This window comes from Taurulus bubalis, assembly GCF_910589615.1.
Source record: "Taurulus bubalis genome assembly, chromosome: 14".
Lineage (NCBI taxonomy): Eukaryota > Metazoa > Chordata > Actinopteri > Perciformes > Cottidae > Taurulus > Taurulus bubalis.
The window spans coordinates 16196286-16267782 of NC_136602.1; the positions used below are offsets into that span (position 1 = coordinate 16196286).

Below are 71497 nucleotides of genomic sequence, written 5' to 3' on the forward strand. Positions count from 1 at the left end.
TATCCAACCTATTCACAACCCAGTGGCAGAAAAATCACATAATAAAGATTTGCTTTTTTGTTTAAATATAATTACAGTCCTCCAGAACACAACCTTAGTATAAAGTCAAAGGTCAATTTGAGGTAAGCAACACAAGTAATGAGTTGTATTCCATGTGAAATAAAGAAGAAATATGAATTTCTCACTTTACGTAATAATACAAATAAAAATAGTACCATATGTTGCACAGTGAATTTCGGACCTGACGAGTTTGAGCATAGCTGCTACTCTACAACCTTTTGAAGAAACGCTCAAACAGGCGGGTCAGTCCTGTTGGGTTAGTTTCAAACTGCAACTAGTCTCATTTTGTAAATGCACATAATCTGTATTTGGCAAACCCTTCAAATAGGACATTATTCTGCAGCCTTTTTGGGCCAAAGATGTTGTGAGAGGAATTATATAATTATGGTTTTCTCTCATGTTGCTTTGAACGTTTTGATCAGCGTGTCTCACTGCTGAGAACGGCTGCTAATTGGCTTTGAGCCGGAGTCAGTTCATCCCTAATTATTGTGATTAGGGACACTTCAGACAAATACTGATGGGGCTCAGAATGGAGTGACCCACCTTTGAAACAATGTATTTGTACAACTATAATCGCATAATCGCATAACTCAAATAACCCACTTTTTTTTAAACATATTTGTTGTGATGCTTAATGATACAAGGGGGACGGCAAACTATTGCCATGCCACTGTCGCATATCATTTAGTACAAATGTTGAGGATTATAGCAAAATTAATACATTTGAAAGTAAGTGAACTTTAAATGTTGCCGGGCAACAAAAAGGGCCCGACCCTAAACATCTGCTGACGATAAAAAAGATTCTCAAACACTTTGAATATTGCTCATTACTTAAGCTGGTTATCTCATGTAGCCTGTTCGGCGTACATTTATTGAGGCTGCCAATCATTCTGGAGGGCAGTGCAGATGACGCAAATGCAAGCTTATATACAGTACTCGTATAAACTGTAGGCGCACAGTTAATAAATCTATTAATTGTAAAGTGCTAGGCAAAAGGACCACATTTTTTATTAGGTCTAGACTAATTCAGTCTCAGTTAAAAGATGCAAAATCGGTTAACCTCCATGAGAAATACTACCAGGCTACAAGTAATTAAATAAATTTGATTCCAGATATAAGCAGAAAGTCCCTCATCACCCTTGTTTTTGTTCTTTTTTTTTTTGTCATTCCTTTTCACCAAAGGGATAACGTCCTCGTCAGAGATTCTTCGATCATCACTGCGTCATGCAGCCGGATTGCTTCTGCGACTCTGTTTCAATCCATTTCTTTTCCACCTCCACCTGAAAAACACAAAAATTAGGTTAGTTGCACTGTGTTTTCTCGTGAATTGAACGAGACATTATCACACTGGTGAGCCTTCTTACCTGACAATGATAGCGTGTCCAACTGGTTACATGTTTCTGCGGCTGGATGTCGTTCGCAGAGCCCAGCGACTTCACCCTGGTCTGTGACACCACTGCGCCCATAATTTCACATTCCATCGTGACAAACGGGTACCAGTCGCTTGGGATCTCCTGGTCGGATCCCAGCTCCAGCTTGCAAGAAAATGAATGGGGATGATCCACTGCTGCATGGGAGAAAACAAAGTTCACTTGTAGTTAGAGTGTCACACCCCTGAGCGGCAGACATACTGACGACAAGCACAGAAGCCACGGCGCTAATGAGAAGATGATATGTTAAGCTATAGTGCGGGGCGGAATTTTAATCTCTTACCCGTATTCTTCGCAGGCAGTCTGTCGATCCTCCACACGATGGCTGAGTATACATTCTCATACTTGACAGTGCCGATGGTCACCTGCATGACAGGCTGTGAGTCTCCAGCGCCGACAGCGCCCAAGCAGGCATTTCTGTTCATACGGGCCTTCAGTGACCTCTGCCGCAGCAAGGCCACGGTCTGCGTCACTTTGACCCAGTCGCCTGGCACCGGCACGCGGATCACTACATTCTCACACAGTGGGTACGTGTCTGACACCCCCACTGTCGAAGGGAAGGTGGCCGACATGTTAAGAAAGGCCTGGAGCTCCACATAGGCACCTTGAACCGTGACAACAGCTTTACACGAGAAGGGGATTTCTGTGCAGCCCAAAATCGCCGTCTTATAGCGCATCAGTTCCACCCTGCAGGCATCCGGAGGTGAGAACTTCACCAGCCGGGACCTCTGAAACTCTGTCTCATTCACAGACTTGTGAAAATAGCAGTCCGCGATCTCCATCCAGAGTTCCCCGTCCTCCTCTGTCCCGTAGCTGGAGTTAAAGCGCATCAGCCCGAGATCGTTAAGGGCCAGAAAACAATCCCCTAGTCCGTTCAGGAAAGCCAGACAGTGAATCTGGGTGAAGGCTGTCCGCTCCATGACCTCTCCAAACTTATCCAGCTGTACCCAGATATGATCAGTGATCTGCAGGGACAGCTCCTGCTCCTCGTAGTGCCGCCTCTGCTGGTGGTGCAAACACAATTTGAAGATTTCCTCTTCCATGGAGACGACCAGGTCCTTCATGTCGTCGTGCACCGTGGAGCCAAACTTGAGCAGCTCTTCCGCCTCCGCCTCGTGACTGACCTCCAGCTTCGGGTGGTAGCGCTTCTTTTCTGTGTACGAGAAATGTTCCACTTTGACCGAGAGGACTTTGCGGGGCTCGCCGTAGCTTTCCAGTTTAAGATCCGAGAGCCTGCACTGGGGAAGGAGCTGCAACTCCTTGAACGGCTTCTCCAGCCCTTTCTCGTAGTACATCTGCAGCACGCCTCCCGGCAGCAAGCGCAGGTAGATCGGCCCCCACTGTCGCGAGGACATGCGGTTCTTTTTCTCAGGAATCCTGAGCAAGACAGACCAGCCGTCTCTCTTCTGGCTACGAAACAGACCCCGAGGAACGAACTGCGACGCGCCCTCGCTAAGCACCTCGCTTTTGCAACTCAGCCGCCTCTCCCCATCTTTTTCCATCTCCGTCTCCGTCTCCGTCTCGCGGTCCGATCCTGCTTGTAGGCCTTCCAGTTGGTGGCAGACGTAGGAGAAGGAGCTCTGGAGGTGGTCACGCGAAGGCTCATCGCCGTCTTTGGTCCGAATGAAGAAACGTGGTAGGCTGTTTTCCGCTTCCGAGTCTGAGGAGGAGCTGTCCACATCTGCGCTGTGTGTAGATCCATCCCAGAAGGGGTTATAGTGTCCCGAGCGCCCCTGGAAAGAAGGGAAAGGGCTTGGGCCATCTGAGGTTTGATGCAGGCCCTCCTGTGCAGGCGAGGGAACCGAGGTGGTAGACGTGCTGGAGAAACTCCGGAAGAAGTTGTTTTTTTCTGCCGTGTTGGAGTGAAATGGCGACGCACTGGTAGGAACCCCACTCACAGGAGTGCAAGAGGGTGTGTTACACGGTACACAGGAACTTCCACTAAGACTGGAGTGGCTTTGCGGGGATTTCAGAGAACTATTGAAGCTCCAGGAAGTGTCTCTGATCGGAGGAAGGACTAATTTCAGACCATTGGGACGCGGTACCGATGCTTTGATAAGCCCTGGTGACTGTAGGGGCTTTTGAGGTGACGAGAGCGGCGTGCTGTCATCTTCAAATGTGACCCAGTTTGAGTGATTTGTGGAACACATGGCTGAAGAGGTCTGATCGCCAGTTCAAATCAGCGATTCCTCCTTTGTTGGGTCAACTGCCCCCCCAAAGCCTTTTCATCTGCAAGAAAACAAATAGGTACCATTAGACAATGCAAAATAAAGTTTCGTCTTACGTTATTTTTGTTTACATAGGTGAAATCTCAAGATGTTCCAGAGGTACGACATATGCTCTTGTATGGATCAGTTCCCTGAAAGGCTGAGCGTCCATTTATCAGAGAGAGAGAGCTCCTGGGGATATAAATAAAACATATTTCCTTAAAGTACTCCATTAAAACGTAATGAGGGAGTGACCTTGAAAACCTGGAACAACATAATCATGTTAACACCACAATTAACTAAGGCTCGTTTGATGTTAACGCTGAGGCAAGCACTCTGCAGTGCGGTGTCAAACTGCAGCAGATTCTCTCCCGGTGACACCGGATTAGAGCTTTTCTTTAATCCTTCATACAAACATGTAAGAACTGAACTGTTCTGCAGGTGCACAATCGGAATAGAGCAAACAGTCTTATCGACCACCTTCATGCATGTGTGACAAATTCGACCAAATGCACCGCTAATATATTTTTTCCTTTTATTTGGATAATTTTTGCAGGCACTGCAGATACAGCACTGTGGCCTTTATTCTTAGGGCAATAACTTTGTTTAACAGTAGTTTGTAGCGTAGGTTTGCAGCAAAGTATCGGACGGGCAGGGCAAATACAACAGTATTGTCATTTTCGAAATTATGTTATCAGTCATTTTTATTTGTCCAGTACTTTGATTTCTGACCAAATATCTGCAAAAACTAACAGCATTTTCATCAGCCTCAGCTGTACTTTGTGTTTAGTGCTAATCAGCAAATATTAACATGCTACCATGTGAAACTAAAATGTTGAAACCTGGTACCATGTGAACATAGCACGCTGACATTAGCATTTAGATACAGCGCTGCAGCCTTTATTCTACACCGTTACTCCTATTGGTATCGTGATACATGGGCGAGGCCAGTGAAACACCACTGTGATTCTAATTCTTAACAATACTTTGAGCTATGCACAAAAATATATTCTTCCATTCAAACTTTGGAAAACAAAGATTAGAAACAATGTACTCAACAGGGGAAAATCTTTTGTATCCATACATTCTGACAAATTGACACTGGGTTTCTGGAAGGATTGCGGTACATAAAGGTGATGTGTTTTTAGAAGCTCCCTCTGGAGCAGAGGAGGAAATGCTCCGAGAATTTTTGCAATTCAAAAAGAGAAAAGTTCTGGTGTTCAAAGGTTCTGCATTTGAAATTGGTGAACTAAAATGTTATATTTTAGACGTACCGGGCTTTGAAATTAGCATAGTCTAAATATTTCATTGCAAGCCTGCGTGCAAGAAAGGTTAGCTATGGCGGCAAAGATCCTGCCTCATTAACTGTGAAGCAGGTAGAAAGTGGTACAGCAGCTTCAGGGAGGAGCGAGGCTGGTTAAATGTATCCTCGTCTTTCAATATAGGTCTTAAAGTTGGAAGAGGGTGGGATAATACGGAACAATGACATTCAGGCTAGTTAGCAAACGGGCAGAGAGTGAACATGCTGCAATATTTACACAATTGTTCTGTTAATTCCCCCGTCAGTCCATCACACTGTGTCTTCTGATGTGCTGGCAGCTCTGGTCTCACCAACATCAAGCTCACAAGGCCACGGAGAAGAAGCCACTTTCAAAATTGTTGAAGCTTCATCTCCCCTATAACAATCTGGGGGGGGGGGAATAATTGAAAGCATAAAGCCTCAATTACAGCCTTCTTCCTGCCTTCAAGATCACAGCGGTGACTTTGCACGAGGGAGACATCCAGTGGCAAGTTCCTCCTGCTATGAATAAACAAGGAAGCGGGGGTTCTGGTTTAGGGTAGTGCATTGACAAGTCTTCAGTCAAACACTGGAGAACATCTTTCTAATGAGGGGATGTTTGCAATGGCACACAGACATCCAACGTGTTCATCCTGCCTCGGCGACTCACAGAATCCCTCAGCTTTGGTTCAAAAGAGTCGGGCACCGAGAAGATTGAGTTCTCCGCGGGGGTTACCGACACTTTCCAGTCTGCCGTCTCTTTCTGGGTTCTCTCGGAGGCAGTAAAGCAACGAGACGCGGCTAAATCTACAGAGGACGAGAAATTACATTCCACACATTCCTCTGGGACAAGCAGCTTTGCACACAGGAAATACCAGCCTGCTCTGTCCCTGTGAACTGACAACAAATATTATCTTAATGTCCATTTTTATCAAATCCCCCACCCACACAACATTTTTTGCCAGATATTAATACGTTCTGGGTTGTCTGGTTGTTTATCACTATCAAACATAACAAAACAGAATTGAAGAAGGAGCCTGGGGATGAAGATGGGCCTATTACAGTAATTAGGTGTTTTGTAAACCTATAAAACAAGTCTGAGGAATTACTTTGACAAGTTTAACCTTATTTTTCACTGTTATCATGTCGAGACTTGGGAGGTGGTGAAATCTCACACACCTATAACTTGATGACAAGACTAATCATGTCTCTCTTACCAACGCCGTTCAGGTTTGTTCCCAGTTAAATAGCAACGTTAATCCCATACATTAGGTCTAGATTAAGTTTATCATTACTACACTTAGAGAAATCACTACCCTCGCTTCCCTGCGGAAGGCAATATATTGTACACACCTCACTGACTATAACTTGCAGTCACTTAAGTGTAATTATTGGGTTGTATGTAGCCAAAAAGATGCAGTCATCAGCTTTAAAAAAGAGGCCAGTCAGCTCTTTGATATGAAAGCCAACAGATCCATTTACAGGTCCAACTGTCCAAACGGCAAAATGATCATGCGTCTCGAATAATGTGACAACTTCTCACAAACTCACATAAATTTCCATCCGCAAAGAGGAACAGCAAGCCGATGCTAACCATCAGGGATACGAGAAAACATATGCTACTTCTTGGTATTCAACCGAATGTGTAGGATATCTTAATTGCAACGATCATTTCATTCAAGATTAAAGTCCATTCCCAGGAGGAGCTCTTGTTATTTTGCCTCTACTGCAATTCCTGACTGCTGTGACAGAAAGGACAAATCCCTTGCTGACAGGAAGCAGGAACAGCCGCCTGACAAATGATGACTGGGAGGAAACTATTGTGGTTTAGGAATAAAACTGCTGGGTAAAAAAAAAAAAAACACTTTGGAACTTTAACAAACAGATGCTTCCTGATTAAACGAGACAATGTCCTGTGGGATACTCCGTATGATTCCTGTGTATTCACACTATGGAGTGGATCATTTCCCTTTGGAAAAGTATATAAATAAAACTAAATAAAACACTGTCTCTTTTTCATTTGATGGGAGAGTACTACTGTTGTGACCACAATGACTGTATAATAATCTATAGTGCAGAGCTGACACTGGGATGACCCATTTCCAGTGGCAACACTAGCGCTGTTCCGCAAAGTGAGCTCAGTTCTCCCATCAAAACAAAGCAGAAGAGAAAGTTTGGGGGCCGCTGCTTTTGTCTCCTCACGCCTTAAACAAACAGAATAGATAAACGCTGCGTCAGCTGTATCATGTACAATAATTCCAGGGTATTCTTTTTTTTTTCTTTCCCCCAGTTCAGAAAAGCATGACTGGAAAAAATAAATAAGCAGGAATGAATGGAAGACGTTTCTGTCAGCTGAAGCACTAAAAAAAGAAACAATTTCAAAAACGAATAACCAGTTTCCACTTCTGCATTTAGTTTACTCAAGCAGAAGTGATTCATTTTGATCCCAGACACTTCGGGATAACTAATAATAAACTAATGGAAAATGTGCATTTTATGTATATTTTAGAGCACACTAAAAGGAAGATGGTGTCACTTTTGAAAGAAGAGTCTTCCCTCTTGCAAAGTGGTTTTGCTGCTGCAGCTTTACGTCCCATGGGAGCAAACTTTAACTGATTATCATTTTTTGCAACAGAGAACAAACCACTGTGTTGCGTTGTTTCCTAACAATAGATGCACACAACAATGCTACAAATAAATCGGATCCTTTCTTCGTTGAAACACATCTTGAAACATTGTTGTCACAGAGCATTCCTGCAGCGTGGGGTCGGTAAATGCCAGACAAACCCACGAGTTGCCGGTGTGTGTGTGTGTGTGTGTGTGTGTGTGTGTGTGTGTGTGTGTGTGTGTGTGTGTGTGTGTTGTGTGTTGTGTGTAACAACTCGGGCTGGAGAAAGAAAACAGGACCAGCGTGTTGTCATCCACAACAGAGCCAGGCCCGCGTCCCGCAGCAGAGGGGCCCACTTCTGGGATCACTTCTGCGCCTTTGTGCTCGCGCAAAGTCCGAGTAAAGTTGTCACTCAACTCCACTCGGCTTTGTGAGCGAAACATACGCCATTCACTGACAACACAGTCGACGCTCACGAAGAGTGGACCGACACGGTTTTTAAGTCGTTTCTGGCAGACATGAACTATCTCAGCTCTCTGAAAAAAAACAAAAAAGCAGAGCTGAGCGCGAGCGGAAGAGAGAAATACTCACAGATTCACAAGGGCTCGTTCACTTAATTCGGGTCATGACTTCTGTTTAATGGACGCGTCTGTACTCTTGATCTCGGCCGGTTTTCCTCAAAATGGCAGAGTGTAAATCCTGGGAGTTTTACTAGCGCAGCGCTTCCCCTCCCGAGTTCACACAGACTGTCCTGCAGCGGGACACTTTGGGAATGAGCAGCGCCGTGCTGCGTTCGTGACTGTAGGAAATGTCGAAATCCGGAGATGGGCGCGCATATCACACAGCAAGCACACAGGGAGATATTCAAGTGAAGTAATAAGTAAGATTATAGGCCAACTGGTTGTATCCCTGTGCTTGGAAATAAACAATGCTCATACACTTTCATTAAATTAACCCATGTTCTGCCAAACAAATGATCAATTTAATAATTTTTATTGTTCAGGTTTCTAGGCTGTGTATCAAAAAACTGGAGATTTACCTAGAAACATTACATGCAAGTCAAATCATATGCATGCAGTGAGGCCAACATATAACAACATATATTTACAACGTTGGGCCGTAGTGCAGTATTGCAATTTTACAGATTCAGCAAAGGATGGATTTGAATAAAGTGTGAATCACAGAAGCTACAAGAGGGCTTCCAATAAAACATACAAGGATGTTTATGAGGAATAAAAGGGTTTGTCCCTTCATTTCTTTGACACTATTTGTAAGAAAACACTTTAAACTCTGCCTTGTTATCTTTCTGCCTATATTTAGAAGTATATATTTCAAGCTGGATATTTCGGCTGACCACTTTTCCACAATTCTGTGGAACTGTTCAAAACTGTTCTTACAATCAATCTGCAGTCTCTGTGCTTTTTGAATTGCAAAAATGTTAAACTTCACATTTTTATTATGTCATCATTATTGGCCGAAAGCTCTTGAATGCACAAATAAGTGGTAGTTATTATTACTTTGACCTCTAATGTACCAAGAGTTCATGAAAGCATCATGCATTCCAACTAAAACGACACAACATACATTTCCTTCCAAATAAAGTGACGGCATCAAACAGTCATCTTTCAGTTCTCACATGTCAACGGTACTACCTCATTTCCCAGTGGTTAGGGTGTGTTAAGGGCTGTTTCATTTTTTAAATTACAGGCAACTGAAAAGCCAAGTCTCCTCCAACTCTCAAATGCAGCACGAAAAGACACAACAGGATCATTGATAACCAGGTGAATCTAAATACATGAAGCATTTAAATGTTGAACAAGCTTTTTATTTAGTTTCACATATTCATATGTGCTTTTGAAGAAGATACAGTGTGAGAAGTATTATTCTTAGAATCTATTTATGGGTTGTTGGCAAATCTTGTATGATCTAAAGGTTTGAATGAACTGCTCATAACCACTGCTGTTCTTTTCTTTCATTTTCCTCAAGTCACTACGCGCCAAAGAAGTTGTACTTTACTTTAAACTTTAACTGCACTCTGCCATGACTCACACATCAAATTATCGAAGCACCCGTTGCATTATGGGCCAACCATCCCATTACACTTCCACATACGGGAGAAAAAGTAGCTAAAGATTGAGTTTTTCAAATTTTGTGGAAAATAAACATTTGTAACCTCTGAATAAATGCCTTTGTGTGTGTGTGTGTGTGTGTGTGTGTGTGTATATACACATATATATTTATTTGAAATGATACACTACAATTATATCATGATTTTAAATGAGTGTATATTCACATTAACCCTTTTTGTGCATACATATTACAACATGAATTTGTGCCACATCAGGCTTCTGAGTGCACATCCACTTACTTTGGTGATAAAAACAACTATTGTTACAAGTTCACAGAGACAGACTGACACCATTTAACGAGCTCGGACTTGTCCATCCTCCCCTTTTCATCTAGGTAAACACAGGTAATCAGTGCTTCAAGGCAGACATTTCTTCTCGCCTATTCTCAACTCCCAAGGGACTAAACATTTTCTAAATTGAGGAATGAATTCAAGTTTGTCTTTGTTAGTCGTTCATTCGGGTTTTAAAGCCCTTAAGCTTATGCTCAATGCCTGTGTTGTAAAGGGGTTTGATGCTGTAGGTAGGAACCAACAGCGCAAAATATTCTCAAATTTGATCTAAAAATAATAATAATTTCAACGTGTAAATCAATACTCGCATATTGTGAAGCCCGGTGCCACAGTCACACGATGACACGACACTCTGCACACAAACAGTCACACCAACATTTACTCTCCTCGCCTGCTCCCACAGATAAGCAGTAAAAGGCGCGGTTTCATTTTCTTTTACGCAGCCATTTAAAGCAGGAAAAGCACACACGCCGATCAACAGGGTTTGGTCTTCAAGTCTTGACTTCAGTGAGCACTATCAACTTCGCCTGTTCCCACTGTTTATCTTCCTCTGTCCCTTTCGGGGGAAGCTGTTTCTCTCCCACTCCGCTTTGGCCAAAAGGTCACGCAGCAGCTTCTTGTACAGTTTTTAATGCAAATCATGGTGTGTTAAAACGGTGCTGTGACAAGGAGAAGAGGGGAGAGAAGATTTCTTCAGTCAAACATGTTCAAGCCTCCATACGAGTTTGTATTGCCACTGCTTGACAGTGGAGGGACCTAGGCTCATGTAGCCGTCCTGTGGTTCGTTGACAGTGCTGGGAGGCTCCGCAGACCAGATCTTCTCTCAAGGTGCCCTTTGTGGTGCCAAAATGGAGCCAGAGTTTAGAGGGCAGCTCTAGCGACTTTTGTTCTTTTTTGAGTTTCCCTGAAGAAAACAGAAAAGAAAAGATAATACACAATCAAGTTATTTCCAGATTTGGTACAACATTTTTAAGAACTGTGTTGCGTTTGAGTGCAGCAAGTTGAGATTCGTTTTTGCATTCTGTTTCAAAATAAAAAAAAAACAACAAAACATGCTGAGGCTGGCCTCTCTCGCCTTCAGGAGAAAATCACTACCTTTACTCACTAACATGTTCCGTCCTGCAACTTCCCAACACGCAGCCATCTGTGTGCGCACAAGCAGGAACATGCGCGCTTAAAACGGGCCTCTTTCTGCCGCCTCAACTTAACGACTTCTTCAGATGCTTCCAGCAGGTGCTTTTCCCATCAGGCCCCGCCGGCAACCACAATACCACCGATGACCTCCCACTTCACCTCATAACTGACAGAAACTTTACAATGTCACATTTCCCAGACAAACCTGAAATGATGCTCCACACTCCATAAAGCCTCTGGGATTTATTTCCCCCCACTCTTCAATGACAGTTTTTAAGATTTATTTATATATACGGAGACTGACAGCTGAAAACAAACCTGAGCACGGAGCTACATTTGTGAAAGGCAACACTTCTGACAAGACCTTTTATTTAAAAAGAATAAAAAGCAGACACTAGGACAGGAAGGTGCAGGTGTTGTACCTTGCTGCCCAGTTTGAGCGTGTCGATTTCTTCTCTCTGCTTGCTCAAGGTCTCATTCATACTACACAGGTGGTCGCTCATCATGCTGAGCTGGTCTTCGTAGCTCCTCTTCGTTGTAGTCAGCTCGTCCTGTATGAAACACCAGTTACAAAGAGAATGTTTTCTGTGTTGGGAGGAGGCTCCTGTCTATACTTAGACGGGAAGCTTTTCGGTAATGAGTCTGGCTTCTACCTGCAAGCGTGTGATGTTCTGATTAGCCAGTCTGACCTCCTCACTCAGAGTCTCTCGGGATTTTTCTGCAATGGCTAATCTCTTGGCCAAAGCTCGACACTAGGAAGGGAAAAAAGGAAAGTTAACTGCATGTCTAGCACACTTTACAGATCTTTTTCAAAAGTTGAAATAAAAGGGAGATATTGCTTTGAGTAATGGGGATATTTAAGGACAGTGCCAATGGTTTTTAAAAATAGTGACAGTTTAATTCCAGAGACACAGACTCAAGATCAGGTGCGTTCCTGTTGCTACGATACAAAATGTTGATGACTGACATACCGGTTAATCACAATGTGACCGAATGTCACTTAGAGAAGTATCTACATTCAGATCACGGCTCAGCTTAATGCTAAGAATATAAAGTGTCAGTTTCTCAGTAAAAAAAAAAAGAAGAGAACACTTGATGATAATGGAACTCAAAAAACATTTCCAGAGCACAAAGAGGAAGGAAAATAGACACAAGGTTAACTCCTGGTTCAGTTTCTTTGCCCTCCATTCTCAAATTAAAGAAGCAGACAAAAATAGTACACAAGAGGGAGCAGGGACAAGTGACTGTTCTGCACTAAATGTATTTGGGCGTTTCGTGGTGGAGGTTGTAAGAGTTTCCATATCTCTCCACAGGTGACATGTAATGTTGGAGAGGCTGTGTGCGATGAAACGGTCAGTTCTTTGCTACGATAAGGAGTGCAGCTCGGGCTTCACCTCAGAGTGAAAATGCACAGCTTTGCTGTCTGAAATCTGGAGCTGGGTCGTGAGCTCTCCCACTCTGGCCATGTAGTGAGTCTTTATCAGCTGCTCCCGGGACCCCTCGTCTCCCACCTGCCAAACACAGACACAACATCCCCCCAGATGAGACTTGTTTACTTCTGGGAAGTATCATGATTTAAAAAAACGTTTTTCTTTATTTAAATATGTCAATTGGTTAGATCTGTGACAACTCACATGCTCAACTGTCGGTGTTGTGCACAACATGCCAACCTGGCAACAAGACAAAAGAGAGAAAGATGTCAGGAACTTCATCACATACTGGACGTTATAAAACCCAGCCGTGCAAGAGACAATAACAATACAAGATAAAACACAAATAGTACAGCAACTAGTGAATTAAACTGCCCTGGATTGTGACTGCACTGAACTCTGCACTGACTTGCTCAAACCAAAGTATTCTTCTATTCTGCAGCATCAGCACATTTGAAGTCTGAGTTTTATGAGGCAAAAACTTGCTTAGTGTGGGAGCTACAAGAAAAGAGCAATAACGCTCCCTTTGTTGTAGCAAATCAGACACCAGTGCCGTGGGCAGAAAATGTCCACTGCAAGAGAACACTAACAAGCACAGCAACCAATGTAGTGACTGTACCAGGCTGGTGCACAGCGTAGCCTCTTTCTCCGCAGCCTTCTGCTCTCTCTCTGCTTCCTCAAGGCTTTCTGAGAGCGTGCTGGCTGCAGCTGGATGGGAGTTTGGACTTCCCCCTAGAGCTGCTGCGAGCTGCAATTCCAGGTCCGCAATGCGCTGGTTCTCCTTTTCCAACCGCACCTTCCCCAGCTGGGCCTCCAGGAGCCAGTGCTCCTTCTCCTGCTCCAGACGAGCAATCTTGTCCTGGCTCTGATGCACCTACAGGGAGGAGAGGAGAGGAGAGGACAGTGAGCTGATGGGATGAGGGATGAGCAAAGGGCAGCAGTATTAGGCAGGTAAAGACTTTTCTAAAACACTTCTTTTTTTTATTATAAAAATGTGTAAAAGATGAGGTCCTGTGGTCTTTTCATATCATCATTCTGCACTTTTATGACAACTCTTCCACATCCCTGTCTTTCCCAGAAACTATTGATGGTGCTGTTCTGCAGTCACAACAAACATAATTGCATGTGGAACCATTTTGGGCTTAACCTCCATGTTATTATATCACTGTCTCTAAGGCAACCAAACCTGGTTGGCTCAATGACTCATACATGGTCACATTGTCCACATACCACTGGTGTCTCCTTGAAAAATGATTCCGAAAAATCTTAAAAATGTTTGAGCATTTAACCAACAAAAATAGTTTCCAGAAAAAATATCTGAGCCGAGTGTCCTACCTGTTGGGTGAGACCTTCTCTGCTCTCAGTGGAGCTGGTGAGTATACGGCGATTGGACAGGGCTTCTCTGTATGGAACAGACGGCGGCCTGCCCTGGAAAAATAAACAAAACAGAAAGCATAGTGGAAACCGGTCATTCATAAATAAATAAACAAAAAACAACAAAAAACTTTTTTTTTTATAATTAACTGGATTAATATAGCATTATACTTAAAGCTACTATGAGGAACTATTTTTTGTGTTGAGTTTGGTGGCCTCTGTGGACAGAAGTGGTAGTGTTTCCAATCGACAGAGTCCCTTCAAATCTCTCCTTTCACTGCAGCATGGTCTGACAGTCTGCCCCACTGAGTCCTGGTTCTCCTGGGCCTCCCTTCCCTCGAGCAGGACCAGCAATTAGGTCTGGGCCTTCAGCAGCGCGGCGTCGGTGTGGCCGAACGAGGAGCCTCTGCTGCTGGACACAGAGCTCTGTGACTGCAGGTCGAAGGTGGAAGCAAAGTCGAACCTGGGTCTCGCCACATTGGGTTTGTTGCTGCTGGAGTCTGAGCTGAAAAAGTTCTGGTGACTTTACATGATTTCGTCTGATTTCATACAGACCCGGTGGCACCGATGACGCGTATTAATAATAACTATATAGAAATAGCGAATCTTCTTGCTGATGATCTTGTTTACTCATGTAGGTTATAGAGAGGCATCAGTATTACATTGAGACCATTCCATAACCAGTTAAAAGTTCCTCATAGTAACTTTAACAAAGTCCTTTCAAATTAAAAGAAAAAAAGGAAAAAAAATCAGAGAAAACGTTTGAAATATTCACAAAGCCGATTTACAAGATGTTACAGATGTTGGCTTTGTAATCTCAATGTGCACAACATCCCAAAGTCTGGGAGCTTTAACTGCAAAGGCTCGGTCACACTGTATCATGAGCAAAGACCTGGAAATAATCATCAGATTTAAGCATATACTGACCTGTTTGATAGCATGTATGTAGGCAGAGGCTTTCTTTTTGTTGGCCAACATACTCTCTGCTTGCAAAGGGTTGAGTGCTACTGTGCTGCCTCTTGGACTGTAGCCTGATGATGTGAAGAAGTCCAAGTTGTTGCTAAAGAAAGTAGCAATCTGCAACAAAACAGTGACATAATGTCTTGTCTCATTAAAATCAAAGAGATCCTTGCAGCCTCCATATTTAAAGAAACACTAATTATGCCCACATGTCTCAATGCAGCTACTCAGCATTCTGTTGAGCCGCAAATTAACCAGTGTGTTCACGAGAGAGATTATCACACCGAGTGTCCAGGATGATAAATGTCTGAGCAATTAAGCTTTTGCCTGCAGAGATGATCACTCTCGAAAAGCGGCTCACACCACACATCATGTGCCAGTGTATTAGTCGGCACTACAGCCCGCTGGACTGTGCCTCCTGTCAGCAGACACGTCTCAGCCAACGCGCCACTTGATTCATGAAGAGAAATCGCTTTTTTTCCCTTTCCACGGACTGGGGAGCAGCTGTACAAACTGTGAGTTGGACAGTATCTTTGAACATTAAACGGCCGCCCACCTGCGTCCTGTCGTTCTGTGGTGGCAAAATGACCAATTCCAGTTGCAGTGAAATCTCACCGCTACTTGCAATTAAGCTTTTGTGCTTCACACCATCGACAGATAACACTCGCTGTGTGAACACACGCTATAGGGAAAATAAACTTGGCTGCAGCCTGCCCCCTGTTGGCCATACCTTGCCGGTGCTGCTGGTCAGAGAGCCCAAAGACCCCAGCAGGCACTCTGTGGTGGTGCAGAGCTTCTGGGTGATGGTGGGGAGCTCCTGCTCAAAGCTGGCCTTCTGGTTATAGTGCTTTGACATCTCTGGACACAGGGGGAGGAAAACAGAACAGCAGGCGGCGCATTCAGAACACGTTTCTTCAACAGCTTCTTCCCTGCCACAGTCAGACTGATGGCAAACAAAACTGTGAATAGGAATAGCACTCAGGACTAGCTTATTTATTTATTACTGTAACATTATTATTTTAAAACTGTATCTAATATCCTTCTTGTACATAAGACCACCTTTTGTACATATACCACCGTATATATAGTGTTTTCATATTTTATATTTTTTCTCTGTTGACTCAGAGAGCCCTGCACAAAACATTCCAATGTGTCTGGATGTTGGTCTAGGCACAAATGGCAAAATAAAAACCTTGAACAGCTACATATTACATTTCTATCATCTTTTGAGATCAAAAGGCAGCCGTTTTGTGAAGCCCCTCTACCGATTGGTGTGTAAATGATGCAATTGTATTCCATAGAGTAAAACTGCATGTCTTTAAAGTATATTTGACCACAATCACTGTCCCCACAAGTACCAAGACAAGGGTCCTCATTATATAAACACATTTCCACTCAGCTAATGTGTCATCTTAACACAAGTGACTCTTCTCTGCCAGAGAGTACTAAATGATACTTCCATTTCACATTGGAGTGTGGTAGACGCTGGATATTTGCACTTCAAAATATGCTGGTGGGTATCGTCATGAAAACAGAAAATGAGTCTGACTTTTATGAATGGCAACAGCAGCGAGGTGGATACATGAGGGAATCGTTGTGCGCGTCACACTGGTTGCGAAAGGCTGTGGATGAAAAATGGCTTGAGGTGCTGCTCACCTTTAATGGCATCATGAAGACTGTGTAGGCAGGCAGCTAGCTGGGTGAAGACAGCCGAGGTGCTGCTCGGTGGCATGGCATCCTGCCGAACACCTGAGACACACATTGCACACATTTGTAAAACAAGCATAGCAAATCACTTCACAGGAGCACCCCTTCTTTCCATAAAAACTTTAAATTACGATCACCTTTAAAAACATACATTTTTATGTTACTTTTCTAATCCAAAAATAACTGTGATGGACAGAAGTATATAACATGTTCACCAGGTCCTGAATAAAGCTCAGAGCAAAAACTACAGAAACCAACAATCTGTCTCTAAAACCATCAGCTGTATGAACTAATGTGTCACATATGTATTTTCAATGTTAACTTACTGGGTAAGGCCAAAAGCTTAATGTAGCTCTGCAGCTTCTCAAACACAGAAGTAACTTTCTTCATGTCACTCTGCAATTCCTGGTTTTTCGCAATAAGGGCGGCCGTACAAAGAGGTGTGTTGCACTCTTCTTCTAGGCTGAAAAGAGAGGAGAGGATCAATACAGCCTTACTCGCACATTTTCACACAGACCCCCCCCAATCCCCCCCCCACACACACACACACAGAAGCACTGACCTTTTCAGCTGGTAGGGAAGAATCTTTTGCAGAAAGTGGGTGTATGAGGAGAAATTGTCAGCAAAGCTCTTCAGCTTAACCACAGTCTCCTTAAATTCAAGAAAATAAAAGGACACAGTTGGCGGTTGTCTGTAAGCAAGCATCATGAACAAGCCCACAGAATGTCCCTGTCCAAAAACCACTCACCAGTACAGTGACTGTGTCCTCTGTGATGCTTTGGTGTAACTGTAGAAAGCCGTCCTCCAGGGGGCGCACATAGGCTGCATTCTCATGGAGAAACTGAGAAAACTAGGTAGACAGAGGAATCATGCATTTAAGCTTGTATGTACACTGATTACTATTCATTCTATATGCAAAACCACGGCTACTGTCTTTTATTGTTGACGTAAATGTACATCTATAGTCTGTATTTCTTCTGTCGGTTGCCTCACCTTCTGGTTTAGGGGGGAGATTGGTTCAATGGAGGAGTCCAGGGGGTAGATGTGCACTCTCTGTTCCGTGTACGAGTGGAAGTTCAACAGAGCAGCCACCAGGTCCTGAATAAAGCTCAGGGCCTGACCTGCCACGTCCCGGGCTTTAAGCTGAAACCACAGAAAGAACACATGCTATGTTTTAGTCCCGTCTCTGAAGAGATTCAGCTGGGTGAACAAATGTGGGACATATGGTATCAGATGTATTTCTTCCAAACAATTTGGTGATTATTTGATGAGTCAATCCCCAAAAAATTATCTGCAACTCTTTTGATAACCAATTCATAATTTGAGTAAATTTTAAACAAATATATCAAACCTTTTCAAGTTCCAGCTTCTAAATTGTGTGGATTTGCTGCATTTTGTTTTGTTTTAAGTGATAGTACTTTAAATGTCTTTGTGTTTTGGACTGTTGGTCTGGTAAAACAAGGCATCTACACCTTTCACTGTTTCCTGACATTTTATCTGCTAAAAATAGTCCCCTCGTTGTGTATGGAGATCTCAACTGTGAACATAGGAATGGTCTGTTATTAAGAGCAGTGGCCTTCTATAAAGAAATAACAGATGCCATAATTGATCAAAATCAGAATTAAGTAATACAATAACAAAAGTAACAAAATAATCTGTAGTTGTGTTGCTATCTACCACACTTACTAAAGTAATAATAAACAAAAAATAAAAAGTTTGGAAAAAGTTTAAAACGATAAAAATGTGGGTTTGAGAAACTGTTAAATGTATTATGCTACAAAAAAAGAATACATGTAATAATTTCTGTGGAAATAGAATTGTAATTTTAGACTACAAGTAGGAACCAATTGAATGCATGTGCACTATAAACCAATAACAATGTGCTTTGCTTTCTCACTCACCTGGTGCCTTCGATTGTGTGGTGGCACATTTAGGCTGTTGTAGTCACCAAATTCTGCAGGGTAGAAGAGAAAGGCGGTCAAACCAGAGCCAATCCTCAATCTCTGCACCGCATTTTATTGACTCGACAAATATAGCTTAAATGGTTTAGCCTCCTTGCGTGCAATATTACAGTTTGGGGTATTTACTCCTGGGCAGAATGGTGTTATGGCAACAAAGAACTAAATGTTCTCAAATAGAAGTCTGCTCTATATAGTAGCTCAGAGATACTCACTGGTGTCATTGAAGGGCACTTTCTCCTGGATAACAGTGCTGCTCTGTTTCACCTGTCTGTTAAGCTCTGACTGGCACCGCCTCACCTGTTGCTGACTGCAAAAAAAAAAAGTTTAATAGATGAAACTATGCATTTTACTTGATAAATCAATTAATAGGTTTTGAGAATTACAACTAAATGCATAATGTGAAATGTATACTCCCAAGGTTGATGTCAAAAACTAAATTACAATACAGTTCTGAATTTTTAGAATGCAGGTACATGATAGTTTCACAGATCATTTTACCACTGATGACGTGATTTTTTATATGCATCTACTCGTGGGGTTTATCTAACTATTATGTATACTGTATGTACTTCCTATATGCGAATCACCCTTCTGGTTTTCCGACACCACACTGGTGGATTAAATCGTTCTCAAACCGTAAATAAAAAGGATGATGTACCACTCTTCTGTTCGCATTCTGCACTCTTTTGCTTCTCTCTCCAGAGTTTGAGCTTTCACCTGTCAGAAGACAATATACACATTCTAATAAACTTCATTAAAATGTACAATGACATAATGTACTTCATCATCTTCCCCCTCTTCCTCCTCACCTCTAAACGAGCCTTGTCACTCTGCAGACGCTCAACTGTTTCCATGTACTTAGTGGTGAGTCCGTCCACAACAGCCTGGTGCTGCTTGGAGTCTTTTTCCAGCTCCTGCAGTCGCGTCGTCAGCTCAGCCTCCTGCTTCCTGTGCTGCTCATCTGCGTCGTAGAACTAATGCATAGACAGCAACCCAGGCCCATCACATGCATGGCCCCACCGGTACATTAACTATATACATACAGAACAATCTAAACATAACACAGCTGCTTACTTGGATATGAAGTCGCTCATTTTCTTCTATCTTTTTCTGCAGGTCCTCATCAAAAACACTCTGAGTCTCTAGACCATGCTGTGACGGAGAGTCTGCTTTGCTCTGGAGGAGATACAATAGGGATTGTTAATTGTGATCTTCTGCTTCTACGAACATTAGCGTATATTGATGAGCATTATTGAGTTTGCGAATTTCATAATCACACATGTTGATTATGCTGTTTTTTGCTAGCATATCAAATTCATGTATACGAGTACATCCTGTTCCCTCTAGCCAACTGTGTAGCCTCTTCCTTAATTTCCCTCATGATCACCTTCCCCTTTTTGCCCTTGGATTCACTGACAGCAAGTTCCTCTTGAAGCAGCTCCACCCTTTTGGCCAGCTGTTGGTTCCTGAAGCTGAGACTGTCCATCTCCTGCTCCTGCTTCCTGAGGCTTTGGTCCCTTTGCTTAAGCTGCTCCTGATGAAGATAATGACAAACACATGTTGCGTATCAACTTGCTGTACATGTCTTCTCACAACCAGTAGCACATTGAGCAAATCACTACCTCTAAACCATGTCAATGTTGTCAAAGAAATTCTGCCATGAGAAACATTTGAGGATGATTTTTCCAGAAAAGTTTCCAGTTTGTATTTGAACCCCCAACCAAAACCATTGATGACCCTGTGGGAGAGACAGTTTTTCCAGACCCTGGTGGAGGGTCTGTGCCTAAAGGTTGGAGTCATTTTTGTCACACACTGTGTAGCGGAGAAAAGTGCCAGACTGAATTGGTATCACAATAAATACTGCACTCATGCCGAGTGAATTATTCAGGTCGAGAGGAAACTAACAAATGAAACAAGGGTTCCTTGCAAATATGGCAGAGCTGACATTGTGCAACTCCAGCAATACTAGCAACATTGCAATGAGTACTAGTAAGATCAGGTGACCATCTGGATTTATTTAGCAAAAAACATCTACAACACTTCATTTAGGCTTTAAGATTACCCTGGCAACCTGATGATGGATCTCAGTTCATAATATGATCTGTAATCCCCAAAGCATTAAAGTTGTGTCTGATTTATTAAGCCTCTATCAGGAATAAAATTTGATATAACAGCTGTGGATCATAATTTTTGTTGTTGTCTTCTAAGTCACTACCTTAAATGAGGCAGAGTTGGCCTGTTCGTCCACAACTGCCTTCTTCAGCACCTGGTTCTGGGCCCGGAGCTGTGAGAAGAAAAAAAACAGAGGATGAGACATAAAACATTATCAGTGATCAACATTGAGACCCAAAGGAGGTTGTCAAATAAATAAGCATTTGTATGCAGCATCTTTAACTGAAAACACATTTATCATTTATCATATGCAAATATACACAAATATCATATGCTTGTGTGAAGTTGTCGTTTATTCGTCCTGGTCTGCATAACATGAAGAGAAAAGTCACCAAAATAATTAAAACTCAGTGCTGTTTTCTGACCGTCTAGTGGCCTTTAAACACAAACTTAATTCAGCATATCGGCAGTATGTGGGACAGCTACATAGTCAGCACTTCCTGAGCAGGATATGGTGCTTGGCTAACGGGGAGATCAGAGTTGAACAGGAAACAGCACACACTCCCCGTGCTGTCAGCTGACACAGAAACAAAAGGGCACAAACAGCCAAGAGAAATTGCAGACTCACAGGCTTTACTGTCACCTGTTAACAAATTAACCAAATGTTGATAAGTGGAACCTAGTGGGATCTTTAGCTGCTTTGTTCGTCACAATCAAGCGTAAACACGCTACAATAACCATAATCCTGAAAAACCTGTTTTGATATTACAATATCAAATCAGTGTACACTCAGTTATCCACACGTGTATTACTCTACCTTCACATCAGTCTTTGTTCACACTGTTTCAGAGGGTCGTGTTGATTGATATGTTTGTTGCAATTGGTAGTTTACAGGTGTTGAATTATATTGAATTATACTTGTAGGTTTTTCTTATAAGAACACACAGTCTCAGTCTAAGAAAATATAAAATCAACTGCACCACAAATGACATCTCCCAAACAGCCCATGTAGTTAAATCAACAGCTTTTTAAAAAAACAATACAGCCTTCATGAAGATATGCTTTATTGCAAGGGGATTTTATGACACAGAGTTCATTAGCTAGGTTCAGATACGAGTAACCTAGCTAATTAACTCAGTGTTGAGGGCATCTCTTTGCACTGACCAAAGCTCTGTGTATAGCTAATACTACGGATTCCACTCCAGTAAAGTGTCGTATGTGAGTAAATATGTTCAGGTAGCGTTGATTACAGGAGCATATTGATAACAGTATTAGCAGGTGGCTAACGCTAATGCTTCTGAGTTCCAGCCTTGTCAGCAGTCAGCTAGCTAGTTAACGGTGTATTTAACAATGACAACTACCTTAACGTCATTAACATTACATGAAAGAACAAAATGCCCCTGTTTTACCTTAGAGTACTCCTGTGCCAGCTTGCTGTATTTCGTTTGGAGATCTGTAACGTTAGCCATTGTCGCTGGACACGTTCACGTTATCACCAGCCGCTAAAACGTGGACGCTAGAAGCGCGGTGTCCTCGCGAGCCCCGCCGGCTGACAAGTAGAACCGTCAGGTAGCTCGCGCCTCACGCTGACGGCTGTACGGAACGTTGACGGTTGACGCCGGTTAGCTGAGAGCCGGCCAGTTTGGGTTAGATAGCTCACAGTTGTCGTTTAATGTCAGTGCTTCGGGGTGTCTTGTTCCGTTACTTTGGAAAACTATCCTCGAAAACATAGTCGCAGAGTGACTGACGTGAGTCCCGGGGAAAGAAAGCGGTTGGCAGTCGTCTGATTTACGCTAATTTCTGACCGGATGTTGTTCCGACTTGACAGCAACGGCTTTTCTTTTTTTAAGTTAACACCATCAGCGGGAACAGAGCTAACGCTAGCTAGATAGCTTAGCTGACTAACTTAGCCAACGGCTAACTAGCTTGTAGCAAAACAAATCCTGACACCGAGTAGCACATGCAGGTGTGACACATGTGACAGCGGCCGCACAGCCTTCTACTGAGTGCGCGTGGCTGCTGCCGAGCTAATCAAACAGCCGTGACAGCCATTCGTCTGAAGCAATACATTCAGTTTCTGAGAAGCAAAAGCTTCCTCAAACGAGAACCGACGCCGACCACAGACACAAGCGTAGGACATAGAAAAGTGGTGAGCTGATGTAAACAGGGCGCCGTCTAGCGTTGGATGGATAGATAACAGTTAGATGGAAAATAAAATAACACTCAGAAAGGGACAGTTCTTCATAATGAGTACTTTTTCTGTTTTTATACTTGATAATGTATTTACGTTGACTTGTAATACTTACTGATAATAAAGTATGTCAACACTCTGGCGTTACTAAATATGATATTAATGAGTGTGACATGAAATAGAGCTACTATATTAACATCCTTTCCTCTCCCTGAAAAATAGAACTAAGGCCATTTACAATTAGGACCAGTGATGTCACTGCTAAATTATTTACTGCTGAGTTTGAGTGTGGTATGGGTTGCATTCACAAAAACAAGGTCAGAAATCACAAGCGGGTTGCAGCTCTGTGAAAGACAGTCTCTGTGATTCTCCTTTAAAACGCACATGACCTCATTTAGACTCGAAGTGAAATGACATGCTGCTAATGCAGCCATCATGGCTCCAATCCTACAAGATTAATTTCACCTAATCCATAATAATCTCTATATTTTTCACCACAAAACTATTACCATTTCTTCTAATTTCCAAAGAAGAAGTTAACTGCTGAGTTCTTATTTTATCTGCCATTAAAATGTGCGACACAAAAGGGCTTTGCTTCAATGTTTTGAACCAAAGACAGACATTTCCTCTGCTGTTGTTTCACTATTCCTGATCTTGAACGCGCACACACACACAGGCAAAACACAAACTCTGACACGCACGCCACAGCCAGTGGCTCCAGCATTGTCTGGTTGCCTGGCAACTGTCGGCGTGGCGTGGTTGCTAGGGCCGTGTGGGAGGGGGGGAGGTGATGCTGCTCTGGTTTCCAGCTGAATTGAGGCAGTCAGTGGGGAGAAGCCCCCCTCTTCCCCTCCACACACAGGACTCTATTGAACAATAGAGCTGTGCCAATGGGCCCGAGGCTAGTCAGACAAGCCCTTGTTCAGGGTCACACTGTGTTCATCCCACAGTCCTCCATGACTAATTAACTTACAGCGGAGAGTGTCGTTAGGACATCTGATGATGCATCCATCCATCACTGGCACAGCCCTGGAATTTACATTAATGTGAGGTGCATTTCTGGCAGCCCGCCATGTTGGTGCAATCAAAAGACTCTGCAAGAAGAAAAAGAGAAAGTGTGGTGGAGCCGCCACACGTAGTGCCGCGCACAGCGAGTGCAGTCAAAACAGTCCCGACCTGCTGCTGGTCTTGGTGGGAAATATTTGCCAGCTCTAACATGGTTATTAGAAAACTGAGAAAGCAGCTACATGGAGAAGGTAGCTATTCTCAAGAATAGACTATTATTAACAAGAACTTCAATCTTGTGGCCTTCACAGCAGGTGGCAATGTTGATCAAAAGATTTCGCTCGTGTAGGCTCCTAATGTAAAGTGATGGCACTCTTGTGTTGCGGAGAAGAGTTTGGAGGGCAAAAAAATGTGTCAAGTCTTATTTTCAGTGATGAAATGCTGAAACTGAGCTGCTGCTCTGACTAGAATGAAAAAGGCAGTGAAAACAAGAACAGGTTTTTATTAATATTTTGTAATACCATATATAATGCAATTGCATATCTTTGGCGAAAATAAATCTTATAAACATTTTATCAACAGAGGTTAGCGTACAAAAACCAAAAGGTGTGTCGGTCCAATAGACATGGCAGACAACTGACACAAATTGATACTGGGTTGGCAACTTTGTCAAATGCAACAAAAATGTTCATCATACCCTTAAGAACTGCAACAGAAATTTTGAGAATCGCATAATCAATAGTCATTAACAGCTGTCGAGCAATAAGGGAACTGGGTTTTGAGTTGGACGCCTTAATGTTTAGGTGGCTCATCCACAGACCTGGCTCAGGTCATGCGAGTCTAGTTTTCAACTTCCCATAACAATACCTGGAAGCATGAGTTATGAGTGGCACTCGTTTTTTTTTTTTTAAAGGCTCCAATCTGTGACGAGACCGAGAACCAATATTCAATTTGTGACAACTTAGTCACAATATCTAAACATTAGCATGAGACAAATGTAGGAAAAAATAAAATGATTCAATCTTCGTCAATGAGATTCTGCAGTACAGGGGGAATGTGTCTATCTTAAAGTTTATACCCCAGCTGTGCATCAATTTTGGCAACAAAAGGTTTCAGGATCAATGTTAATAAACTATCCAGCTTAACAAAAAGCAAAACAAAACATCAAGAAAACCTGGCAGTCATGGTTAGATTGAAAAAAAACAAAACAAAAAAACACCCGCTCTAAAAACAATAGACATTGGCAAAATACTTAATCACTATAACATAGTGAAAGAAAAAAAAGTTGTATTGCTGTAAAATAAGACAGGGAGAAAAACAAAATACTTAAGTGGAGTTTACAAAGGGAGAACAATAAATGTGCCTAGTCACTCGTTTCAAATGACCAGTGTTTGATAGACTTTGCATTCAATAATCCCATAAATTAATGTCATAAATAAGGTGATGATTAATGAACAATAATTTGTTCTTTTTTTCACAGCTAAACAAGACCAGTGTATGCAAGTATTACTTCTGAGAACTGCAGCTTACTCTGCTAAGAGCAGTTCCCACTCTAAAGCTACAAAAATAACCCAAGAGACTGGTGAAATCACTGTACTGACCAGCGTCCTCTCCCATTTCCTGTTCGGATGATTCAATAAACTATAGGGCATTGTTGCTCTCACAACTGCATTGTGGCAGCAGGGGAATAAAGTTACCACTGCCCTTTGCACTTTTACATCAGTGGCACAAGAAGATGTTTGGCACTGACCATGCATGCTATACTAACAGTCACTGTGACAATGTGATCTAGTGCTGCGGGAAGAAATATTACGATGTTTGTTGCCCCTTTTGAGCGTCCATGCTACCTTGTATTGTACGCTGCCAGTGTACAGCCTTTGTAAAAGCTCACATGAGAATTGTAGCCTTTTACATAAGCGGCTCGCAACTTCCCCTCAGTGAACTGCATGCAATCAACTGACAATAAACACTCCGTTTCACAGCTTGAGAAGAAAGCGTGCACTTCCTTATTTTGTTCGAGGAGGAAGAGCAAAGACGAAACACTTGTGGCCAGCCAGAACTGTGGGCACAACATTATGTCTTCAAGCCTCCAGCTCTCTCTGGCCATAGACTGCCCCCTTCTCGTGCTTTGCACTGGAATATGCACCATGATCTGCACTTTTCTTTTTCTTTTAACCAAAACAAACACACCCTCTCTCAAGTTGTGAATTAGCTTTGCCACAGGATCAGCAAACAGAAAATGAGCTGTATAATTTTGCCATTTTCTAAAGTACATGGATTAAAAAAAACAGAACTGAAAACCCAAATAATGGAGCGAGAAGCTGCGTTAATTTCCCGTCCGTTCCTTTTTCTGATTATTAACCAGCTTTGCGTTAAAAAAGGACCAGAAGCAAGCAGAGTACCAAGCAGCCCTACAATACAGCTGTAGCAAGGAGATCGGTCATCACACCGATCACATTCATCGGAGGAGTATGATTACTTTGTCAGCAGAGCAGAAAGTGTTTGACTATATCAAACTCTTTCGGTCAAGACAGTCAGTCATATCTCAGGTTTAGGCTGAAGTCGACATGCACTATGATACGCACACACACAAAAAATAAAAATAAAATCTATGGAGGATAACCTATGAACAGGCAGTGAACATCTGGCAACAAGTGGCAGATGTTCACTTTGCAAAGGCTGTCACCAAACATGTGAATATATGTCTGCACAATAAATGTCAAAAACACACTGATGAATGAAGGGGATCGACAGGATGAGCAATTGATTTGCAAAAAAACAAATAAAAAGAAAACAGCTTTCATTTGTATAGCACTGTAATGGCCGCACAAAACAGAGCGAAGTAGTATAGCTAACTTTGCAACTAAATTTGGCAGTGGCAGAGTAATACTATTTCCACATCTTGCTAATCCTGAAATAGAGCCAGAGCTTGTGTGTAATAAGTGTATCGCTTAACAAGATAATAGTACTACTCCATTCGTTTTCTTAATTGTAAAGTTTAACTAGCATACTCAACTCTTTAAAAATGCCACCATGAAATAAAGTCAAGGAAAGTTAAGGTTGTGGATAATTATTGCATCTCTCTTACAAGAGGATTCATGGAGCAGGAGTTCCTTTCAAAACAGTGGCATTTTTTTTTTCTTTAGCACAAAAAGGAGAAAATTATAACACCAGGAGGTTAGGTTTTGTCTGTTACAAACATGCACTCATTCGCTTCATAAATAGATTCACTTGGAAGAGGATACAGGTTTGAGGAGGAAGCATGCAACGCTTTGAGTTATAAAACCTTCAGCTTTTCCCATTTTGTCTTTTTTCGAGAAAAAAATCTTGAATCACAATCTTCTAATCCAACAGAAGCAGGCAGGTCATTTTGGATAGGTTTCTTGATGTTTTCTCCACAGCCCAAACACCAACCCCCAACAGTCACCCCCGAGGTACAAAAGTCTCTATATGGCTTTGTTCTCCTGCGTGAACGATACTATTGCCATTTGTTTTGTTGGACGGGGATATTCCCAAACAAAAAAAGGCTCAAAATGGCCAATGAACGATCAGAAAAGGAGAAGGAGGCACACTCGGACACACGATCAGGGGTCAGAGGTTAGGGTTCACAGGGTCTGGAGTCCGATGGGGGCAAAAGTAATCTTTATTTCCGGTTAAGTTTTGTGCTCTTGACAGTGCGTTTGGAGCCCTCCGTGCAGCTGCGTATACCAGCGAGATGCAGCAAGGACCCGGCGGCTTCCTTCAGCTCCTCGTCCAGCTCTGGCTTGACCTCACGCCGCACCCTCTTGCCGGCGGGCCACTTGATGGCGGGCGGACGTCGAGAAGTCTGGTGGACGCCCCTCTCGTCCCAGAGGTCGGAGTCCTCGTCGCTGTGGAAGCCCTCGCTGCCGGCGCGGTGGGACTGCCTGCGGTCACAGCCGCCTTCGTCGAGGGAGGAAAGAGACGAAGAGGAGGAACGGGAGGAGCAGCGCTGCAGGGCGACGCTGCTGTAGTTGTGGTCCTGCTTTGGATCACTGCTCACCAGCACAGAGTCGGGTCGGGAGAGGTCAAGTGGGCTGTCAGAATTGCCTGAGGAGGGATTAAGATTAAGAGAGTGATAAGTATACATTGAAATGCAAAAGCATAAAATGTTGTTCTAAATATTGCACGTCATGTAAAACTAGATTCAAAGTTTTACGCTTTAGTTGGTTTAAAATACTTTTTTTTTTTTAAAACGACATATCCAGAAAATCCTGCACTATGTAAATTCTTATGGAACTTGATTTAACGTGATTTCTTTTGTATTTAAGAATTTTCTTTTTTTGAATAAAGCGCCAGACGCAATGAACCATAAACTGTAGCGTTGGCTCACTTTGTTTACAAATATAAAGCAGAAGTGATACTTGTCACAGCCCAAGAGAAAACACCTGATTTAAAAATATCTTCACATTAAAGCAGACCATTGATGGGGAAAGTAGAAATATTAGCAAAACACAATCACATGGAAATAATCCTTATGAGGCCTCCAGCCGTCACCGAATCAAGTTAATCAAGTAAAGGTTCAACAAAATTATGATCTAATGTATAATATAAGCAACAACAGCTTTAAACGGATAAACACATTAATGATTTACCATGTAGAACCCTTCTGCACTAAAAACACTTTCTGAAACTGACTTTAGTTTGCGTAATATCCTCCAAAAACATTTGAGAGTCAATCATATGTAAAATGTTTAGTTCAACCTTTAGGGAAAAACACTCATTTCTTTTCTGGTGGTAATTAGTCAAAGTTCGATGTGCTAGTAGGTGGATTTTATCATCTTTGGACAGAGCCAGACAATCAAACCTTTGTGCTAAGCTAACTGGCTGCTGGGTCTAGCATTTCCGAAATGTCGAAATATTCCTTCTAGAGGTAGAATGTCTGCAGAAAAAAAAAAGATATGCAAGCAGGTACGAGTAATATTCTGGAAGCCTTTCCTACACCAACATTTTGCTCGTAAGACAGGTGACTTACACACAAATTAAAGCACACAAAATAAAAGATGACAGAAGCAATGACAGGGTGGTATGTTGGGTGTAGGACACAAAGAGTTGGAAGTATGAAAGTATGGCAGCGTGTGGCTTCTCTTACATGGGTCAACGTGGTGCCCGGGGGCAGAGTTTAAGAGCATCATGGCAGTGGCAGCATCAATGTCAGACTCTGGAAGAGGAGAGAACATGCATGATGGTCAGTCCTGAGGTGTGAAAGCATGCTAGCATGGCATCTCTACTGGGACTGGGCTCCTTCAGTCATTTTAAACCAGGGACAGAGTGATGCAATCAATGCTCCCCGAATGGATTGGCTATGCGGAAGGTTCACCGAAACAAACCAGGGGATGAATTGAAGCCACTGATATTGCATCCGATCTTTTCAGACCTGACAAAGTGTCTAAAAGCCTCATAGCTCACTTCTGGGGCTCTAAATTATTAATGATTACAGTGAGACTGAGTGCTCAACACAGCACCAGCAGAACCTCTGCCTGTCGTCAAGGTTACAAATCCAAGAGGCAGAGGGGGGAAAAGAGGAGGCTGATGCATCGACTGGGAGCGCTCTACATTATGGTCTACATGAGGCATCAATGACTCGAAAAGCAACAAATCAAACCAAGAGTTGAGGATACAAGCACAGTGATGCTGAATGTTCTGGGACTGAAATGTGAACAGGCAACATAATCAAAATACCACACAAACACACGCTAAAAGAAACTACAGCGATTTCTGTACATCTGCTTTTATTGCACACGTCGAAACTGAAGAGCCGAGCTGATTTTCTTCCGTCTCACCTTTGAATGAGCAGCCTTGAAGAAAAAGATGGCGAGAGGGTGAGGAGGCACTGCAGAATGCAAACCAAAAAAAACACGAAAGGTCAGATCTCGAGTTTGTAAAGGAGATGTAGAGAAAAGTAAAACGTGACCCCTTTCAGTTATTTAAAAAGGTATCAAATGTCAAATAGAAATACAGACTTTCAAAAGTAAAAGAAAACAACTTGTTATGATATGCTTCGCTAACAATGCCAATAAATAAATGGAATCTGGTATGACTGATACAACTATATAATGCACAACATCCAGAGAGACGACAATTTACCTGGGTGGGGAGGCGGGTGGTGTGCAGAAGGCATGTGCGGCAGGGAAGTGCTGCTTCTTAAGGGCTTGGATCAGGTTGGGGCGGTACTCCGGGTCAACACACCAGAGAGAACCTTTTCCATTGGCCTGTAGAAAAAAGCAGGGACAGTCAAACTTACAACCCCGGTCACAAAGCAAGAAATTGCCAGAAACCTTTTGCAACAAACTGTGAGAAGAATTTAGATTTTTTATAAATCAATTATGTTCTTGTATAGGTAAAGAAAAATGATGATTCCTGAGCATTAGATAGCTGTGATAGAGACATGGCATAAGTTTGTCAAGAATGTATTCTGATTGGGCCTTTTATGATCTTTAAAACAACGGTACCCTGTGGATTGTCTTGAAAACAAACAAAAGTTATGTTTAAATTCAGTGTGGATCCTTGAAGCCTAGCGAACATTTTGAATGCATTTCCTTCCTCATAATACATTTGCAAAGCAGGATTTATTATTGGAAATCATGCAATCTTTATATTCACGCTTGCTAGCTGGCAGTCTTTTTCACTGCCCTCGAGAGCGTATTGTTGATACGCTTCTTTGCCCACTAACAACTGTCGGTAAGTACAAATTTGAAACTCGATTTCGACCTATTTCTACGCTTCAGAATTATTCGTCAATTGGCTTACATTCACTAAATTCCTGAAAATCCTCAGATGAGCACTGCATACAGCAGCATAGTGATGTAATAAAAGGTCTCCTTTTTTCACAAATGGCAAAAGATGTTCAGGAAACAGTTCCTGAAGGAGCACGACATAATAAACAAAGCACTGGAAATAGCAAACGCCTAAGTAAGAATTCCTTAACGGCCGAGACAAAAGGAGAAAATAACTGCTCATCGGCACCGTGTGAGGAACCAATGTGTCCGTTAGTGATGTGTGCGCGAGTGTGTTAAGTGTCACTTTATCTGATGGCGGCGCATTGCCCAGTCTGGAAGGAGAATAGAGGGAGGGAGGGAGGAGAATAACCTTGACTCAGATTACCAACCAGCCCTGATGCAAGAAGAAGGAAATGTCTCCATGGCAACGGAAACCACCAGCCAGTGTCATGTGAAACTGGTCTCTCAGCAGACGAAGGGCTCACGCTGTGCACCTGCATGCTGAGCGGCCTGCACCGCACCGTGTTGCTACTCGCTGAGCACTAACCGCCATCGCCTCCCATGGTGGGAAAATATGAGGCCCGAGACGGGCACAGCCTTGGCACCACAGGCTCTGCCGGGCGCAAGTCCGAACTCATACCGCAATATGCTCAATATGGCTGCCGTCGTGTCGCTCCCTAGATCAGTACAGCAACATGCAAATTAGGTCGCGTCAGACACAGGACTGTCTTCTAAAACCTGAGCAACAAACGCAAGCTGAACTATACTGAAGAGTCGTGTTTTCAAACAAAAGCCACCTCTCTTGTACCTCTTCTATTCCTCAACATGAAAGATTGAAACTATTTAGAGAGTAAATTAACAATTTCACAACTAACGTTTCACTCACTTCACATTCAGTTCACAAGAAAGTTTGTGCAGGATATGCAGTATGGGTTTATCACACAAGCGTGTGCATATGAGAAGGTCAACTTCTCTCTTTTTCCCTCCCTTCCTATACAGGAACACAAATGAGTCACATGTAACTCTGCCAGGAGCCGGCCGACAAAAGATTCTTCCAACAAACTCATCTTTGCGCTGCAGGTCACGCTGGCTTCCTCCTCGTTGTGTGACGTTGAGGTTTCTAAATGTGGGATGCTTCTCTCCCTGGTTTTAACGGTTGCTCTAACTTGTGGTGCTTCCGGAGATAAAGCCCTATCTTATTGTGCTGTGTTTGCATTTGCTCAGAAGGAGTATCTGTAACCTTGACTGTATTCCAGCGTTATCGCAGCAGAGTCAGAGGTCCCCGCGGCTGTATTACAGTCCCTGGACACTGTCACACGAGCCACAATGCAGCTGCATGCTGAAATGCCCTGTTGACCAGTCGCGTTTTGCTTAACGTTTGGCATCTGGAAACGTTAATATCACAGCATCAAACAATGCGATAACAGTTTCGAGGAGTTCAATCTAAACAGTGCAGTTTTCTCAAATGAAATCTGTGTGAAGTGCATGAAACTTAGGAGAAAGTAAAACATGACCTACCTTTCCCAAACTCCTCTCAACCTTGCGGAAGCATTTGTTCAGGGACAAGTTGTGACGAACTGAGTTCTTCCAGCCAGTGGGAGCATTGGAGAAATAAGGGAAGTGCTCGAGAATCCAGCCATAGATTTCTTTAACAGGCAAAGACTTGCTGGGAGACTGCTCGATGGCCATGTAGATGAGGAGGGAAAACGAGAAAGGGGGCTTGGACTTCAACGAGTCCCGCTCCCTGCCTCTGCTGTGTGACGAGGAGGAGGACGACGGACCCTGGTTGGGCCCGTAGTCTCCCTCTATGTCGAAAAGCGGGCTGCCGCTGGGCTGAGCCTCCGGACCTCCCAGAGCGAAGTTCTGAAGCAGGTTCTCGTGCAGCCAGTTGAGGTTGGTGAGCTCCTCATCCTCAGTACCTAAAGCACGATCCACACTGGTCGCCAGCGGACTCGACGCACACTCCGCCTCAGGGAGTGTTCCCACACCGCAAACGCCTCTGAGCCCCGTCCGCTCCTCTTGCATACCCGGAATTTCCGTTTTCTTATCTGGTGACATCCCAATGATTGGACCCATTAAACCAAAGAGGTCTGGAGATAGAGGAGAGAAGAGGTTGATCATGTTAGACAGCATGTAGAGAAGAATCACAGTGTTTGATGGTGAACTGACTTCACAACAAAAATTGGCGGTATGAAATAACTGGATGCGACATCATGTAATGATGTGCTCCTCCAAGCGTTGACCTTGTTTTCCTAAATCTTCCCTGGGGGCAAACACCCTGTGGCGGAGCTTGTCGGCCTCTATCGCACCTGCTGGCCCTCTAACTGCCCGTCACATGCACGCCCCCCGAAGGACGGAGAGGCTCTCGGCTCTCCCTGCTCTCGACTCCAGCCGAGGACCTTCGAGGAGGTCCTCTCAAGCAAGTGAACCGACTTAGGGCTCCACTCCTTGACGCCCACCTCGTTTCAGACAAGACCCAGGCGCTCTTTATGTGTAAATGAGCATGAAACCATCCGACGACTGCAGGAACGAGTGCAAGGCCTCCGTCTTAGGGAGTGAATGGCTCTCATGGACTGATCTGCATTCAGCCAGGATCAAGTCTCAATTTGTCACAAGCCAGATTAAGTAGTGTAAAGAGGCTACAGGCACTAGGAAATTCAATATTGCCAGAAGCCCTGTATCATTAACTAAATCCACCCAAGTACCATTATTAATAAGACAATGATACTTTTTTTACATGAGCACAGCGGAAGGATTACTGGCATGTCATCAGCGATGATCCCGTCAAAGTGTTTCAACTGAATTGCTGAGCTCTGGTTTTAAGTACAGGCATGTCCGTGTCTCAGCTCACTAAAATAAGTAAATAAGTTCTTATTTGAAAATAAAATAGTGTCCAATTAATCTGAATAACTGTAAAAACTATAAAATACAAGCTCTGGTCTTGCACACTGGTTGGTGAGGCCAAGAGCACAAAGAGATCACTCTTTGGCTCCGCTCACAACAAGCTTTATGTCCTGGGTGTCACCATGACAACCATGCCATCCCTTCAATAAGAGCAGAAATCCCTACAAACAAGATCCATAGATACAATAAGAAAAATAATAAGCCATGCTGGCTGGCTCTGCTACAGACGAGAAGCTTCTGCTGCACCCAGTGGGTGGACAGCAGATGCCCTGGCCAGGGGTGGTCTGGGATCTCCTGGATGCGGACAGAGCTAGAAGGATGGAGAGGTAAAAGGCGCACGGAGAGCGCTGGTGGACAGGAATATATTTTCATTTCTATGATAAGATAAGAATTAGGTCAAACTCGAGTGTGTTTGCTCAGTGGGTGAGACAGGAGAGGGAGTGTACACACACACACACAAAACAGTGTGTCAAAGCCAGCGAGGACATGAGGGGGAAGGAGGAGGCATTAGTGCATTTACAAAATGACCACTCAACCCTCAATGAGGGGATAAACAAATAGCAGACTGATCCTATTTTGGTTTAGATTGACTTCTAAAAATCTAGGGTTGTGATTCATTTAGACTTTAAAAGTATATTTGTGTTTCTGTCAGCATTGCACATCCTGTCTGCTCTATAAGTGACATCATGCCAGCTACATTTTGTCAATCCTCCATTGTCCGCTTTTCAATTTGTCAGCACCATTGAAATTTACTTGTGAGCCGCATATACTTGCGAACAAGAAGGAAGTAAGGCGAAGAGCTTTCCAGGCCAAAGGCAAAGGGACTGGCAGAGTGAACATAGGAAGGGGCAAAACAATAGAGACATCCTTTTATGGAAGGACGGAGGATGCCAGAAAGAGGACTAGAGAGACCAAGAGACAGAGAGAGACTCGGTGGTAGTGCGGTAGGCAATGTAAGTTATCCTCAGTCTAGGATGAATCACAGCTCTAAGCAAAGCAGAGCAATCAGATTTGTCAGGCAGCGAGAGAACTGCCCATTTGTGTTAAAGGGAAATCTCTGCTCAAGAGACCAAAACATAGAAAGATATCTCTTGACATGACAGATTCCTACTCTGAATGGATTTAAAAATAGAAAGAGGGACTGTGCAGACGGCAGTTGAAAAAAATAAAAATGTTAATGAATTTATCCTTCCAAAAATCATTTCTAAATTAGGCAGCTGTGTGCACGGGCCAAATATCCAATGATTTTGAAAATTAAATGTGTACGCAGAAATTTTAGCAGAGTCTTTACAAAGATTTTTTGCATTTGTGGTGTAGCTATGAGAGAGAAAAAAGATCGAGGATGCCATTTGACAAGGGTCCCAGGCTTTTCTTATGAAGACCTACTTTAAGCTGTTCTTTTTAAGTTCAAGTCAAGCCTAAATCAATGACTGTGTTACCCGATAAATGCTGATGACAAACACCCTTGACTGCATCGGGTCTTTTGTTTAATTAACAGGTGTGGTCAAAGGGATTCAACCGTCACACTCCCCGCGGTTGTCCTTTCTTCAACAGGCCATGAATTGACTGCCTGTAAACTTGATTCTGTTGAGTGGCGGGAAGATGAGAAGAAGCCCCTGCCTGCCTGAAGTGTCACACCACTGATTAACCTTAAAGCACAAAAGAGCTTCACCTCAGTCCATCTTTACAGCCATGACCCCTAAGCTGGGCCCTCGGGTGCCAGAGAGCGCTTATCCTCCTTTGAGTATCTCCTCCAGAAGTCATTTGAATATCAACGGAGGCCGGGTGCGCGGTTGCGAAAGCTGCCTCGCATCCAGCCGAACACAGGAAGTGTTTTCCGATAAACGCAGCTGGTCAATTACCACTGTTGCAATGATCGCAGTTATCGTTGCTCTTATGAAAAGGCATCAAAGAGAGGCGGCTGGGACTGCAATGAATACTGGGGCACTAGTGGGCAGAGGGAGCTAATAAGCCAGACTGGCCTGTTGACTGTAGCATCCTTGAAAACACACCAAAGCTGCAATGGCGCTGACCTGGTGGCTCATCTGCAAGTTAAAATAGCCCTGCGCAACGCCAGCCTCATCATATTCATGTGCAAACAGGCAGACACTAACAGCAGGTGCCATGGCACATTTTTCCCCCTTTTCAAACTGCTCTTTTATCCTGTTAAGCACTTAGCCTATTCAGAATTACACAAAGACATATGGAGATAGCTTGAAGTGGCCAATCCAGCCGTCGATGTGGCAAATGTGTACGGGGGAATGTAAAGGGAGATGATAGCGGCGTTGAGATGAAGATGTACTGGTTTGAGATGTTTTCTGGGGACTGAATCTCCCAATCTGGACTCAGTTGCCACGGCAGCCAATGTTGTAAGGGAAGCAATTGTGCTCATGTCTGTGCATGAAGAGGGAGCTAATGTGGGGAGATCAATACAGGCGGAAAATGCTGAGGCCAGCAGTCTGCTGCTGTTCTTCACAAACCTGTCTGACAAAGAGCAGTGGGAAAGGCCGCAGCCAACCTGGATGTTATGGCACCACCGAATAAGTGCCATTAAGACGTACCTCACAATGCCCCGTCTATGCGCCAAAAAGCTATTTAGGTCAGTAAAAATGACCAAACAACTTATCATTTTGATGTAAATAACAGAGTTCAAAACAAAAACCAAAGACATTATGTATTTAACTGCCGCGTGTTCATGCACAAACGCACTCACGCCACACCCTCTTCCCAAAAAATAAACCAGTTGACACAAACCAGTTACACCTCTGTCATACATACACAAAGGTGTGTCGAAAAGCCCCATGGCGAAGGCTGTTATTTGAAACCCTAACTGATGTTTAGGTGACTACCAAGTCTGGCTGTAGTTCTAAAAATGTGAATGAGACAAAGGGGGGCTGAGTTAGAGTGCAAGCGAGCGAGCGAAAGAGAGAGAGAGACAGAGAGAGAGACAGAGAGAGAGAGAGAGAGTCTTTTCTTCTTTTTTTTACTGGGAGGGTCAAACTATGTCATGACAAATAAAACCTTCATTAATGTTCAGGCTAATCAGACTAAGTTTTGTTAAAGCATGTATACATATATAAATGATACATTTTCAAATCAAACTACTCAATGGATTAAAACGATCTACTCGGAGCCGAGGTGAAAGCGAATGAAAAAAGCTTGCACAAAGCATTACAATTGGCTCCACACTCGGCTCATACAAAGGAGCAGTTGTTTTTGCTCTCGTCATGTTTCAAAAGTGCTCAGTATTCACCTCACAGTTTCAAACAGAGGACCGGGAGGGAAGGAAACACCTCCTGCCTGTTGAGGAAGTTCATTTTCAGAAAACAAATGCAGACTTCCCACAGAGACAGTCAGGCCTGCTATCCACCAAACCAGTGGACTCGAGCCGCGAGAGGCCGAGAGGTAGCGCTCGTTCAAGCAAGCAGCGGTATTTACTTTGGCAATCTATGAATTCCACCAGCATGTAGCTTATAGACTGCTGACAAACAACCAAGCCGAACACAATGTATTGACTGATGCGATCACTTTAACGGCCAGGGGAAAACAAGCAAGACAAACAATGGACAATTATTGTGATGTTCATCGAAGACATTAACTTCACGCAGTGACTCCGAATGCAAACACACAGGACTGCACTTTGACTGTCAACAGAGGCGAGGCCTTCAGAAGTACAGAAGTACACGCCAGCCCCCAGCCAACGCTGAAACCTTATCTCCTGGGTCATGTGGCTTTAAGTTCAGTGTGCAAACACCAGCCACCAATCAGCTACGCAGCAACCTCTCATACTTGTGAATAGCAAAAGCAGCATTGATTGCAAGTTCATTTGATGTTACACTTCCAACTATCTTTGAAGGCACAATGTCCCTTTAAAAAGGTCAGTAGAAGTTTCAACATAAGCCCTTCCAGGAATATGTTCTTTCTGAGATTACTTTCCGAGTAAATACGACAAGTTTTTGCAAATGACATTTTGTTGAAACACAGAAAACCCCAAGACGGCTTTGCAGGAAAGCCAAATGACAAAAGCCATCAATTCTGAGACACTAATGGAGTCTTTCATAGGTATCTAAGTAAAATACAGTGGGAACACATGGCTCTCACAAAGACCAGCATGAGGACTGGACGTACCTTGCTTTCAAAGAATACAAATATTTACTAGAGCTTCTGGCGTGCGTAAAACAGCTAAAGTGCATACACATCAAAAGCTGAAAGTGCGTTAAGTAGCGGTAACATCACATGAGAATAGGCAACACGTTTTCTTCTTGCAGCACTACATCGTTGTTTTCTAGGAGTCTTTGTATTCCTTTAAATGTGGGTTAAGGACGATCTCCTCGCACAATCTCTCCTCAAAACAAGCAGCCATTTTGTTATCTTCTTCTTCTTGGCAGACCAGGTAGTGGTGCATACACTACCAATTGGTGTGTGGAACGAAACGTGTACAGTCCGCATGGTCACAGGTTTAGGGCTGCATGCAGACATCCACATCTGGACGGACCCTCGCGGACACGGGTGTATGGCGACAGTTACATCACGGGGAGAAAAGCGGCCTTTTCCATTTGTCTTGTACTCACTTATGTTGATTCAACATCAGCAGCTCTACAAATAAATATTATTGTAGAACAAGATACACAAAATAAATAACAAAATCAACGATCATTTTCATTTTCTTAATTAGGGCTTATACAGAAACTTTGTTTTTTTTTAGTCTAACCCACAACAACATTTCTTGTAAGCCCATTTGTACCAAGTCGCAGTAAGATTTTAAGTACCCAGGCATAACTTTCACCATACAATACTCCACAGACCCGAGAGAAAATTTGTTGCAATGATCATAGAACAACTTCACATTTTTGGGACATGATCTCTGTTACATCTTCTGCTCAAATGAGGTCGACTTTAAAATCTCCCCTAAACTTTTATTTTCAACATCTCACTATGGTGATCTGATGTAAATGCAAGACTTTTAAAAATAGCAAAGCTGTAGACATGCTCTAGTAAACTGAGCTGCGTGCGTATTCCTGGATTGAGCTGCTCCAAGTCCAGAGCCTTGTATAAAATATTCAATAACACCGTGTGATGCATCAGTTAAACTTACATTACACTTTGGCCAAACAGCTAACCAGCCCTTCACCAGTGCTGTTCTCATGGCAGTAGGTTATATAACGATCTGCGGCCCAAAATGTTGGTAAACTGACAACACAGTCTGACGATTTGCGCACAAACTGATCTGCCTGTGTCGTTGTATTGCCATCAATTAAATAAGTCCCCGTTAATTCAACCAGGGGTGACGGGACAAAGACCCATTGTGACACAGGACACAGACTTGCTTCCCTCTTCCTTTCTCTCAACAAGGAAACGGTCGCATCAGTGTTGCTTTCATTGAGGCTGGCCCTAATGGGCTGCATCTTGAGTCCAGCCCGTGAGAAATTAGACAGGCACCATCAGAAAGGGGCAGGGAAGAGGAGGAAGAGGAGGAGGGGGCTGCCCTCTGTAGAGTTAGTGCATAACCACTGTGACCAATCAAGAGACGTAAAACAATAACTGGAGTAGACGGAGGGGCGCCACAACAGGAGTACATTGCCCATACACAAGTTCTGTAAACACAGAGGCAGGCGTAAGAAGTCAAAAGTGAGCTACAAACTCAAAGGATTCACATTAAAACGACCAACCTCAACCTGCTCTGCCATTTTGTTGATGTCATGACCTCCCCGTATTTGACCACATTTTGTAAAATAGCGACAGCTGTTAAGTTGGAGGGGAAGGGAAAATAGTAGATGCCATTTAGCTGTACCCTTATCTCTAAATGATGTGAAACACCACAAAATAAATAAAACGGCCTAGTTGAGAATCAGGTCGGAAAACAAAAGAAGGGCGGCCGCACATGCCTCCACAGAAGTTTACGTTTGCATCTCAAATTCGGAGCGAGCACCTCTGTTTGATGAGCAGAATGTCACAGACCCAAGAAGACACACTCGGGGGACATCCCTCCTTTAAAACAGGGGGTGTGAGCAGGTGATGAAACACACATGTGCAGCTTTAATTATTCAAGCCAACCACCACAAAATTGCATGAAGCAGTAAACTCCACAAGACAGACATACCAACGTCAGCAGTTAGAGCTGGAGCTCACTGATTGGTGACTGATCTCAGATAGATATGTGGTTGTTCAATTTAACCCCCTAAATCCTGATATTGGGAGGTAGAGGGTGATTACCATATTATTTATAAAAACAAAAGCCTTTAAAGACTTTCTTTGGCTGATAATATAAAAAGAATACACTGCCTAAACTTCAGTAGGAGAGACATGTAGACTAGCATAGACTTCACACACATTTCCACATGCTGTTCATTTATTTTAAATCATTTTCCAGTCTCAATGTGTAAAAACATTGCAGTATGCACACAACATCATAATTATGGAAATACAGTTACCTCAAGTGAACAATGACTGCCAACTACCTTATACTGCCAATCATCTAATTGTTCACCATCTACCATTACAACGATTTAAAATACTCAGTAAAAATCAAAGTCACCAATGACTTGGTAATTACAGGGTGTTCAGAGAACCGTAGGTTATAACGCTTTGAGCTTTTCTGTTCAGCCAGTCCATGAGACACCAGGTTTAGACTGCATTGAGCAATCCCAAACAATTCTGCCACACGGGTCAGCTTTCGTAATGAATTTAAAACCAGTCACTCTTATGGCCAAAAGAACATGGTGGATTTTGAAGGATGCAACCTTTCATTTACTCTAGGTCAGAGTGTGCAACTCTGTGATAAGACTGATTACATGGCAACACCACCATTTTGAAGTGCAAATTCCTTACCACTCTTGCTTAGATAGGTTGTAACAGTAACAGCTACAATGGAGTACCATGCCACTTCCTTATTAAGATGTTATACATTATATTCAGTATATTGTGATGACTGAACAGGACAATGGAGCTCCACTGGATCTAATGTACGTTGCACACTAGAGATTCACTTGATAAAAGCGTTGTGCTATGGTGGTCTCTTGTCACATTGCCTCAGTGTGATTGTGCATCCCCTGAGGAACATCGTACTGTTCCGTCATCAGTACAGTAAAATGGGACGACTTCTCAGAAAGGTGACTCCTATGTGTTTACTAAGTTGTAAAAATGAAGCGTGGCATTCATGGGAGTTCTAGAGGATCTTAAGATATATTTGATACCACCGTGTCTGTTGGTATTAAACATGAACTTGGAGCAATATAGTAGAAGTGTGTGACTGTCAGGGCATTACTCTTTTGAAAAATGTTTTCATGAGTTTAAGAAGCAGGCCTATACCCCATGGTTAAACTTAACAATTAAGCTTATGTGATGAAAAGTAGACTATGACTCGCGTAAATTGTCAAATTCACTAATTGTTGTTTCAGTTTTAAGCCCTCATCAGTAAACACATCGGATTATCTCAAGTCTGCCATTAACATTTCAAACATTATGCACTGAGCCTACCCAGAAAAATGAAAGATAAAGATATTCGAAAAGACTGTGCAGTCTGCTTCTTAGTTCACCTGTATTGCACCTCTTCCTGAGGATGAAAGGAACTTCAAACCATGAAATAATGCCACGTATGTAACTACAATGTCTTATTCGTTTTCCAACAATTCAAATAACCTTATGATGGTGCACAACCAAGTAAAATCCAACACCACTACGATGCTTTTGATCCCTGTATTTATTAAAGCAGTTTCACATCAGCAATAACAGCATCACTGGGTTGTGACCGGTCTTATTTATAGTAATGAATGTCAGTAAAGTTAGAAGACCCAGGTCTATTCTGGGAGGCAAAAGTCCTTCCCCTTCAGAGGCTTCTGTAGATACAAACATGTGCAGGAGTGGATACATGCTAGAACTACAAACAACAGCAAAGACAACAGATGGTTTGACCTACAACATGACCATGGAGAGTCTGGCAATACAAATAATGGCAGATTGACAACATCTGGTTCTTTTTTCTGTCCCTTAAGCTCCTGTTGCCTTTGTCTTTTATTTATCACTCGGGCTTTAACAACTGTCAAGCAAGAAGAAAGGACCGTCAGCCTGCATTAATGTCATAACCTCACAAAAGATATTTTCTCCACCACTTTTCCCCCCCCAAATACACAGAAATCTCAGAGCACACCATGAATTTTAGATGAGGTTTGTCCAGTCCAGTAAATAAAACACCAACAGGCAGCAGGTAGAGCGACTACAAGAGGGCAGACAACACCAGACACGTGGAATAGCATAAAGCACACGGAGACCTATTCAACAGCAAAGCTATAAACTATATGGCACTGGATTAAAAAAATATATTTCTCCTTCACTCTGACAATGTTTGCAGAGCACTCTGTATCTGGGACAATCTTGTGATAATCCATTACATCATGTGCTTAGCTAGCCAGTGTAGCCTCCCAACCTCTGGTACCGTCGGTATACACACCATTACATATTCAACAATTCATAAATATGAGGAGAAGACGTGCGTCTTGAACTAAAAAAACAAAACAGATATCGAGTAAATACCGCTGTCTGCTAACTCACCGCTGGAGAGCTACGCGACAACCAAAAGGCTTTTAATGACACGGAGTCGAAGCCGGGTGGGAAACGTGAACGTAAAGTGCTGTTAGCAAAGAAAACTAACAGGCTTTGTGGCTAACGCCGTGTGCACGGTGGCGTTACTCCCCGCGGAGCCGAAGACCACACTCACGAGCCACCGCGGCGAGGAACAAAGTTACACGTAATGGAGAGTGGACTTATTGCACAACACTTCCACACACCCGGGTCTCGTTACAAAAGTAACGTACCTTCCGGTTTGGGTACGTTTCATTCTGCTTTAGTTAAAGTCGGTGTACCGGGGGCTGTAACACAACCAACGTTAGCTCAACCGTGAGGTTAAAGTAGCGCTAGCGGTAGCGGCTCGGTGGGTCAGGGGAATATGCTGCTAGCGTTAGCATAACAGCCCGACTGGGGAATACCATCATCGGGATTCTGTTTCCATAAACATTAACATATAACTATTATGTGGCGTTGTGAGACGGAGCCGAGGGAGCGGACAGGAGTGACGTTGACGCTAGCTAGCTGGCCACATGCTGTCGCTTGTTCTGCCATGCTGGCTGCTCTAAGCAAAGTCACTTGACCACATTTACTTTTCGCTTGTTCGAAACACACAACCCGAATCCACCCGAACATTATTTAACAAGAGATACGTATTTCAATAAAAAGGTTAAAATACTCACAATCATGCACGGCGTGCCTCGGCGCGGTGTGTTTAGGGACGCGTCTGTGCGCAGTTTATTCAGATGTCTGTCTCGCACAATGTCAGAGATCAGATCAGCAGCTGCTTCCTCCATGCACGCAGCGCGCGGATCACACAGCGCACGGCAACGCTACCAAACCCCTCGCCGTCGTCATAGCAACAGGCCCACTTCAGCCAATCAAAACCCCTCCCCTCCTATCTCCCCTGGCAACTGCCGCAGCGCCGGAGCCGCCGTGCACGCGCACGCCATCCCTATTTTGCATCGCGCGCAATGTGCTTTCGCTTTTATCGCCAGCTGCTTGTAACGTAACACAGAGGAGGGAAACACGTTTTATGAAATAATTTTATGAATGATAGGGAATACGGCGAAGTGGTGATTGGGGTTTATTATAATTTGATAAAGTGTGTGAGAGGGATCGAGCCCCACAGGTCCCCCGCACAACAATCCCGCGTTATTTAGGCTACACAAACACCTCGGGGCGGAGAGAAAGGATGTGTCACCACACCCAGCCTCGTGACGAGAGTGGACCTTCAGCAGGGCCCCTCCCAGAGTAAACGAGCTACCGTGACGTGTATAAACACACAACAGACACATGCTGCTTGATGCCTGTACATTTAGACAAAGCAGAGACCAAAAAAAAAAGAAATGGGAAGAAAAAGAAAAGCACAATGATGTAGCCTATACTTTCCAAGTTGAGGATGAAGCTCAATCTTTGTGAATGTGTGGAAAATCAAAAATGCACATGAGGGTTATTCACATGACTTTACAGATGTGCTTGTAGAGCCGCAGGAAAACCAGGCTATCTGTTGAGTGCAGCTTTGCTGGCCAACTGACTTCACACCAAACTGTAACTTTCACATAGTGGTGGTACCTTACTCGTCCCAGCCACTCCATTTCATAAGCGTATATATGAGCAGCTCTCAGTGGACTGATCTAATAGCCTCCATGTTTGCTTTTACTGTGTCTAACCAAATACCGGCCATGCAGCAGGGCTGTTCTGTCCTGGTGTGGATGCACACCCTTGTTTTTCCCCTTCTACTAACTTGACAAACAGGCTTTGCAGCAGCGCAATGGCGGCTTTGTGTCAGAGTGAATACCTGAGTGATACTCTGGAAAGTGTGTTTGTGGATCTTTGGCTTGGTACTTATCATTAACAGACTGCTTCATTGAGTCTCTTGTTTATCTTGGGTTGGTTTGTTCAGGTATAAGCCTACATTACATTGAAACACTCACATGTATTTTTCATGCCAGAATGGTATTAAATGTTGCAATATTCATTTGTCTAACAAAGAAGCACATAAAGTGATTTATCAGTGGCAGTGAAGCACTCTGGATACCATTATATTCATTCATTCATGATTTTGAGCCTTCGCTCAGGTTTCTGCGGCATGATTTTCATGCACACTGAGCTATTCTTAGGGCCAGCGAGATGCGTAGACTCTGCCCCATTTTTTTCCTTCCAGTATCACTCCGAGGGATGATGAAGTTGCAAAGCTAGCAAAAGAGAGAGAGGTGCATTAATAACACGGGGAAACAGTTGATTATGGATGCTTTAAAAAGACAGACCCATTAGTCTGTGTGCCTGCAATGGCGCTAATCTGATTGTAAAAGCTGTTAGGCTAAAACAACATGCCCCACTGACCACCATCAGAGATATTCTTAACAGTACTGGAACATTTCCTGGTCCACATAACGTGTTGTCTACCCAGAGTGCTGATGACTGACTAGAGGAATGATACTTTTTTGTGACATGAAAGGATAACAAAAAAGTCTTTGTGAGAACTGTGTTAACTTAACAATGGGGGAGAATAATTACAGTAAACATCTCCCTTTGTACAAAAAGGATTGAGGTGAAGAATAGCAGGATCACACACTATGAGAGGAGTTCATGTAAGGCAGTAAAAGTGGTACTGATGGAAGGGATGAACAATGAGGAAGCTCGCCTGTGATGGAGAGTAGTGGCCGAGCGTGAATGAGGGTGCAGTGTGTCTTAGCAGCCAGCCTATGGTGGCACAGCGGTCAGGAGGCCTGCTGCTTTAATGGTCCATAAATCTGTGTGGACTGGCTGGTCTGATGCCGCCCCAGTGAGACCCTCTCATGCGGAAAATGAATCAGACCGTTTTTTACGAAGCGCAAGTGTGGAAGCTCTCACCCTCCCCTTACTGCCAACGAGCCGATAAGAGCTGCTGCACACGCACGGCACTCCATTTCAGCAGGTCTGGAGCTCATAAAACTCTCTATTAGTGACAACCCCTGTTCGCATGCCGCTCTTCATTCAATGTGTCCTCTTGCCTTTGTTGTTCCCTCTCCCTTTTTTTTTTTTGTCATTACAGCTCGCTTTGGTTTCTGGAGTGGGAACACAGATATTGACACTTTGGTACACAGCAAAGAGGTGAAAACTGTAAAGATAAAGCACATTCCAGAAGAAATTCTCTGTAGATTCAAAATAATCTTTTTTTGGGGTCACAGACACACGTACAGTGAATAATACATTCTGATTTGTTAGAAATGTGCCAGGTATCTCTACCTCTTTCTTTCTCCTGCTTGCGCTCGCACACACATTTAGAACAATAGATACAGTTGTGTAATGACGTGCATTCTGGGAATATGATGTTGCACAAAATATTTACAAACATGCACAATTTGCCATGCAGAGACTGTATCAAGTTTTTTCTCTCTGGTTATTTCCATCTCACGTACCTTAGACATGTGAAGACATAGAGTGTACTAAGTCGCTGGCCTGGTTTTACATGTTGGAACAATCACCTGCAGTTGTTAAGGGACTGAGACCAACAGACAACCGGCACTCTGAGCTAATTAGTTTGAACCTCCTTTGAAATGCGAAATGGAAGAGTCATCGAGAGAATTGTGACGTAGATTAAAGACCTGTAACACACATACACGCATGCTCAGATATGTACACACACACATGTGCTAAGGCTCTGTGGCATTTCATTTTCCCATATAAGTGTAGACAGTGGGGCTACTGGTTAAACAGGTAGTATTTGCATTCTCTCCAGGACGAGAAGGCAACCTCAATTGTGGGTGAAGCTGTTGTATGAGGACAAAACACAGAACAAGCACGCCAGACATCTTGTTTTTTTTAATCTATAAGTATTCATAAAGGCTGTACATTAATGTCTTTACAGTTAAAATAGCTTACATGTTACTTACACGCACCTCTAACTGTAAGCGGAGCAACCAGGCGTGGTCAACTTCTTACAAATGCAACACTTTCTTTGTTCTCCAGGTTTGTTTTCCCTGGAGGTTCTCCCAGCTTTTGCCTGCAGTTATCCTCAACTGAAGAGCGTGTTTGCCTACAGAAGCCTTTGTTTGACAATCTTTTCTGCTAACCGGGTCTCATGAATTGTGTCAGCAGTGTGCTGATTGTCTGCTATCTGCCAGCTGATAAGTGCCTTCTTTAATGCACAGGCAATAAAATACTCAACATGTAGGGCAGATGAATGATTCTTTCAACAGTCAAACAAATATCCTGTAATTCTGTATTGATTCAATATATTTGTTCAGGTTGAATTGGACATACGCTTGTATAAACAGGCCCAAGTGTCAATTTGTTCCAGCGGAGGGTTAAGCATGCCAGCATGCACCAAGGACAGTAAGTTCAATTTTACTGCATAGGGCTAAATGAAAATAGCTGTTTAATGAGACATGACTGTGTAGCTAGCTGCCTAGTAAAGATATGTTTACCCATTTTGACATGTTCATTTTTAGCAAGGACTGCTCAGTAAACAAAGAGTAGCAGTTATGTCTTTGTAATGAAGACAAGACTCCTATTCACTATGCAACACAGACATAATCAAAAGTAGTAGTTTCCCCTGAGCAAGATGTGAAACCGCCTCACCCACAAAACTCGCTTAACAGACATTTTAAATGGGCCGGGGAGGATTACCCACGATGTATAGCTGCAGTAATCTGGCATAAAAGAATGATGGTCACACGGTTTGTCTTTAAAAAGGTAAAATAAAGCCCAAAACTCCCCACATGATATGCAGAGTCATTATGAACCTATTTTTGGCCGTGACCACTTCTTTTTTTAACCTGAAGAGTTGGTTTAAAAAGAATAGTTTGTCACATTTCTCAGTAAAGTCTGAAGTTTGAATATTTCAATCTGAAATAAACAATACATTATGTTGTTTGAGTTTACATCACACTGTGGTACTGATTATAGTTTTAAGCTATTATAGTTTTGTAAAAGTAATTTTTCTGTATTTATGCAATGACAGCACTTTACAAAACTTGACTGTATCAAGTGAAGGAAGGACTTCCCTTTCAACCGTCTGTATTTACCTGACTCGTTGCCACCAAACAAAGCACTGAACTTTGGTCTTTTTTTATGTTGTTCCCTTCTGTGCTTTCCTTTCCTTATTGACCAATATCCATGCTATCTCTTTGCACTTTTAAGCACACTAAAACGGCATGACTCCCTTATAAAGGGCCTTCAAATGGCCCAGCTATACAAAACACCACATGCAGAGGAAATTGAATTAACCCATTGATCCCTGGCTGTTCTATTGCCAAGCTAAATTTTGTTATTCGACCTTAATGACTGTTCCTTGCAGGCAAATTAACACTCGTAGTCAATTAACTGTGAAGTAGGAGGAGGATACAGGAAAGACAACCCACTCCCACGTGCACCTTTAGAGTTTAAAATCAGTGACGGAGGAGTCGTGACGTCTGTAACACTCAACTGATGACTTCGTCACTGTAAACAACGACACAACACCGGAGGCTTTGTTCTTTGACACTCCCTTATATTTTCACAGCATCTGGTCCTCCCCGCATTGCCTCGGTCACAAACGCACTTTATCTTGTGGGACAATAGTGTTCTTGTGCTCAGCAGTGTTGTCTGGCACTACCAGCTCCGTGGTAGGCCATGACACGTATATGAGAGATTGCTGATGCTCTTCAAGCAGTTTGAGTAAGCGTGTGTTGTGCTTTCTACACATATATACACTCCAGTAATCAGCTGTTTTGTAATATTGTACACAGATAAACGATTACATGAACTGTTACCTGCAGTTTTCAAAGGATAATCTGGCAGTACAGCTGTGAACTTCCACGAAACCACATTTTGGTGTTGAGGCACTCAAGGTATAACTCATTCCCATCACTGGACCTCATCACTGAACGGGGGCACGTAGGAAGGAATATTTTGGATTTAGGAGCTCAACTTATTTGATTAAAAAAAAAAATCTTTCACCTATATTTATCACCTGAACAATGTTATGATAAATAGACATTTTTAGCCCAATGTAATGGATTCAATGTTTAAATGATGGATAAATAGCTAGCGAAAGGGATGCATGGCTGAAATACATAAAAGTAACAGATGAATGGTTGAAATAGTTAGCTTTAAGTAGCTTTTGCCAAATGCAAAAGTAGACACAAGCTGACTGACATTGACAGTTCAATTGTAAGAAAAACATAATGTAACATCCACCTTTATGTCCACTTTTAGGTGAGTCTGACACAAAAAAAAGGTTTGCGTATGATACCAGTGCAGACCTCCCAATGTTGCCTCTGCACTGACTGCATATAAAATGAGTGTGACCCGATGCCTGAGGGGCAGCTTATACCGGGCCTGGGTCTACGGGGAGTCTGGCTGTGAGGCTGCGAGCGGGCACACGGCTGTAGCGTGGAGAAAGTGGTGCAGTGCCTCCCTGTGCCTGGCTGAGCACTGTGTAATGAAGCGTGGCAGAGGAGAGAGGAAAGGAGTGTGTCTGCAGGGTAGGCATGGCCCTCGTGTTCCTATGCAACCAGGGCGGATGGCTAGGTGATGCAGGACCGCCTCTCTTCTGCTTACTTGTCATGCTGCTGCCACGCTTTCTTTTGCTCGTACTGGTGTGTTGTCCTTTTCTCCCCCTTCTCCCATCCCTCTTCCCTGCCAACGCATACATGTGATGCTGTCAAACAGCCTGCCCCTCTTCCCCAAGGACAAGATGCAAAATGTCCCAAACCTAATCTACCAACATTAATTATCACTGCAAATGACAAGGAATTAACCTGATTTTTGTGTGTAATCTCAAATCAAACTATGGCAAAAAAAAAAATCAATATTCAAATTTGTTTATTTACTTACATTAGACTCTCTTGTTTTCTCAATTGATTTCTCCTTCCTGTCTGAGAGACAGTTGGCTGCTCTCGCCCCTCCAACCAGAGGTCTTGTGAGAGCAGATGTGCTTTTGTTTCAGAGATGGCGTCTTGACTGATATACTTTCCTAGTGCCTCACCTCACCTACTCTCCCCTATTTCGGTGCACTTTTTACATTTTCATATTAATAGAATACATTTAACAAACATCATTAAAAGCAAAGGCAATGACTTGAATGGGGATGCTCAGATAAGCAAACATAAGAGAGATAAAAATAACAGAGGTGTGGCTGAGAAAAACCCCACTCCAGTTACGTCAGAGCCATGTTGGGATTGTGTGTGTGTGTTTGTGTGGGTGTGTGTATCATTTTAGAACTTCCTCGGCAAGGATGGAGCAAATTGTTTCCATTAATTGTTTTGCAAGTAAAAAGCAGCAGTAGAAAAGCAAGATACAACCCGTGGTTATCCTTAGTGAATGACTGTCATCTTGGGGAGAGCATTACGCTACTACAAAGACAAACTCTTGTCTACTGTGCAGCCACACATTTCCTGTGGGCAACAAGTGTGGATCTATTCTTAGCCGATGGCCTGGACTCCAGCGCTTTCTGCTCCGGCTCCTCATAGGTTGGACAGGATGAGGTGTGATGCAGTCCTGCCAGGTCCGACTGTGTCAGTGTAGCCTGTGTCCAGCTGTAGAGACGGTGGGGCCCATCGACCATCTGTCCCCAACCAGCAGATTCAAGGCTCGGTCCCCAGAGTGGGGAACGAGGGGGTGGGAGCGAGATGAGGTCGGATGGGGGAATCAGCTTTGTGTTGCCATAAAGCTGTCTTTCCTCTCTCCTAGCAACGGCCTCCTATTTCCTTGGTTTTGGGCGGCATGGTCCTGTTGGTCGGTGTGCCCCCTCACTCACTCTCTCTCTCTCTCTCTCTCTCTCTCTCTGTCCTATTTATGGTAATGAGCCATCTGCCCTCTCTGTAACAGCCGCCCGAATAGAGGAGAGGCTGGGAGGGGGGTGCCTCTGACAGACAGGAGTCTCTGAGACAAAGACGCTTGTCCTGTTGTGTCTGCCTCTGCCCCAGTGGATGCCTTCAGATGTGGAGAGAACTCAATGACGGCAAAGAACGGAGATGATCCTGAAGCGTGTTTTCATTTTCATTAGAGAGGATTATGTAAAGTGGGGATGTTATTTGAAATAAGGACTTACACATGAACTGTGTGTTTGTATGTGTGTGCATCTGATAGAGAGAGAGATAACATAACAGGAACAAAGAGGACTACCGCCTGCAGGTCAGTAGGCCTACATTAAGTGCTGGAGCACAAAGAGCATGTGTAATATCACTGCTTGGATGACCCCTCCCCAATCACAAGCAGACACACAATATTCACTCCTGAGCTGGATATTACACAACCCTACTATTATTCGGAGCTGCTACATGGATGTGCCTCTGTCACTTGGTGGGCACACCAGCCAATACAGAGCCACCCAGCATTCAATAGACCTCTGTTGCCACTGGATACTAGATTGGTTACCAAGCCAACACATGTGCCTCACTGTCATATCTCCGACAGATTAGTGTCGAAAACAACGGATATCTTGACAGTTAAGCTCCCCATGCTTCAGGTTTAGGGAAAGTCATATTTATTTCGTATAATATTCTAAGTGGACTGGTGATTAAGTAGTAAAAATAGAAGTAAAAAGACTTACCTCAATGAAGATTACATAAGACGGGGCAAAAAGATGTTCCTTCTGGCCATGGCAACATTGAGTCTAGACATTTTATCATTAGAGGACAGGCTCGTGCATTAGAAACACAGAGGCTGCCATCAACATTTAACGCTGACAAAACATGACCATTTAGAAAAAGGGATCAACTTGATTAAATATTTCATAACCACATAACTTCAGATTTAACATTTTAACACACAAGACTCAAACCAAAACAAGAACTCCTTTAGCCGGTGGCAAAACAGTAGCCAATGTTAGCGAGTGGTATTAAGGGTTTTGTTCAATTCAATGTCTGACACAAGACTCTCAGCTGACTCCTTTCATGAGGTCAATCACCATTAACCTCTTCAGGCAGACAGACGGACAAAGTCACAGTTGGGTCAATGGCCACAGCGCAACACATCACAGATGGTCCTGCTGATGGAGTTGATTGCAGGCATAAAACAAACCAGTATGACAGTAAACAGATGCATAAACACTTATTCTAAAAACTACAAATGTGTATGGGTTTTGCATCAGTTGGGAGGATGCTGCCACCTAAAGGCAGTCACGAGGTAGTTTTAGTGACTCATTTACTGTAGGAAGTTAATTAGTCGGTGGAACAGAATTCATTTAGATCAGCCAAAAATGATGCTAATTAATTTCCATGTTGTCATCACAGGCACATATCCTACAAGCAAATATTTACACAATCACAAGGTTCAGCTGTGTAAAAAGACTGAGGTTTATCAGAGGGGAGATTATTCTTCAGTGTATTTGGCATTGATACTTTCAAGTATGACAAACAACATTGTTGTCAGGGCAGCATTCTGGGGCAAGGGCTGTGGAAAGAAAGGATAGTGACTGCTCAAGATGTATGTGAAGAAAAACACATATTTTAGCATAGAAACATGAGAAAGGTGAAGCATCATTTAGACAAGAGAGACAAAAAGCTAGACCATAGTGACAATGTATCACAGGACGCTCATCTCCACACAGCATGCAGTGGATACTACAAGGTAGAGATGAAGAGACATCTAGTGGTCAACTGTGCAAGAGTATGTACATTTCATGTGAACTGAAGAGAACAAACAATAAACCCAAATGTATGATCAAAAATAGAAAGTTGACAAGAAAGTTCTTTTACATAAACATCTTATTTTCTCCCCCCCCCCCCCATACATGACATAATGATGACAAAAATGCAATACATGTTTCATATACCGTGTCTTTTCATAAACCATTTTTTTCTTTAAAAAAGTGACGCACAGAGGTCTGACAAAGCGTCAGTATGTGATAAGTTGAAATGAGAACGTGTTGGTGGGGCCCTTTCCAGTGGCCATGCTGAACAGCACCACCATCAGACAAAATACCCAATTTTAAAATTGCAATGTGTCAGGTCACCTGACATATTGTATACAAAAATGACAGCCCACCACTGGTCAGGTGCCATTTCACCTGCAGTTAAAACACGTTTGTGAATTCTTAGATTCAACATATAAGATGATTTGCTACGTAGGTTTGCCACGTGTGGCTATATTATTATTTCCATATTTACACTCTTTGCCCTCTAGCATTTGTTCTGTCAGATCAACATGTTCAATGTATGCACTTTATGATTATTTGCACCAAATCATAACATACTCTTCTTACTGTGAAGGAACTGTGGATCAATACTAAAGTGACTGAGTTTCTCATTTTGGCCAATCATTTCCACAATCTCATTTTCTGAGACACTATGCCATTTGTTAGTACGTGATTGAGAGCTTTGCTTTCTCACTAAGCCTCACTTCTTATCATGTCAAACAAAGTATGCATGAAAATAATCAAGAAGAGACACTTTATTGATCCCTGTGGAGGAATTATCTTCTTATCTGCCTCTTCTTTCAGTTCAAGGAATTTCCAGTAGCCTTATACGAGTTTCTAATGGCCAAGGAAAGCTTTCTTATCATTGAGGCACCAATCTGTTCTCACAGATCAATCTTGCATTTTATTGTCAATGTATTTGAACAGATTATGCTGAATTAATTATTAATCAAATGCTAATGTAGGTCCCAGATGGAGCCACACAAACATTGTACACACACACACACACACACACACACACACACACACACACACACACCTAACCCCCTACAAGGATTATTACCAGGATGGTTCTGCTCAAATGTGTAGGCCTAAGTGTGAAGTAGAGTTCTGCAGCGACAGACAGCTGATTCCCCCATGATGGACGCTTGAGTGGTTCAGATCCTGTTGAGCTCCAAAAGTAAACGCAATCACTTGAATAGACCGCCGTGAACGACTTGACGGCGAGAGGTCCTCCCATGTGATGTGACTGAGAGGCCTGACGGACGGTGCCTGTCTGGTATGGCTCCTCCTGCTACAGTAGAACGGGGCTAGACGTAACACCAGTGCAGAGGGACGGGAATAACACACAGCGTTACTGGGTGTTTTTCTTCCAAGGTGCCACGGCGAAAGATGGCAGATCGTGCAATGCTGAAGAAAAACACATAGATGACGCGCTCAGAGTCGCCTCTTCTGCTGTGAAGGCTTCGACGTTTCTTTAGGATTAACAACACCGCAAATGAACTCCGTCAGAGCAAGTAACGTTAGCAGAAGACCCAGGCGAGTCTCGAGGCCGCGCCCGGTACAGCCGGAGAGGAACCACCAGGAAAGAGGTAGCGTTAGCTCCGTTTAGCTGGCGTTAGCGTCACGGGACGGCTTGGCAAGCCGCTAGCTTTAGGGTGGAACTGTGTTACATGCATGAGCTGATGTATGTAACGTCATTGTGTGCGCTCGTGTGTAGTGTGTGCACCGAGACAACGCTAATTAGTGTAATAAAACACCTTGTAGCCAACGTGAACAGCCGTCTTAACGGGTCTCTTTGCAGTCAGGAAACGTCGAGGCTTTAGTGTTTGTCCCTAGCATTGAGGCCGCGCTTTGTTTTGCCCCGAGACGGCCTTTCTTTTTCTGGACAGACCTCGTGTCTTTGGTGGGTTTTGTTTTTGGCAGCTAATATTACATTGCTGGTGGAAATGACACGCGGTAGACAACGGTCAGCCCAGTTCACGGGTGTCAAACGAGAGCAAAAGTAGTTTCGCCAGTTGTCGTAGCATGCTAGCTGGAGCTAGCCTGTGCTAACATAGCTGTTATTATTAGCATGTTTAGCTAGCTGTCTGCGCTCTGGGGTGTTTCTAAAAAAGCACCAGCCTTCAATGTTGTCTTTGGCAACGTTACCATGTAAATGCGTGGATATCATGCTGGTTATTAATATAACAACGTCACTGTTACAATTCAGTCACATTATGTTTTTCCCTTCTGTACCGCTGTGTGACAGAAGACTGTGCAATGAGAGCGAATATTGACTGCAATGTTCAAAGTAAACACTCGCTCAGGATGCTCTGCAATCATAGTTGCTATCTCAATGTGGAAAGCATTAATCGGTAACATTACTGGTTTATTGCTAAATATAATTATACAATATTTGCTCGACAAGTGAAATGTTGTGATGTTGGCTCTTACAGTATTGGATGGCAAATAGCAGCAGAGGGTTAAATATTGTTGTTTCTCTCAAAAGTATAAGCAAACATAAAAAAAACACTGGTAATATTTTGATTATGTTGCCAACGCAATCTATTGGTGAATGACCTGCCATGCTCGTCTTTTTGGTGCTTCTCCTTGCCTCAATTCATTTATCAGACATGGCCTGCCATGGGACCTTCCCTTTGCCCAGATGTCCACAGTATAGCTGAGTTGTCATTTAAAGGTGACTTTACATAAATACATGATAGTGTGCTTGGTAACAGTATCTGTCTATTTATATTTGCTGAGACTTTGATATACACCTCTGATCTTACATGTGTTTGTTTTAGCAGGATAACCTATACATTATTTCAGTTTACAGCTACAGTGAAGTTGCTTTAACAGTTTTGTTACACAGACAAGTGTTTGTAATGGTTACTAGCCGTAGCCGAGGAGAGTCTTTTTTTTTGCAACCAGAGCAACAAGAAGACAGAGTTTGCATCTCCCATCTGGGGTAGCTATCAACTCAGTATACCTTGGTGAATAGCCTGATAAATAGATGTCTTCTTTAGCTCAGGATGGACCCGTACTTGTAGGATCTGTGCTATAGTTGTTCTGTTGAGTGAATCCCCTCTTGATGGGATCTGTAATCAATTTGTTGCGTACCGAGCAGGTAATGAAGGAATCTACTTTTTGTCAAATACTATTTTGGCAATTACCTTTTGGTAATGTGTTGTTAAAGTGTTTTGCTTATTACTGACGCATTCATCTTTGAACACTTTACATCTAATCAATGGTAAAGTTGATGGTTATTTTGACAATCAAAGTGCTGAAACATGCACGCAAGTAAACGTCCACTATACGTTACTGTTTTTACTGTTTATTTATATTACTTGATTTGTATTTACTATGTGCTGCTGTGATCCTGCAATTCCCCCACTGTGAGACTAATAAAGGATTATCTTATCTTAAATCAAGCTATGCTTCATGGGCTCCATGACAGTTATTATAGGACACAGGAACTGAATAAACGCTGTGTATTTAGACATGGTGCTTTCTAGTGTTAGCTCAGGAATATCCAGTTGCTGCTTCACTTTTTTTATAAGCATATTTGAACTGCTACATCATGGAGAAGTTGTTGGCAACGTGTCAAGAACATGTTTCTCTTGTATTTCCCACTGCTGACTACCGTACTATATTTTTGATTTATTGAATTAATAGGATTGGATGTAATCTTTCTTTTACCCTTTTACGCCATTTTCAGATGAGGACGTTCCTGCAGATATGGTCGCAGAAGAATCCGGTCCAGGAGCTCAGAATAGTCCCTACCAACTTAGAAGAAAGTCTCTACCCAAGAGAACAGTGTGTCCGACAAAGACTAACATGGAGGTACATATACCAGAAAGCCTTAAAAGATAGCAGTAATAGTAAAGGCCTAAAGATAATGATTTATTTTAAGGAAACACAATAGTTAATGTTTAAATGTCTCTACTGACTTTTTTTTTTAAATCTACAGGGTGCTTCCACTTCAACCACAGAAAACTTTGGACACCGACCTAAGCGCCCAAGAGTTTCAGGAAAGTGTCAAGACTTACCAGGTAATTAGGAACACTTATTTGAGAGGCGCACGGCTGTGTATCTTTTCTCAAAGGTGCATTCATTGTTATGTTTTCCACAGGATGTGAGGGGTAAGGTTAAGGATGAAATACTTTACCCTAAGTACAATGATGGTACTGTGGTGTCTCAACAAATTGCAAATCAGGGCAAAATGTTAGTTAGTATTGGGCAGTTATGCATTCTACAAAGTGTCACGTGAAGACCTGTTTTTTTGTTTACTTTTTAAAATTGTATGTTTCACTTTCCTTTTTACAATGAGATAGTTGTGTATTGCATAATTTAATATTTTATGCGATTTGTATTTACGTTCACACAGTGTTGCACACAGTTGCGTGCAGCAGTTGTCAGCAACAAGGCCCTTTTGAGTCTGTATTCACTCTTTAGTCCAGGCTTAGCTTTCTCGTTGTCAACTTCTGGGATACCTAGGAAAAGCAGATGTGTAATGGTATCAACCTCTCAAGACTTGAGATCTTCTCTTTAAAAGCCTCATTGGTAAAGTCATGAAGTAGCACCATGAGTTTAACAAAGTTGAAATTATAGTCTTATTTGTGGCGTTTGGAGTTTGCCAAAGAATCCAAAATAGTTTGTCTAGAAGGCATTTGGTTCTTGCTCTCCTCTCATCATGCATGGCTTTGTTGTGTCCAAGTAGATGGTCACATTGCCTCATGTTGTGCTCTAGGTAGTTCAATGTGAACACACATCTTTTTGTTTCATCTTATTCCCTTATTTTTAAAGTTAAATACAAACATCAACAGAAATAGCAGCTTTGTGTTTAGTTAATGTATGATAAACAAATCTGTCCACTTCATCAATATGATTGATAAGTCACCATTCAGGCAGAGCTTGCATGGAAAAGCAGTAACCAATATTTGGACTGCGATTGGATTTCAATCAGGGCCACAGCCTGCACACATTTGTGAGGAAGCAAGCAGGTTGATAGAGAAATCATAATTACATTTAATGCTTTAATTAATTATTGCTTTGTAATTGGATAGCGGTCAAATCAAAAGAACATTTGAAAGCGTAACTTATTCAAATGTTTCTCATCACAGTGTTCAGTGTTTAATAACACACCTCAAACTTTACTAGGATGCAAGACTGAAACATTGTTATTGATTCACTTTTAGGTAGCCGGGCTATTTCTGGTGGAGTAAACGTAAGAATTAAGCTGTGACAGTCAAGTGACTCAAGGGTTGACTTCTAGCTTTTACGGTCTTTGATGGTGTTCACATCAATATTGGATAAACACTGTGATTGTACTTGTAGCCTTGCTTATTATATGATAGCCTAAAAGCTTTGAACAACGTATGAGGACAAAGCTAGGGCAATTCAGATTTGTTAATGTGTATTTTTGTTTTCTTTTGTGACTTGAGGGTTAGTTTTGGTTCCTCACATGCCCTTGCTATAAATATGCTCCTATGGTTGCAGTTGTCTAACCACACCCAAAACCCTGTTCTGTCTTTGAAAATATTTTATTCTAATTCCACGGACCTCCTCCTCCCAGCAGCTCCAGCAGAGCAGTATTTGCAGGAAAAGCTTCCAGACGAGGTGGTACTAAAGATCTTCTCGTACTTGTTGGAGCAGGATTTGTGCCGTGCAGCATGTGTGTGCAAGCGCTTCAGTGAGCTGGCCAATGACCCCATCCTCTGGTGAGACTCGCTGGTGCTCGGTTTGCTTTGAACCGATGCCGTCTTTATTGATGCTGCTTTGTATGCGTTTGATAAATAGTTGAACAGCGGTTTCAAGGTTTATATTTTAAATATTATACACACACACACACATATATATATATATATATATATATATATATACATACATACATACATACATACATACATACATACATACATACATACATACATACAGTGTTGGGGTAGTTACTCAGAAATAGTTACTAGTTACTTCTGAAAATTGTAACTAGATTACTTTACTAGTTGCTGCATTTGAAAAGTAACTTCACTACTAGTTACTTTACTTTCCCTTTTTTTTAAGCAAATGTCCAAATGAACCACAAAGATACATGTACAAACATCATGGCCCTTTGATCACTTTATTTTCAATGTTCAATAAAGGGCATCTCTTAGCCTTTCCACATAGTGTATTGTAATTGTAAACATGTAAAACAAAATGGCATATAAAACTCAGCCATTAACTTGAACGAACATTAACCCTGTTCACACTGTCTGACGAAAGAAATATGCCTCACTTTAAAATCCACAAACAACAGGATACAAGAGGCTGTGTATGGTGGGGACATTCAGGTCAAACAGCATAACACATTGAAAACAGGCTTTTGGAAACATGAGACCCCACTAAACCAAATGGGGGCCGACTCCTAAGAACAAAACCAGCTTGTTATAGGAATCATTGTAGTGGTTTAAGAAAAATAGAAAAATTAATGGCACTTTTTCCCATAAAATAGAAACAGAAATGCACTTAACCCAAAAAATAGAAACTGAAAATGCAATTAAATAAACAGAAAATCCACTTCATCATTGCCTAAATAAACATAAAGTGCACTATATCCTATGAAGTTTATCATTTTTCTCTATTCTTCAAAATAGCGATTGTATCGCATGAGTAAAAGTCTCTGCAATCTTTTATCCGACAGCCTGCTCCTCCTTGGGGTCAGAACAATACTGCCCAGGCTGAAAAGCCTTTTGACAGTGTTGTAACTTGTTTTATTACATGATTTACTCTTATTGTGAAGAGCATGTAAACAGGAAGTGCTTTTACTTTGAAGGCATAAAGTACAATGATACGTGCTTGTTGACGCTAACTAATGTTGATGTTACGTGTGGAAAATATATACATGTCGGGTGCAAGAGCGCGTTCTCAATCGCTTTAACAGTTGTAATACTGCAGTTCACCAGTAGAGGGATCCCGTTCATACCAGACGTGTCTTGTCCTCATTAGAAGCTCCACGTCATAACAGACAGGTGCACTTGATGGTATTGGAGTGTTGTATTGCGTTGCAATATCCTTAATCTTAGGGAACCTGGAGAGAACCTCCCAGTTGGATCCGGGCACTCCGTCTCTGTCTCCGTCTCATCCATTCCCCGCTTCCCTCCTTCTACGCACCAGCAGCTACGTCACTCAAATCACTCAGATCGAGTTCTGTGATAGATTGTTCATGCAGGAAGTGTTGTGTGACTCGCGCGCCGCTAAAAGAGAACTTTTCGGACTGGTACAAATGTCTTGAGTAACGCAGGAACGCACGTTACTGAGGTCTAGTAAAGTAGTGTAGTTACCAATATTTTGAGTGTAATGCGTTACTTTACTTCGTTACCTATAAAAGTAATTACGTTACTGTAATTCGTTACTTTGTAACTCGTTACGCCCAACACTGTGTGTGTGTGTGTGTGTGTATATATATATATATATATATATATATATATATATATATATATATATATATATATATATATATATATATATATATATATTAAACTTAGTCCAAATGTTTTGAGGTCAGTTACAATAACAGTCTCATAGCTGCAACTCATCTTTGATTTGATAGAGCCTTAAATTTAGGTTTCACTGAGTGTACTGGACAAAAGCTTCTGTATTGTAGACTGAGGCCGAAATCAGAGGACGGTTGTGTTACTTGGTTAATGAATTAATTGTTTTTTGATATTCCATTTGCTTTTTTTGGTTGGATGTTTTGTTGTGTTCATTGCCTTTATGCCATGGACTTTTTTGCCTCCTGTTTTCTTAAATGTTTACCTGTATTGATGTTATGTATGACTACGCTTTGCTCCTCGGTAGAGCACTTTGTAAACTCTGTTTTTAATGGTGCTATATAAGTTATTATTATTAATTGTGGTTTTTCACCTTTATATTTCAGGAAGAGGCTGTACATGGAAGTGTTTGAATACACACGCCCCATGATGCACCCCGAGGCAGGGAAGTTCTACCAGATAAACCCAGAAGAGTATGAGCAGCCAAACCCGTGGAAGGAAAGTTTTCAGCAGCTGGTATGGATCCTCCTGTGGGCTTACTGATCCTCTGACAGTTTGAAGTCTTGCCTGTTGTATCTTAAACAAACACATTTTCCTCTTAACCATCTGATTTCACATTTTATTATGAAGCAGATGAGATACTGGCCGCACACTACTCTTGATGGTTGTTGTGGCCTTTGTTAGATATTTGTAGTATCGCCGACTTAACACTGGTAGATGCAAAAGCAGCCTTGAATAAAGGATTCCATGAAACCAATATCACAATTGTAATTCATTGACACTAAAAAGAGTTTAGTCAAAGTTATTTGTCAAAGTGCTTTAAAACCTAGTGATGAAATAAGTTGAGAAATGTGAGGTGGGACCATTATGCAAGAGTTGCTTCTACATACAGCAAATTTCAGAATTGGTCAACTTTTAAAAGGCGGTGTTTTGGAGACAAGATCCACTCTGCTTTCTTTTAGTCTTTACATCGATTTATTTTTTTTTGTAGCCAAAAGTTCCTCCAGTGTGACTTTAAATCCTCCCGTGTACAGAGAGCTAATGTCATGTAAAAGGGCAACACCACAGGCCATAATGATGACATTCAGTATGCAGGGGGATAGAGGAGAACTATGTTTTAAAATTGCATTCCGTTGAGATGTATTGACCTTTTTAGTATTGTTTTCTGTGGACAAAATTGTCTCAGGCGTTTTTCTAGTGATGATTTCCCCATCTTGTCCAAAATGCAATGTCAGTACAATGTATTTGTCTTGGTCTTTGTCTCTAAAATTGTTCATTATGAATGATTTGGTTAAGCATATGAATATTTTTTTTACAGTATAAAGGAGCACATGTGAAGCCGGGCTTTGCAGAACACTTCTACAGTAATCCTGCCAGATACAAAGGGAGAGACAACATGTTTGTAAGTAATCTCTTTCCAACAGTTATTTGGCCCTCTTTAATGATTCATTCATTAACCTCAGTTTTGATTTTTTTCTCCAGTACTATGACACCATTGAGGATGCTCTGGGAGGAGGTCAGGAGCCTCACTTTGATGGCTTGATATTCGTCCACTCTGGTATTTACACAGACGAATGGATCTACATCGAGTCGCCTATCACAATGATTGGAGCCGGTATGTATACATGTGTGTGTGTGTGTGTGTGTGTGTGTGTGTGTGTGTGAAGTCATGGTCACAGATTCTTTGCATTTGTTTCGTCTCTAATTAAACCGTTCTGATTATTTTGCAGCTCCTGGTAAAGTAGCAGAGAAAGTCATCATTGAGAATACCAGAGACTCTACATTTGTATTCATGGAAGGCTCAGAAGATGCTTATGTTGGATACATGACCATCAGGGTGAGAGGGCTTTTTTACTTTTTGGGTAATAAAGGCCACATTGTACAGTACCGTACAGCCATCCTTTTTTCATTCACTCAGTATGGGGGAAAGCAAGTGTCATCTTTAGTTTTATTGACGATTGTTACGGTTGTTGAGACCTGGGGTCTCATTTATAACAAAAATGGGATCTGAAAGTGATCTATAAAAACAAACTTGGCGGGAGACTGTGTGCACCTTCAAACGTTTGGGGTCAACCAGACAAATTTTCAGTTTCTTCGCAATTTCTCGCATGGAATAACCTTCATTTCTAAGAACACTTTCACATGAAAGTTCTCTTTTTCTGGCCATTTTGAGAGTATAACCGAACCCAATCATCCATTAGTCTTCTATGCAATTAGCAAACACAATGTACCATTAGAACACTGGAGTGATAGTTGCTGGAAATGGGCCTCTATACACCTATGTAGATATTTCATTAAAAAACAGATGTTTCCACCTAGAATAGTCATTTACCACATTAACAATTTATGGTGTATTTCTGATTAATTTAATGTTATCTTCATTGAAAAAAAACAGTGCTTTTCTTTGAAAAATAAGGACATTTCTAAGTGACACCAAACTTTTGAACAGTAGTGTATATGCTCTTTTTTTTTTTTTTATAAACTGCCAAACCAGCAGCAGTAAGCGCATTTCAATTATAAAACATATGAACCAACTCAAACCTCAAATAAAATTGTCCTTAATTTTTTATCAATGCTGTCTGCACCCCAGAGCGCAGAAGGGAGTCTCTCCTCTGCGCTACGAATTTGGAGCGCACATTTACCGGTTGATTTTTGGGATTCATTAAATGAAATTGCGCTCTTGCAGCGTACACAAGGTTTTATAAATCTGAATATTTTTTGCCATACGTGCAACATTTAGGGTGGCTCCTAGCCACTGTTTTCTAAATGAGTTCCCTGGTTTGTTTCTACTGCAGTTCAACCCTGATGATAAATCCGCCCAGCACCACAATGCACACCACTGCTTGGAGATTACAGTCAACTGCAGTCCCATCATCGACCACTGCATTATACGCAGCACGTGCACAGGTAAATGAGCTGCTCCTTTGTCAACCTTCAAAGGGGTCACAAGATAAATGTGAGGGGTTGTGAGATGATTAAGGTGATGGATAAGAAGAAGGAAAAAATAAAGTGTTGCTCATGCGTTTGTGCAACTCATGAAACTTGTAGCAAGGGGTTGCAAGTGGACACCTTTTTATTTTAAGGGATCACAAGACAATAAGGTTGGGAATCACTGCTCTACTTAATGTTTGTAAACTAAGAATCCACTTCTAAACACTCAATATGTTTGAGCTAACATGTTTGTACATGATAGATAAAAGTAGAACAATTAGTAATAGTGTTTATTTTAATTGTATTGTTGTACATTTGATATTGGTGCACTAATACATTTCTGTCCGGCTTCTTTCAGTGGGGTCAGCTGTCTGTGTCAGCGGCCAGGGGGCTTGTCCAACGATCAAGCACTGCAACATTAGTGACTGTGAAAATGTTGGTCTTTACATCACTGACCATGCACAGGTAATGCACACATGTCCCATTTGTTGCAAAGTGTTACACCAAGACTTGAAAGCATCCGTGTTGTTGTCCAGTAGATGATTGACCAGCAGCAGCAGAGCTCATGGTTCTTAATTCTCATACTTCTTGTTTCATGAACGGTGAATAAGTATCGTCCCAGTCTTAAGAAACTAGCCTGTTACATGAGAGATTAAAATGATAGCATGATAAAATAAAACAAATTGTTAAAAAAGAACTTTGAAGTGTAAAGTGGACATGAAAATGTTCAACGCCTTAATCAACGTTGTGTTTTGTTCAGGGAATATACGAAGACAATGAGATCTCGAACAACGCTCTGGCTGGGATCTGGGTTAAAAACCACGGCAACCCAATCATCAGACGGAATCACATCCACCATGGCCGAGACGTCGGCGTTTTTACATTCGACCACGGCATGGTAGGATACAAAATACTGGTGTTTGTGTTAAAAAAAACTGTTTGACTGTCACTGAAATGTCAGAGTTGTATGATGCTCCCTTGTGTACATATTATTTAGGTCTGATTGTACAGTGCATAGTGTAATGAAGCAGCATTGTATTATATTACTTTTACATTTTTGTATTTTACTATGTGTCTCGTTGCTGTAATCCTGCAATTTCCCCACTGCGGGACTAATAAAGTATTGTCTTATCTCTTATCTTATCTTATTGCAATTCTTGTGGCTGTGTAACAGGTTAATTTCACACGGTTCTTATTCTTTGTTTTAGTTGCTGCTAATGGAATGAAAAGTGTTTTGCTAGATACAGTAATGTTGTACTTCTCTGTCCACTTCCAGGGTTACTTTGAGAGCTGTAACATCCATAGGAACCGTATAGCCGGCTTTGAGGTGAAGGCGTACGCCAATCCAACAGTGGTTCGTTGTGAGATCCATCACGGCCAGACGGGGGGCATCTACGTGCACGAAAAGGGCCGCGGGCAGTTCATCGAAAACAAGATCTATGCAAATAACTTTGCTGGGGTGTGGATCACCTCGAACAGTGACCCCACGATAAGGTCAGTGTGGCCTGGCTGTCAAAGTTCAAATACTAAATTGAACGTGTCATTTAAAAGATATCAAATTGGGCACTGGTCCATTCACAGTTGTATAGGGTCCTAAATGAGTTGTTTTTTCCAAATACAGGGGCAATGCTATTTTTAATGGCAACCAGGGTGGCGTTTATATTTTTGGTGATGGCCGAGGCCTCATCGAAGGAAATGACATCTACGGTAACGCCCTGGCGGGAATCCAGATCAGGACGAATAGCTGCCCAATTGTCCGACACAACAAGATCCATGATGGCCAGCACGGCGGCATATATGTGGTAAATATGAACCCATGGAGTCGCAATGTTTTTTTTGGGACTGCTTTCACTTCTTTAGCTTTGTCATGCTACAATTTGGAAACACAGCAGTGATGTTGGGGTGTTTTGTGTCACACAGCACGAAAAAGGACAAGGCGTCATCGAGGAGAATGAGGTGTACAGCAACACGCTGGCAGGAGTGTGGGTCACGACAGGAAGTACGCCAGTACTGAGGAGGAACAGGATACACAGCGGGAAGCAGGTAAGATTACAGGCTAGTTAAATGATGAGAAATGAAGTGACAAACTCACCTTCATGAGGTGTATTTTTTTATTTATATGGTGCAATGTAATCACACTGACATTTGTCATACTTATGTCATATATGTGATCCTGCAATGTTCAACCAGATTACTTTTCTATAATTTTAACGAATCAGTTGGGATCTGATGCTGGTAGCTCTGTCATATTGAAACAAAATCATAAGATATTTGATACTAGGAATGAATGCTAATTCCAATTTTCACTGTTTTTTCAACAGGTCGGGGTCTACTTTTATGACAATGGCCATGGCGTGCTGGAAGACAATGATATCTACAATCACATGTACTCTGGAGTTCAAATTAGGTTTGTGGTCAAATACTCATAAGATAAATGTCCCACTAAAGTCACTACGGAATCAGTTGTCCTGGTGTTAAGTTTAGCAGTGGATCAACTGTCCCTTGTGTGCTCTTTTGTGACAGGACTGGCAGCAATCCCAAGATCAGGCGGAACAAGATCTGGGGAGGTCAGAATGGAGGCATTTTGGTTTACAACTCGGGTGAGAAGTCTTTTCTGTTTTTTTATATATACTGTTTAACTAATGTGACATCAGTTCTTCCCTGTTGCCCCAATACTGAAACATGAATGTGTGGTTTTTTTTTTCTTTAGGCTTAGGCTTCATTGAGGACAATGAGATCTTTGACAATGCGATGGCCGGAGTCTGGATCAAGACAGACAGCAACCCCACTCTACGGAGGAACAAGATCCATGACGGGCGAGACGGCGGGATTTGTATATTCAACGGAGGACGAGGTAACTCAATTCATTTTTTTAATACGAGGGGATACTGATGGGGTCTGCCATTTTTCTTTTCTTTTTTTTTACATTTAGTGTTTATCTCCTAAACGATTTGTAAGATTGGCAAGAGAGTCAGTTGATGTGTATAATCTACTTAAATTAAGCCTGGAGTTCAATAGATTTTCACAATCCTTACACACAATATTAGTTCCGCACTTTGTATCTCTAAGGCAGATGTGCGGTTACATTTTCACTTCGGGGGTTTGTGGCTCTGACAGTCTGTTTTGTCTTCAGGCTTGTTAGAGGAAAACGACATCTTCAGAAACGCCCAAGCAGGAGTCCTAATTAGCACCAACAGCCACCCCGTACTGCGGAAAAACAGGATATTTGACGGCTTCGCAGCAGGTGAGTCACACCTGCACTCAGTATGCAATCTGTCATTTAGTGAATCTTCTTAATGAGGTAGTGAGCCTCGCTAATAGGAACTATTAACTAGCTCTGTAATATGAACTGTGTTCTTTTTACTACTAGGTATTGAGATCACCAATCATGCCACAGCGACCCTAGAAGGCAATCAGATCTTCAACAATCGATTTGGCGGATTGTTTCTCGCATCTGGTGTCAATGTTACAATGAAAGGTACTCTCTCGGTCACACAGACGTCAGCACGCTTCTTCACCTTCATACAGACCAAAATGTACCAATTTCTTTCTCTGCTTCCTTTCTTCCAGATAATAAAATAATGAACAATCAGGATGCTATCGAAAAGGCTGTGAGCAGAGGTCAGTGCCTGTACAAGATTTCAAGTTACACCAGCTACCCAATGCACGATTTTTACAGGTAATTTATGTTCATACTCGCAATCAAGGTGACTCACGGACGGTCAACTGTTTGCCTGGTTTGTGATCGTTAACAAACGCAACTTGGTTTCCCCGCAGGTGTCACACCTGTAACACAACAGACCGCAACGCCATCTGTGTGAACTGCATCAAGAAGTGTCACCAAGGACACGATGTGGAGTTCATCAGACACGATAGGTCAGTCTTTTTTACCCATATTAGCAATGATGTGGTTTAGATATCGACTAAGTGACCAAAACGCTACCTGGCGTTCCATTCACACTTGCATGTGCGTCTCTTCATTAACAAGTGAAAAAAATCTTAATGGAGTTTAACTAACATGATCATTTCTCCTCTTACAGATTCTTCTGTGACTGCGGTGCGGGGACGCTATCAAATCCCTGCACATTAGCTGGAGAGCCGACCCACGACACAGACACCCTGTACGACTCGGCTCCTCCCATAGAGTCCAACACGCTGCAGCACAACTGAGCTCCAGACCCGAGCTCCTCTTGTGCTTCAAAGGACATAAGACACTTTAAAGTTGTGCGGCGGAGGAGATCCAAACTAACATACAGAGCATATTCAGTGACTTTAAAAAGAGAGAGGAAAAAAAGACTTGGACATGAATATGCTTAACGGAGACATCTATGGAAAAAAAAAAGTCTTGATTATGGATGCCTCGCTTTTTTTCTTCAATTATTTGACTTAAAACACAAAAAATATGACATCTGTGGGAGAGCAGCTGCCTCAGGGTTTGTGGGTGTCTTGGTTTGGGAAAGCAAGTGGAGCTGGTGAGAGATGGACAAAAGCTCACCTGCTTTTAGGAAGCGGAAGAACAAAATACTGCAGTCATGTACAAACCTATCATGGACAGACGCTCCGTCAGAACGGGCACAACTTTTCTCACGAGGAGGCGAAAGGCTCCAAATAACCACAATGCTTCCATCACTGGGCAACCGACGTGCTCGTATGATATGTACGGGGAAAATGACCTAGCACTTCAGCTTTTTTTTTTCTCTCTCAAGACAACTGTTGAGATTTGATTTTAATGCTTTGTGTAGTTTTGTATTTTCATGCAAAAATCTTACTGTACTTGAATGTCTTTATTTTTATTAAATGTATTTTTTATTTTTTTTTGGTTATATACCGTACCCATAGAATAGGTGTAATTATACATGTCGCAGTATCTAACTTCTTTCTGTGAAAGAGAAACAAGAGGAAAACACTAAACATTTTCTCCAGCAATGTCGACTCATTTACATTTGCAATACCGAACAATAGATGCTGATGTGTGCTTTCACCAGACTTGTATATATTTTTTTCTGTTTGGAGTAGCAACATAAGTGTTTGTTTCTGTATGGGAGGGGAACATTTTTCTGTACTTTTACATAATCTATGCATATTTTATGTTTATTCTGTTTGTATTGGCGTGTCACACACAACCTAATTTACAGGAAGAGATATGGGCCAAAATTAAGCATTTTGAGAAACAATGCAGGGGTGTGTTTAGCCAGATGACGCTCATGGTATTTTTTTAATAAGATACAGCCTTTTCTCTCCAAATAAGAAAATAAATTATAATGCATCTGTTAAACATTTGGTTGTAGCGCCTGTGGTACATTGCCTTCAGTCAAGTAGATTATAAAATCTATATACATCTAAACCTGTTTCAGAATCAATGTGGTTTTATTTTCCTCTTTAATAAAAAAGGCACAAATGCTGCTTCTTGGTCTGTTAAGATACAATTTATTTTTCAATAACACTTCAATTATACCCAAGAAACTGAGACAAGTCTTGTGAAAGCACAGCTAATTGTTTTCCCGTGTTTGCCAATGTTGCTGGAGAATTTAAAAAGGCTTTTACTCTGCTGGAGCTGAGACAAGTATCTATATACGGCGCTATATGGTTTTATTGCCCTCCCCTCCCCATTCATGTGTACTGGTGATTGTGGGTTCTCATACAGACTGAAATGTATGCATGTATCATAACATCTAGACTTAATATATTGTGAAGTATTCAATAACCGTTATGTAGGCGCTAGCGTGAATTAAAAGGGTTTAATTTCCTAGATGAAACATTGTCATTTTTTTAAAAATAAACTTTATTATTAGATCATTACAGTAGTGTTTTTTTCAAGCGCTGAGAAAACAAACATTCAGCAAGAACAAAGCATGTTTTTAAACTACATGGCGTTGAGCATCTGAACGAGTGCAGAGAAGTGCGCGTCTCCCAGTGGAGCGTCCTCGGCGAACTGGCACAGCTTCCTGCGAGAAGAGGGAGGAAGAGGTCAGAACTAAACTTTGGCATTTCTTAGGACCAAGTTCAAATCCTTGCTCTGAGCGTCACTGTAACATGAGGTGCAGTAGCTATGGAATACTTTAACCCCCAATATGAATGCATACTTGAAGAGTCTGAGGCTGAGGGTGCTCTTCTCAAACTCTCTGGCCTTCCTGTGTCCCGCTTGGATGACCACCTCTGGCAGATTGGCGAGTCGTGCGGCGTTGAAGCCGTAACTCTTCGGACAAGCACCGGTGATGAACTTGTAGAGGAATGTGATGGTCTCTTGACTTGGATCCTCACATTCGTTCTCCACCATGCACGCCTGAAAAGGGACATTACACACGATTCAGACTCCAATACATGGCCCGACAGGTTGGGGATTTCCCTGATAAACTACACGCAAGATATTATTTCTGCTGTTGATACGGAGGAATTATTTTACAGTTTGAACTTGCATCTTATTTGTATGAAATAATATACCTGTTCTGTAGGAAACCAAGAAATAGGACTTCAGAGGTTAGTTCTCTGTCCCAAAGGTTTAACCATCAACAAATAGATAATGTATATAACTGAATATCAATGGAGGGACATCACTGATAAGAATGTTTGACAGAAATTTTGCCTTTGGCCCCACTACATACAAGTTTAAAAAAACAGACGGGATGCAATGTTCAAACATAATTCTGAAAATATTTGTCTAAACTATTTTATATTAAACCCTTTTAACATTCCAAAGCTGTCTGCCAGTGCTTGCCTGTGCAGTACAGTACTTCGTGTATTTAGCATTTGCTGTCCTCACCATGTGTCCCAACCGCACGGCAGGGTTGTTGGCATAGTCCTCCACCAGGGAGTGGTAATGTGTGGAGAAGAGGGTGCGACAGCAGATCTTCTCAGCCAGCTCATTCACGACAGCACTTGCAATCGCTGTGCCGTCATACGTGGCCGTGCCCCTCCCTGCAAACAGTTCAGTTTACTGAATGGTTGCGCTCCGAAAAACACAACGCCCATAATGTGCCCCGTTTCTATGAAATAAGCAACAAAAACAAACCCAATTCATCCAGGAGCACAAGCGAGTGTTTAGTAGCATGGTGCAGGATGCTGGCAGTCTCACTTAGCTCCACAAAGAAGGTACTCTCTCCTGAGGAAGACATAGATGATACAAGTTTAGACCGAGAGATGAAAGCTGAAGTCGCTGACCCCACATGTGTTACGTCACAGGAGTTCACGGTGTTACCAGCCATGATGCGATCGGAGGCTCCCAGCCGAGTGAAGACCCGGTCCACTGGAGTGAAGCGCAGGCTCTCGGCAGGAACATAGCAACCCAGCTGAGCGAGGATGATCACAAGCCCACACTGTGCAAAAAGAGAAGCACAGCATCTTAATATGGGCCAACAAGAAGGGAAATTCAGATTCTATTCCGTTAAGGCTTGTAGTTTTACACACACACGATTTACCTGTCTCATGAGAGTAGACTTTCCGCCCATGTTTGGCCCCGTGACGATGACACAGGAGGCGCGCTCTTTTCCCTCTTCAGTTTCACTGCTACCAGGGCAGCCAATGAATATGTCGTTAGGAATGAAGTCGTCGCCAAAAAAGGTCTTGGTGACACAGGGGTGGCGGGATCCAGTGAGGTCAAGGAAGGTCAACACCTGGTCGTCACCCTCAGGGAGCACCACCTGGGGCCTGGCCATCGGCCCGTCTCCGCCCTGACTGTAGCGCGACAAGGCCAGCAGCACATCTGCAAACAATTGATAATTCATCAGTAAGAAAAGGAAGAGACGTTAAGCGCTGAACCACCGGAAAAATCCAATTAGCTACCCGCTTTAATATTTTATGGGATGATGTAAATGAAACCAAACATAACCTGTGGCTGAGCAACGGTCCAGTAGGAGGAAACACACATTATATAAGCACCGTATCTCCCTGCACCAGAGTTCAGTTAATAAACTATGCAATCTTCTCTCCTTTCGTCAGGAAAAACACAAGAGCACACTTTCCATAATGGCGAAAAACAAACTAATTGGTGTTAAATTTGCCAAGTTGAATAATGGAATAGTTACTCAACGATAGCAAGATTTCTAACCAGCGCTCAAGACTGGTGCAACATCAGCAGCTTTAACACACATTATGGAGGCATGTCGGTAACATCGGCAGGAAACATATTCAGAGCAGACACCTGCTCTGCAAACTCGCTTTCCAAACACACTTTTTTCTCCTGAGAAACATATTGTTTGAGACAAGACGAACAATACATTGCGTTTTTCACTGCAGTAATTTAAATGCATCCCTTTAGGCATTTGATGTAATAAAAAAAGAATGCAGATTAACAATAATACAAAACATTATGTAGTTACCAATCACTGCCATGCACTCCACAGCAGTCTTCCAGTCTTTGTAGTTCTTGTCAAAGTTGTAGAAGAGCGTCCTCATGCAGTCTTTCAGGGCGGCGTCCCTCTTCTCCTCGTAGCCTTGCAGCTCTGAGAACAGCCGCTCAGTCTCCTTGGTCACATAGCGCTTCCAGCCTTTCTTTGTAGACTTCACCTCGTACTCCTCGGGAATATTCCTCTCCGACACGCTGATGGGCACTTCCATCTGGTAGCGGTTTCGCCCGGTTCCCCAATACGACATCATTTTACAGCCGATTCTCTTCTTCTGTCTGTCCAGGTAATCCCGCAACTCCCGGTCACAGCTCTCGACTGAGGTCAGAGCCTGGTCGAACTCCGGGTCAAAGCCAGCTTTAGGGGTAATGACTCCAGTAGTGCGGGCTTTCTGGTGGTCGAAGGCCGTCTCCCAGCGCCGGAGTTCAGCAGAGAGGTCGGGAAAGAGGCCGTCCTCTTCATTTTTCAGACCGCCAACTTGACGGAGCAACACGGATTGAGACTCGCCCGACAACGGCGCGAGGACCGTGATGATCTCCTGCATGGTTTTGAAACCTTCCAGAGCGGAGAGGAAGTCTGCAATCTTGCGCTTGCTGTAGGTGACCTCCTCATAAAGAACCGCTCTGCTGTCGGGGTGATCCTGGCCCTTCAGAGGGGTGCCAATGCTGTGGATTTTACTCAGAAGACGCTCCAGATCCGGGAGCTTCTTCAGCAGGTCCGAGACCTCAGTAGCCTGAGCCTGAGCGCCAATCAGGTCTTCCACTGCATCCAGTCTGTCCTTGACAGAGGTGGGGTTACACAGAGGAGCACAGAGCCACTGCTTCAGGAGCCTCTTGCCAAACGGGGTTGAGCAGGTGTCCAAACGCTCCAGCAGCGTCCCTTCCGTTCCTCCTGTCCCATTCTGAAAGATTTCCAAGTTGGCCAGAGTCACTCCGTCAAGGACCATCCGCTGACGAGTCTGGGCAAAGAAACTAGCAGGTCCAGATGCGTTCTCCAGCTCCACATCCGCAGGGACATATTCCTCGAAGT

General features: G+C 42.6%; 5 protein-coding genes across 6 annotated transcripts in view; 1 reads left to right on the forward strand and 4 right to left on the reverse strand.

The window, feature by feature from the left end:
• Positions 1–8292, reverse strand: part of ston1 (stonin 1) — a gene marked incomplete at its 3' end in the record, with an annotated part of 14214 nt that extends 5922 nt beyond the window's left edge. The window contains exons 1-4 of the mRNA XM_079229553.1: positions 8176–8292; positions 1774–3719; positions 1425–1627; positions 1279–1340 (exon numbers count right to left, since the gene is read on the reverse strand). Coding sequence (XP_079085679.1) covers positions 1279–1340; positions 1425–1627; positions 1774–3640 — 2132 coding nt within the window. The 5' untranslated portion in view covers positions 3641–3719; positions 8176–8292. The remainder of the gene's footprint in view (positions 1–1278; positions 1341–1424; positions 1628–1773; positions 3720–8175) is intronic.
• Positions 8293–9399: 1107 nt separating this feature from the next.
• Positions 9400–22150, reverse strand: ppp1r21 (protein phosphatase 1, regulatory subunit 21; the record flags this gene model as incomplete). Its single annotated transcript, XM_079229675.1, has 22 exons — positions 9400–10907; positions 11560–11688; positions 11791–11889; positions 12532–12648; positions 12772–12807; positions 13187–13441; positions 13903–13995; positions 14869–15018; positions 15632–15759; positions 16558–16650; positions 16935–17071; positions 17171–17259; positions 17357–17458; positions 17602–17751; positions 18510–18562; positions 18782–18876; positions 19228–19286; positions 19379–19543; positions 19644–19745; positions 19957–20103; positions 20785–20853; positions 22091–22150. The coding sequence occupies 22 exons, from the start codon at positions 22148–22150 to the stop codon at positions 10878–10880; spliced, it is 2358 nt and encodes a 785-aa protein (XP_079085801.1). The 3' UTR covers positions 9400–10877.
• A 5370-nt stretch (positions 22151–27520) lies between these two features.
• Positions 27521–32699, reverse strand: foxn2a (forkhead box N2a; the record flags this gene model as incomplete). Its single annotated transcript, XM_079229508.1, has 5 exons — positions 32133–32699; positions 29983–30107; positions 29679–29728; positions 28988–29056; positions 27521–27945 (listed from the first exon to the last, which is right to left on the reverse strand). The coding sequence occupies exons 1-5, from the start codon at positions 32688–32690 to the stop codon at positions 27521–27523; spliced, it is 1227 nt and encodes a 408-aa protein (XP_079085634.1). The 5' UTR covers positions 32691–32699.
• Positions 32700–53118: 20419 nt separating this feature from the next.
• Positions 53119–67531, forward strand: fbxo11a (F-box protein 11a). Its single transcript, XM_079229744.1, has 22 exons — positions 53119–53276; positions 55385–55509; positions 55637–55718; positions 57242–57386; positions 59585–59714; positions 60517–60600; positions 60681–60813; positions 60929–61035; positions 61994–62105; positions 62488–62594; positions 62890–63027; positions 63406–63623; positions 63751–63931; positions 64050–64172; positions 64451–64536; positions 64653–64729; positions 64840–64983; positions 65263–65373; positions 65500–65607; positions 65700–65808; positions 65907–66005; positions 66170–67531. Exons 1-22 carry the CDS (start codon positions 53183–53185, stop codon positions 66297–66299), a joined length of 2643 nt encoding a protein of 880 aa, XP_079085870.1. The 5' UTR covers positions 53119–53182; the 3' UTR covers positions 66300–67531.
• Positions 67532–67933: 402 nt separating this feature from the next.
• Positions 67934–71497, reverse strand: part of msh6 (mutS homolog 6 (E. coli)) — a gene marked incomplete at its 5' end in the record, with an annotated part of 7450 nt that continues 3886 nt past the window's right edge. For both annotated transcript variants that reach the window (XM_079229743.1, XM_079229742.1), the window contains 7 exons: positions 67934–68074; positions 68213–68412; positions 68890–69044; positions 69139–69228; positions 69325–69442; positions 69545–69828; positions 70445–71497. The exon at positions 70445–71497 is cut by the window's right edge and continues 1498 nt beyond it. In XM_079229743.1, the coding sequence (XP_079085869.1) occupies positions 67993–68074; positions 68213–68412; positions 68890–69044; positions 69139–69228; positions 69325–69442; positions 69545–69828; positions 70445–71497 (1982 nt within the window). In that variant the 3' untranslated portion in view covers positions 67934–67992. The remainder of the gene's footprint in view (positions 68075–68212; positions 68413–68889; positions 69045–69138; positions 69229–69324; positions 69443–69544; positions 69829–70444) is intronic.

Excerpts from the sequence above, each read along its gene's own strand:
- fbxo11a (XM_079229744.1), top strand. The coding sequence starts at position 53,183 with ATGAACTCCGTCAGAGCAAGTAACGTTAGCAGAAGACCCAGGCGAGTC. Across the intron at positions 59,715-60,516 it reads AGGAAAGTTTTCAGCAGCTG|TATAAAGGAGCACATGTGAA; the intron begins GTATGGATCCTC and ends TTTTTTTTACAG. Across the intron at positions 63,932-64,049 it reads AGCACGGCGGCATATATGTG|CACGAAAAAGGACAAGGCGT; the intron begins GTAAATATGAAC and ends TGTGTCACACAG.